Genomic DNA, 72,089 nt, shown 5'->3' on the forward strand with positions numbered 1-72,089 from the left:
TGCAAAAAACGATTATGAGAAAAGAACTCACTTTGCACACATCTAGAAATAACAGTGAAACTAAGAAAAGTTGAAGTACCACTACCGTAAAAGTGTGCTTGGATTTGCAGAAAGAAGCATTAATAGAATAATACATTCAACACCTTTATTAATTGATTACCTTATATTTTTAACGAAGTCATTATGCAATATTATTGATAAAAAGCTTTCTATGGTGCAAAATAACACAAGATTATTACTATAAAGCAGTGTATCTATGTAGCAAATTTGTCTTCCACACAAATGTTCAAATATTAATGATGAAACTTAGCATCTCTATAGCCTTCATTGTAATGCATACATGTGTGAGAAAATTCATCCTGTTTGCTCTTATTACTCCCATTGTTGGACTGGTACTGGTGGTAACCGACTTTGACTGTGTCCTGGGATCTGCTAACCAGGCCCAGGGCCAGTGCTCTGATTAAAAGGTATATGTTAATTAGGTGTAATTACAATTGGTACTGACAACTTACCCGTAAGTCCTTTGTATAACGTTGGGCATGTAGGCTTAGAGACTCAGCAGATTTCATATACTTACGTGTGCACTTCTGTGTTGCCTGCTGCAATTTTAAAAGTCAGCCCTACTTTGCAAGCTGTTTTTAAATTGAAATGATATGCAAAGTCGACTTGGGTTTTAAAGGTACTTTCAAAGTATTAACCTACCTTATTTTTTCAAATACGTCACCCCTAAGGACCACCCAAGTTGTCCCTAGGGTATGGTGCCATGTAAAACTAAGCAGGGACATTTCAAAAGATGTATCATATGCCCTGGTGAGGGAAAGACCACCAATTTCATGTATCTCCATTGTAGCATTTTAGCTCCAAAGGCTAACATGAGAATACTGTAACAAAGTGTAACTATTGACAGGAGTGAGCTAAAATAATATTTCACAGGCTTAAAACATTAGTAATGATGACTCCAACAACTTGCCTCTGTGGAATGTATCATAACAAATACAGAAAAGAATGTATAGAACTTTGGGGCATATTCACAAGGACCGACGATACCTAACGCAAACGCCAGTTAGCGGCAGTTTTTTTATCGCTGCCTAACCCTGAAAACTATTGTCATGTTAGCGGTGTATTTACAAGACGTCGCTACATGGCGATAGTATCAGGGAACAACGGTGAAAACTGCTGCTAACATCAGAGCGATGGCGATAGGAAATCCGGCGTTAGCGGGCGATACCTAGAGATAGGCCCATTAGCAGCCAGAAAAAAACATGCTAGTCAACCCAACTTGCGTTTTCTTGCCTCTAATGCAAAAAATGACCTATCAGTCAACCTCCAACATAAAATAGGCATAAAAAACAATTACGTGCAGAATGGAACAGCCAGGGCCAAGTGCAGCACACATCAACAACCCCTGCAAGCCAGCCAACGTCTAGGATGACCAGGATGAGAGCCTTGATGCCTCGCTGGACCTGCGTCTGGAGCCTGGGTGCCTTGCTGGACCTGCGTCTGGAGCCTGGATGCCTTGCTGGACCTGCGTCTGGAGCCTGGATGCCTCGCTGGAGTTGCGCCTGGAGCCTTGATGCCTCCCTGGACCTGCGCCTGAAGCCTGGATGCCTCGCTCGACCTGCGCCTGGGGCCTGAATGCCTCGCTGGACCTGCACCTGGAGCCTGGATGCCTCGCTGGACCTGCGCCTAGATCCTGGATGCCTCGCTGGACCTGCATCTGGAGCCTGGATGCCTTGCTTGACCAGCGCCTGGAGCCTGGAGTGGGATGAGGAGGAGCTGTGGAGTCGATGAGCCGTGGCAGTAGACATTGAGGCATGACGATAGCCAGTACCTGGTGGTGAAGTCTGGCAGGTCGCATGGAGACACGTTGCTGACCTATGTGAGAAGACAGCCTTGCGACCCTTGGAGCTGTTAATGGTAGAGGCGCTCCGGCGCACCAATGTAGTGAGGTCCGCATCGCATACTACGATTAACCACTAAACCGGGTTGCACGAAGGGGATTACCAACGCTGTGTGCCATCTCCCTGGATCACAGGCCCGATGATGTTGGACCGGCCATACGCTGTGGAGGGAGAGGCCCCTGTGCTATGCCGAACTTGTGTGGCGTGAGCGCTGCAATTTCACGCCTAAGGGAGCCCTGCTGCATCAACTGCACCGGGAGGTCCACCAGTGGACTAGGTGGTGACTGCTGTACCCAGCCTAGTGAAATCACACCTGGCTGAGGCTCCTGCTGGTTGAGTCACAGATTTGGAGAGACTGCAATGGTTTGCTCCACAGTGTCAATGTCCAGGTAAGGAGGAGATGGGATGCGTAGCACAGGAGGGCCGGGGGTGCATCGCTCAGGCCGATGACACGTAGATGATGCACCCCCAGAGGCAGCACTTCTGCAATGGTGGAAGAGTGTTGCCCCAGTACTTCAAGCAGTGTAGAAGAGGAACAATCATTACATGAAGATAACTCAATCAATCAGGGGGATTGTAAGTGCTCTACTCACCCGTGAGGGTCTCAAGGCTCAGGGGGGTGGGTTCGCAGATCTGTTAGCCGAAGAGCCAGGTCTTGAGGGTCTTCCTGAAGGTGTTCAGGGAGGGGGCGCATCTGATGTCTGCCGGTAGCTCATTCCAGGTCTTGGCTGCAATGTGGGAGAAGGCTCTTCTGCCTGCTCTGGTTCTGTGGATGCGTGGGGTTTTGGCCAGTGTGAGGTTGGAAGATCTGAGATTTCTTTTGGGTATGTGGAAGTTGATTTTGTCGTTGAGGTATTTGGGTCCGTTGTTGTGTAGGCATTTGTAGGCATGAGTGAGGATTTAGAAGGTGACTCTTTTCTCCAAAGGGAGCCAGTGGAGTCTTCGTAGGTGTTGGCTTTTGTGTTCATGCCAGGGGATGCCGAGGACTAGTCTGGCGGCGGTGTTTTGTAATGTCTGGAGTTTGCGGAGTAGGGACTTGTTAATGCCGGAGTAGAGTGTGTTTCCATAGTTCAGTCTGCTGGTGATGACTTTATGGGTGAATGTCTTCCTTGACTCCGGATGGATCCATTTTAAGGTCTTGCGGAGGATGCAGAGGGTGTCGAAGCAGCTGGAGGTGACAGCGTTGACCTGTTGGTTCATGGTGTGGGATGAGTCAAGTACAATGCCGAGGTCAAGGGTGGTTGGCCACCAGGTGTTGTCCCATGCTGAAGGGGTGGTTCCAAGGATAAGGACTTCTGTCTTTTCAGCGTTGAGCTTCAGTCAGCTGTTGGTCATCCAGACTGCGACATCTTGCATACCTTTCTGGAAGTTGAGTCTGGCGGTGGTGGGGTCTTTGGTGAGGGAGAGGATGTGCTTGGTGTCATCAGAGTAGGATACGATGTTGAGGCCATGTTGTCGGACGATGACGGCGAGGGGGGCCATGTAGAAGTTGAAGAGGGTCGGGCTCAGAGATGACCCCTGTGGGACTCTGCAGGTGATTTATGTGGGAATGGAGAGGAAGGGTGGCAGTCTGATCCTTTGGCTTCTTCCGGTGAGCAATGATTGGATCCGGTCTAGGGCAGTTCCTTGTATGCCGGCGTCGTGTAGTCTGGCAACTAGTGTGCAGTGGGAGACAGTGTTGAAGGCCGCTGAAAGGTCAAGTAGGATGAGGCTTGCGGAGTGGCCTTGGTCCAGGAGGGTGCGGATGTCGTCTGTGGTGGCGAGTAGGGCGGTCTCAGTGCTGTGGTTGCTTTGGAATCCGGATTGGGACAGGTTGAGGATGGCGTTGTCTTCGATGAATCGCGTCAGTTCCCTGTTAACTGTTTTCTCTGCAACTTTGGCCGCGAAGGGGAGGAGCGAGATGGGCCAGTAGTTCTTGAGGGCACTGTGTCAGTACCTTCCACCTGATGGCAGGTGGGAGGGTGACACAGTGCCACAGGGATAGGCTGGCCCCATGCATTGATGGAGTTGCATCATGGGTGTGACCCAAATGCAGAAATGTGTGACTTTAGCGCAGACAGATACGTCAGGATTCCTGACGTATCTGTCATTACTTGCGTCATGGAGCGCTGTCCAGTGAATACAGCGCATTCATGCTGTCGCAAGAAGGGCATGGTGAGAAGTGTTGCAACGCTGTCTTGTCGCAGCGCTGCAACACTTTTCATGACTGAGGCCCAGGAATGCGCACTATCTTATTTAAGGTGTGCATTCCTGCACTGTAGTTTTGTTGCAGGGCAGCGCTGCAACATTGCTCGCAGCGCTGTCCAGCACCAAAATCTGCTAAGATGAGGCCCCAAGTGTTATCCCCAATTTGAAGACCAGCTATTTTCTGGTCTTAAGTAACTGGCTCTAACTGCAGTTAGAGCCAGTTTTTTTGTTCTCGAGAACTTCAAGGGTCCCTTTGTGAATACGGAGTAGTGTGATTTGCAGACGGTTTTGCATGGGAACTCCTCTCCTGCATATAATTATCACTAACAGAAGTGGCGATCTTCACAACGGATGTTTTTGCCTAAAAACTGTCACTAATGGCTGTTAGCAACAGGTTGGTAATAGGGCGATTAAATTATTGCTGCATTAGCGGCAGAAAAGTGCCACCAATGCGGCGATAACTCCTTGTGAATATGCCCCCTTGTTTTCTGCGAACCAAAAATCGAGCCATCCATTAGCCTCTCCTGATTGGTCAGCCTGGACAAATTGTTCCATTGAGGTGATAAGTGGCCTGCACAGAGACAAAGGATTTCTGGTGTGGGAGATCTCCACCTGCAGAGAACAGGTCAGGAAGGGGGCTGGGTAAAAAAACCAGTAGTATCTATTTATTTGCTGATTAATTAAAATCATTCCAAAAAGACGGACCGGTACAAAAATGGTAAAAAAGATTAATAAAATCAGTAGTAGATATGGCAGAAATTAAATTGGTACAGTGTGCTTTTGTAAAGTTCATTAAAAAGCCAGTTAATACTGTGAAGGGGCAGAAGATCCCTGTTATTGCTAGAATACAATGCTATTGTTTCTAGGCAAAAAACGATATGTCGGAAGCTTAAGATTGCGTTCCTTGCACCAATCTGCCTTCCCGCACTCTTCCCCCACTGCGCTTGTAACAGCCTGTTAACTGATATTAAAAATGGTTTTGCCCTGCAAGAGTGCAAATGTGACTGACTGTTCAAAAGTGTCATCAGGGCAGGGTGGCAGGATCTTATCTGGAGGGACCAGAGGGCTGGTCATAGCAGTTTCCGTCTCGGCTGTCAGATGGCAGTGCAGATTCACAGAAAGTGTAATACCATCTCCTCGTAACTACCGCATAAACAACACTAAGGGTCAAACCTTTTAAATAAACTGGTTTTCAAAGAGAGCAGGACAATAAGGATGCAAGTTATGCGTACCCCCTTTCCCTTACCCCCCAGCTAGATGGGATCTACTGGAATGAAATTTGCAGAAGGCTTGGAAGGGGAGAGTTTGAGAAAATGAGCCACACCAGATATTAATCCCAAGGACAAAGTGTCTTCATCGTGAATTTTAAAGTACAGTGCTTTGTGGGACAAGAATATGCTACAATTTGGAGGAAGCTGCCATGCGATTGGGTGGCACATTGTACCTCATTGGACAAGGGTGCGCCCACTACTCATCGCTAAGGAACATTGGATAAATATGGGAGAGCTGCACAGCAACCCAGATACCCTGCCTGAAACTACAAGAAGAAGAAGGACTGTCCTGCTGTAAACCTTCCCTGCACCAAGAGGACTGCACTCTAAATTATTGCATCTGGTGCACACAAAGGAATTACAGCCCTAAGGACTTTGCCTTGCTTCAAAAAGAGAAGGAGTAGACTTCCTAAAAGCAACAGGTTCAAATAGCTACACCTGAATCATCTCCCATAAGCAGAACCTAGCTGACCACCTTCAGCTGGAATTTAAATTATTTGCTCAGGTGCATTGTGGGAATTGTAGTCCAAATGTCGAAGGACCATCTCAGAGCTTCTACACCCTTGGGTTTGTGGACACTTTGAACTCTCAAGAGGAACTTCAGGAAGTAGTTCCAGAGGTTTAGAGACGTTTGGGGCAAGTTTTGGAAAAAGCTCAATAATGTAACTGACCTGACATTGAGAGTGAAGCTGAATATGCCAAACCATGTCATGGTCTGGAGTTCAGGTTCGTCCACTGAAAGTTCCGGAGCTCTGGACTTCCAGAAATGTATCAGAGGCTCCTGCTAAACAAAGCCGACAAAGCTACTGAGAATCCAGCCTGCTGGAGAGGCCCACTCTACGTACAGAGAAAGTCCTCCAGAAAAGTGCAGTCGATGAAGGCTCCATTGCGGTAGCCTCAAACTTTGACTTTGTCCTGGTCAAACGGGACCAAAAGTCCCAATTTAGCGCTACCGGTTTTTAAGCACTAGAAAGTACTTATTCCTTTAAAAATTCGCATCTCTAGTTCCCTGAATTGGATTTTGTTCGATTTGGTGTCATTTTAATCATAAAAATATTTCTTATAGTTATAATTTGGTCGTGGATTTTCATTTTGTGTTCTATCTTACTTATTGTTGTTTTTGAATGCTTTACACAACTGTATCCAAAAATAAGCCTGCCTGCTTGTTGCCAGCTACCAAGGGTTGAGAAAGGTAATAATTTAACGAGACCTTGTCTGGGCTTTATATTGTGTTGGTGGCTTTATTGCTAGTAGTAGGTGCCCGTTTACCTCTACTAACAAACCACCTTCCAACACATAGCAGGTGAAAGACTGGCGCAAATAAAAAATGTTACATTGTATATGACTGAAACTTTCAGCATAAAAGCTTGACATTATTAGAGTCTTAGATTTTCTAAAAAAAAATTATTAGTATGATTTTGAAGATTAGTTTGCAGGTAGGTACTTTTAGAATTATGGTAGTAGGCCATCATTTGAGTTGACCATTTCTATGCAATAATCACTGACAAAAGTTACAATTATTTCTTAATATGATATGCTTGATTAATTTAATTATTTCTGAACTTAATTATGAGTTTCATTTGCTAAATAAGAAGTGTTGACTTTAAATGCATTGAATTGCTTCTTTTTTCCCTTAGACCTGCATTATTTCATGGCGTGATGTACTCTTGTTACATTTTCACAATGCTACTTTATTTAAAATATTCACACCACATTCCTAAAATGACAAGATACTTTCTTCGTACTTATTTGTGAGTGAAATCATGGGAACATGAACTTTGGACTTTATACATGAAGAGCAACAAAGTAAATAGGCTCTTTCGTTTCTCAGGACTAACATGGGAAAACATGTTGGAGTAACAATTTTGTACCTGATGAGCAGAAGAATCGTCACATGATAATCAGACCATCGTATTGTGACAGTTGATGTCACAAATGAATGATTTGGAGTATAAAAAGTGACTTCTCTAGGCGGAAGGTTGAAATCACTCTCTTGATTTCCTACCTTTCCAGCTTGCCCAATGAACTATCTTTTTCATGCTTTTCATGCTTTTTCCCCTTTGCTGATGAACTTGTCTGCTTGACGATTTGGAGCTGTCTCGTGAGAGACCAGACTTGGAATTTCCTTATTATAGCTCTAATACCCTTGCCCTTACCCATGGACATTTCCATAGTGGAGTCTAATCTGATTCCTTTTCCCATGCTAAGAGAACTCTTTTGAACCCTCCTCTTACCTTGGTTGGTGATAGGAAACATTAAACTGAATCATCCTTTTGTAGGGATTCTTGTATTTTGCAATTAATTCACTTAATTATGTGTTCATGTTCTTTCTACAGAAATTGTGCATATAATTATCTGATTTCTAATGCATGATATGGAGAGTTACATTCGGAGAGTAGTGTACTTGTTCCAAGAGGCAAAGGCAGAGGGCCAACTGCCGAGGGACCTGAGAACAGCAACCATAGTTGTAATTCATAAAAAGGGAAAGCCTCATAATCTCTGTAGCTCCTACTGGCCTATTTCGCTGCTTAACTTTGAGGCCAAAGTGCTAGCGAAGGTGTTAGCTAACAGATTATGCCCGATAATACAATCCTTGATACATCCAGACCAGTCCAGCTTCATGCCCCACAGAAGTGCCAGGCTAAATCTCCGACGCTTATATGGTGTGATGCATATGGTTTTAGAACTGTCGGAGGTGCCGGCAGCATTCCTGTCGCTCGAGGCCCACATGGCGTTCGACAGTATCGAATGGCCATATCTATTCGCAGTTTTGTCTAAACTGCGATTTGGTGCGAGTTTTGGGGCATAGGTTGGGTTTCTATACTCGGAGCTATAGGCATGAGTTAGGGTGAATGGGGTCATGTCAGGGGTCTTCGAATTGCATAAGGATACACGGCAGGGCTGCCTGCTCTCGCCGATTCCTTTTGCGCTCACGCTCAACCGCAGGCTTTATGGGTTCAAGGGGATCCGTTGGTAAGTGTCATTGATATAGGAGGGGGAGGGGAGGAGTATATCTCCCTCTATGCGGATGACATCCTGCTCTATGCCCACAGACCTAGACATACGTTTCATAGACTAATCCACATCATACAGTCTTTTGGTGCGTACTCTCGGTATCGCATAAACTGGGATAAATCCCTGGTGTTCTTGCTGGCGGGTGAGCCTCCAGTGTTGACGTCAGCGTGTAAGGAATTGGTACACAAAGAGACTTTCAAATACCTGGGCATTTGAATTACCAAATCGTAGGAGCACTTTATGCAATTAAACGTAAACACACAACTGGATCGATTGAAGGGAGACGTGGCCCACTTGCGACGCCTACCAGTATCTCTCATGGGACACTCAGTTCTGTTTAAAATGTTGCCTCTCCCGGGCTTACTGAACACAATACAGAACACTCCTTTTCTGATCCCAGAGGCTTTCTTTCGTGCGATCGAGACAGAGCAAAGTATGCTGTTGTGGGGGGGAATCCCAGAATCGCCCTGCGGAAGCTACAGTAGGGGGTGTATGAGGGAGGGCTGGCAGTGCCCAATATTAGAAAATACTACTTGGCGACACAGCTTGTCAATGTCAATGGGTTGGTATTCTCTTTGACCGAGGAGCCAGCATATCAGGTTGATCGATTGGACTTGGGTAGGGGTATTTATCTCTCTGCACTCTACACAAAAAGAAGGGGTAACAAGTCCCTCCCAATTCACACTTAGACGGTGGTGGCAGTATGGTGGAAGGCAACAAAGGTCACCGGATGGGAGACCAAACTCATGGAGTAAACCCCACAGTTGGAGGGAGATTTTCTGGCTGAGACAGTACGCCTCAAGGGCTTCACTAGATCGAGCAACATAGGCATTGTCCTCCTGGGTGATGTCTGGAAAAGTGGGAAACTTTTAGAATTTGCCACTCTACAAACAGAGTACCAGGTGGGGGAGGGCGAGTATTTTCGATATTTGCAGCTGCGACATGCACTTCACAGTCACTTGAAAGATGGGGATCCGCTGCCAGAGTACATACCACTGGAGGATAGGCTCCTGCTTGATCCCATGATAGATAGGGCCATATCCCTCACGTATAAGAAGCTGATAAATAACACACCAGACCCCTGGGGACCATTAAGAGAGGCCTGGGAGTCGGATATGGGTCTTCTTGAGGATGATGACTGGGCGGAGGCCCTGCAGAGCCCCAGAGAAATAGCTGTGAGGGCAAGATTCCGATTAATTCAACTCCGAATTCTCCATAGGTCCTATGCCTCCAGGGCTATGCAATATCGTATTGGACATTGTATGTCTGAGGAGTGTGCAAGGGGGAGTGGTTAGACTGGGACATTCCTTCACATACTGTGGGCGTGCCCCAGGATTCAAAGATATTGGGGAAGCCTGGTCCGGTCGATGTCAACGGTTGTTGGGTCCATGGTCCCGGTAGATGCAAGATGCATATCCTAGGGGTAACAGGGGATGTAGTCTTGCCCAAATGGGCCAAAATCTGGCTCGCACTGGTGGGTGTGGTGGCAAAAAGGAACATTGCTCGACTATGGGGTGCTGGGGAGGTACCAAGTGTGGAGTGCTGGAAAAATGACTTGGATTGGTGTCAACGGGCTGAACAGACTGTATACCAGAGCAGAGTGTGCCCACGCAAGTGGGAAAAGTTATGGGTGGCCTGGATGAACTACAGGGACCACTGTACGTGGGAGCCCCTGGCCTGGGAGCATGTGGTTTGTGACTTCTCTGATCACTTTGGGGATAACGACGGGCTAGTGGGAATGTGCATTGTGAACGCTGCCACGTATTTGTATATGCTGAACCACCACTATGTATATTGTACTGTTTTCTATGGAAGCATATGTTTCATGGTTAACAAAAAGAATTTTAAAAAAAGAGAGTAGTGTACTTAAACTTGATCTCTGTTTTGTGAGTTGGCTACTAATTATTGGTCTTCATTGGATGGCCAATAATTTAACACCCTAATTTCTCACATTTTCCTGAGATGAAGCATGGTCCATTAAAGGATGAATGTCTCTGTGGGTGAAGTACAGAATCTGAGTGAAGTGACTATGTTGTAAAGTCATTGTTGGGCCCAGAAATAAGAAAAGAGAAAAAGCTTCCACTGCAGCCCTACTTTAATTCAAACAACAGACATACTAAGATAGTAGAGAAATGGTGCCCATGATTAGCAGGAGGCTTTAGAACACTGGTCGATATTGTAGCTTCATCTCAACATCCACCCATGCTACCTTAATTTTCTGTCTTTTGGTATTTCATTTTTAACCAAAAGTGGTTCAAGTTCAGAAAGTTTTAGCCAAGCACGCCTCAGAAACACTCTTCCTTAAGTATCCAGTACTTGTTTGAGAAGTAATATTCGTGAACTCTAATTAGTCTATAATTCGAGGTAGAGTGTATTAGCACTTTACGGGTCAGAGGATTATTCAAATATGACAACCTTATTGTTTCATCAAAAAATACCTGCTGATGGACTGAAGGCCCCTGTTTCTTCTTCCACTACTGGTTAATGGCAACTAATTATAGTGGTTAGTTAAAACATTTTACTTGCACCCTTGTAGGGAGCCTACTCATTACTTTTTATTGTTAAATCTGTCTAATATTTCTTGTCTAGGTCCATAGGTTCCCTAATTGTATGTGGTGGGCATGAGAGTACTTGGATATATATGAGATGAGCACACACGTGCAGGGTAATCCTATTGGAAGAAGTGAGAGGAGGAGGCGAGATGCGGGAGGAGAGGAGATAGGTGCAGTACTGCTGTGCACTATAGGACCACTCGCAACAGTGTGTGTTGCCTACGCTGTCACTGGAGCCTCGAATCTTTCCCCACGCTACAGGAGTAGCTCAACTAACTGATCCCGTGCAGGAAGAGCATCGCGTGGCGCAAGAGGAGGGTGAGGCGCTGGCCCCGGGACTGCGAGGACCAGCATTCAACAGCTCTAGCTGGTCCTCTTCCCGTGAGAGCCGCGCCCCCTCACAGAACCACGCCCACAGCCAAGTTCCTTAACTACTCGCGGCACCCGCTACGCGGGTGCCACTCGCAACAGTGTGTGTTGCCTACGCTGTCACTGGAGCCTCGAATCTTTCCCCACGCTACAGGAGTAGCTCAACTAACTGATCCCGTGCAGGAAGAGCATCGCGTGGCGCAAGAGGAGGGTGAGGCGCTGGCCCCGGGACTGCGAGGACCAGCATTCAACAGCTCTAGCTGGTCCTCTTCCCGTGAGAGCCGCGCCCCCTCACAGAACCACGCCCATACAATTTACCATACTTTAAAGGCGCTTACCGGTCCGCGCACCGCGGGACGCGCGCGGGTCGCAGCCCGGGGCGAAGGCCGGGCAAAGAGCGGGCCGTTTGAGGCCGTTCGAGAATGTAAGAGTCCGGTCCGGCCCACCCTCCTAAGCCCTACATCAAGGACATCCAAGCACAGGTATTTACCACTGTTTTCGACCTGTCTTAATAACTAACAGCTGCCATACAAAATTCTCCTTGGAATCAATCCTAGGAAAATGAATACGAGATCAAGCAAGCACAAAAAACTCAAAAAAAATGGGATAGGCGAAAAATTGCTAGGCCCAATGGATGACTTTCTCGCAAAAGCTAATACTTTTATTGACCAAAGTCTAAGTCTAATCGAGGGGAGGGTTTCAACTGAACTTGCAATAGCACGCCGATCCTCAATGGGACTATTAGCAACCGCAAGATCTCCACCCATACAGCCATTGCTACCTCAAAGGGACACAGCTGTAAACAGACCCAGCCTCCCAAATAATGTAGACCTCTCAGCTTCCCAACTTAGTGCAACCTCCACAGAAAGCGACCTAGAAAAAACCCCAAACATTTTTCCAGATACAACCTCTGAAGAATTAAGGCAAAAGAGAGGGAGACAGGAGGGGGCCATAAAGAAAAGGAATGTTAGGAAAACACGAAACCAAACTGAAAACATTAAATCAACTGAGAACACAGTTCTGGTTGGTGATACAGACCTATCTGTATTGCCCCATCACTTTGTCCCTCCAAAAAACAACGTGATAGAACTACATCAGCCATCATTTGCTCTCCAAGATATCTCTACCTCAGATACCTTAAGCCTTCAACAACTAGGCAAAGATAGAGAACTATCACGACTAACTAAAGAAATAGCTTCCCTCCTAAATTCTCATATTCGCCCTCTAGAAATTAGACTTACCAACATCGAGAGACAATTAACAAAAATCTCAGCGTCTATCAAACCTATATCCTCTCAAGCTCTCCCAAAACTAGCCCCAAACCCCACGATCACTCTCCCTACTTCGAAGCAACTTGCAACCTTATCGCTTTCACGCACTAAAAAACAACCCTCTTCAAAATCCTTGACAGTACCAAACACTCTCACTGCACAAAACCCAATTCCTAATTCCCAGATTATTCCCTCACAACCTAACCCCCAACTTATACCACTAGAAATTACCCCAATCACTGGCTCATCAGTCCCTAAAAACCTAGCTACAATAATCACGCATCCACCAAAAACAAAAGGACCCCTGAAAGGGACCACTGAGCAAAGACCTCCCCTAAACATGCCACCTGAGGCATGCCCATATGTGGCAGTCTTGACGGGGGTTCCGGAACTTACATCAGAGGGGACGGAACCAAACTGGTCACTGAAGAATAAAGTTCGGTATTGGCTGAACACAAACCGACCGGTTCCGCCACCCTGTATAACCAGAATAGTATCAGTCTGCAGGACCCCGTGGGTGGGCCATAGGGAAAAAACTATCCAGGGAGATTGCGTCGTAATCACTTTTGAGGACCCCACAATTGCTGAGTATATCTGCTCCTGGGAACATAACAACACCACAGGGGGGATTGCTACTAGACCACTGTCATATTTTTACCCAAAAAGATTCAGTAGCAATAACACCGTATACGACACTGATAACTTTTGGCGGAAACCTATCCCACAGCCGTGGGAGTTAGATGTGGTTGGCTCAAAACCACCGCTACGACATAGTGACTTCTATAACCCCTGGCGCCCTGTAAATCAGAACTACCAGCAAAGAGAACTTCCATGGCAGATCACGGGTCCACAAAATAGACCTAGAAATTGGGAACAATGGGAGCGACCATCTTACCAACCATATGAAGTCAATCATAGAGATACCATCAAAGGGCCAAATTGGTCAGGCATACCGACTATGAATCGGTTCAGTGGCCTGGAAATGGTCGATTGACTAACAACTAAATCCCCGGAGCCCCCACAGACCATCTTGGCCCCATCCATCCTCATTCCACCCGCTGTACAAACAAAAACCATAGCTGTAGACCACACTTCCTTACATCTTTCCGTGATCTTTTGGAATGTGGCAGGTCTTCGAAACAAAATAGTGGATGGTTCTGTAGCCGACTTCTTGAAGGAGACTCAAATCATCTGTCTACAAGAAACCTGGACAACGACGCCCCTACACCTCGAGGGATATAGAACATTTACATCTCCTGCCCTCCCTAGTACTTCAGGTAGACCTAAAGGGGGATAGGCTATCTACCTAGCAAACACAATCTCCGACATGAAGATCATTAAGGTAGACCTCCTGCCCAACTTCCAAATTCTTACACTCAAATTAGGGAAAAAACTCGTCACCACACTAATTAACATCTATAATAACTTAGCGGATGAGACTTTCCTGAACGTTCTTTCCCTAATACAAGAAAAAATAAATGAACACAGGCACCCTAAGCAAAAAATCGAAAACGCCAACATAATTTGGGGTGGAGATTTCAATCATCATCCCTGCCCCAAAAATGACATCTGTGGAATGGTGGACGAATACGAGAACCCTTTAGTCCACTTTATCCATTCAGTGTGGGCCCAGCCATGAACAAATTACTTGCTGATCTGGATCTGCTAATCGTAAACCCCATCCAAAAATCTAATAACAAACCAGAATTCACCTACAGAGGAAGGGGCCATAAGACCACTGTTGACTATATAATAATTACAGAAGGCCTTAAAGATAAAATTACCAACTTTAAAATTCTGGAAAACAACTTGAGCGATCATTCTGCTCTACAAGTAAACCTCCAAACAGACCATCCAAGAACACACATGGCAACCACAGCAAAAACCTTAGCACAGAACAGGATAGAATTGGGGAAAAACAATGGATACACCATAAAATGGGAAAAACTGGACCCCAACATTCTTACTAAGCAGCTAGTAGACTCTACCTATGATAACATCTTGATCTGTCTCGACCCTCATGCAGAGACGAATCAAATCGTGGAAAATTACAAGAAAATAATAGAGCAAGTCAGAAATCTTTTAACTAAAACATCAAAACAAAATAATCTAAGTTCCACAGGTTGGTTTAATCAAGATTGCACTAAGGCACATTCTAATCTGAAAAAAGCTCTCGGAAATCCAAACAGAGATAAAACAAATATCCAATCTCTTCGACAAGAGTATAACACCGCCAGAATCACAAGGAAAAAAGAACTGAAAGAATCTTTGTGGAAGGCCTTGCACGAAAGTGCACTCCAGAAAAATAGCCAGGCATTCTGGAAAATAGTCAAATCACCTCTGCTAACGGACCACACTGGCCCAAAAATAGATGTGGCCATCGATGAGGATACGTGGGTGAATCACTTTTCAAAAATTTTTAAACTAACAGCTACGAGCGAAGAACATCACCTCAATATCAATCCAGTAGCTTACCCAATCCTATTGGAGATCGACCTGCAGGATTTCAATACGGCGTTAACATTAAGCAAGAGTGGGAAAGCTCCAGGTCCCGACGGGGTCCCAGTCGACCTATTTAAACATCTCCCAGACCTATGGGTACCAATACTCACCAGAGTCTGCCTAGCAACAATGAAACTTGGGCTGTTAGAATCATGGTCATCCTCAATTATGGTCCCAACCTTTAAGAAGGGGGACCGACAAGACACCAAGTGTTACAGACCAATTTCGCTTCTCGACTCCCTGGGTAAACTTGTTGGTAGAGTCCTCCTCGAAAAGTTACAGCAATGGGTAGAAGACAAAAACATCCTATCAGAGTTACAGTTCGGATTCAGGGAGGGATTCGGAACTGTTGAACAGGCACTAAATCTAAGTCTGCTAATTTCAAAATATACCCATGCAAAACCTGGCTCCATTTACATGGTTTATGTAGATCTGTCCTCTGCATTCGACTGCGTTTCGCATGCAAGACTCTGGTCACTGTTGAGTGCAATGGGGGTAGATCCCCCTCTTTTGGACTTTCTGAGGGAGCTATACAGCGAAGCCACGGCGAGAGTAAGGTACGGGACAAAAGGAGAACTGACATCGCCATTCAGGGTAGAGCGGGGAGTGAGGCAAGGTTGTGTCCTTGCCCCCTTCCTCTTCTCTTTGTACACCAACGGCCTAGAAAAGACTATGCTGAGAGGAGGGAGAGACCTTCCAAGAGCAAACGGTCGCTTGATCCCCGCTCTCCTTTATGCGGACGATGCAGTCATCTTAGCCCGCACCCCCATTGAACTGCAGAAATCTCTATCTAAATACGCAGACTTCATGGGCGCTCTGGACCTCCACATAAACATCAAAAAAACCTACGTTATGGTAGCCGGCGGATCAAGAAAGACATCCAAGTCCATTTTTCTGAAACAACAAAAAATCGAAACGACCTCACAGTATCCCTACCTAGGCATTATGATTGATGATGCCCTGAATTGGAAAGCGGCAGTCGAGGCTAGGAGACAGCTCTTCAGACGAGCTACTATGGCACTGATGAAATTCTCCAATAAACTCGGCAAAAGACCACCAGTAGAACTACTACAGATTTATGCCGCGAAATGCCAAGCCATCGCTTTATATGGTGCAGGGATCTGGGGTCACACACCTATCGACTCCATCCAAAAAGAGGAGAATATCTTCACGAGGTTCCTTTTATCAACCCCAAAAGGCACTTCCATCTACGCCTCACATATAGAACTAGGAATCACATATATTGAAGATCTAATAAAAATCCAACCTCTTTTGCTTTGGAGGCGAGTATGGGTATCAGAAAAAAACACCTTGACTAAAACCATCCTTCGTGACACCATGGATCTGGACCATGCCCACAAAATATCCTGGCTCTCCTATGTAAGACATTTCTTCTGTGACCTGGGCCTAGAAAAATATTACCATATGCCAGAAGAATTGAAGGAAATATCTAAAAAGGAACTGAAACTAGTTGCCTTGAGCCACCTGGAATCCCTTAGACTGGCATTACTGAGTGCGAAAAAATCGGTCATCCACGCAATTATGACACAGCAGTCGCTGAATATCCAGTCATATTTGACACTGGAGCTTACAACCTACGAAAAAATGCTCCTAACAAGGTTCAGAATGAACCTCTTTTTTAGACTAGTGTCATTTCCCGAAAAAAATAACTGGAAAACTCAGATGGAACTGTGCCCATGTGATGATCGTTCACAACAGTCCACCATGCACACAGTATTGTTCTGTAAGTTCTTCCATACCCATCGTAAAGTCTGGCTAATCCCTTTATTAAAAAGATGGGGCCACAGACAATGTCGTCCAGCCATGCTGGCACTTCAAACTTTGGACTCCGAATGGACAGTGTATCACGTACTGTATTATGAGGCACAGAAACAATTTGTAATATAGTGATTCAATTTCCGTATTACCTAAACTACGCACACTTTCTGTTTTTTAACTGTATATTCAATCACATTTTTAAGCAAATTTTATTATGAATATGTGTATGTTATGATATCTTTTATGGTTTTACATTGTTACAAACCGAATAAAGATTACTATTACTATTACTATTACTATAGGACACTGCAGCCTCGAGGACGCTGCACTGCAGGGAGACCAGGACAGGCCTTCTGAGAGCAGTATGAGAATGCCACAGCAGCAGATAAGCGAGGTGGGTGAGATCAGTGGTTGTGTTCCCGCAGTCTTGCTGCCCTGTGACCTTAAGCCCAAACAGCCCTACAGCTATAGGTTCTGTCATTTCAGCTGTTCAGCTGTTTGTTAGTTCATCAGCCAGTCTGTCTACCTGTTCTCTGCCTGCCTGAACTCTTCCTGATGGTAGGTATAGTCATACTGGAGGCTGAATTGGAAGCTGAGCTAGGGAAGGAGCCTGTGCATGGCGAAGAACTGCAAGGCACAACAAAATAGCCTAGAGCAAGAATTAACTTGGTCAGGACCCTACATCGATTGACCAGCTGAGTCTGAGAATGAGGAATCCAAGTCCAGTTGGGCCTCATTGTTTTTGTTATATATCATTGCTATCATGTAGTGGCCTTGCTCCTTCACAGCACAGCTCAGTATGGTAGCTGCTGCTGTCCCCAGTGCAGACTCCTGCAGACTCCTGCCTGCGCCTCAGCCCTGGTGGTCCAGTGGTAGAGAGTCATTACTCTGCTGCTTGACTGCCCTTCTGTCTCTCTTTGTGCTTTTTCTATCTCTCTTTCTGTTTTTCTCTTTCTCTTTCATTCTGCCTTTTGCCATGCTTTTTCTTTTCCTTTTACTCCTGCTTTCGCCCTCATCGCCCCTGCTGCCCCTGCCTCTGCAATACCCCGCAGCCCCATCCCCTCCTGTGTCCTTCTCTCTTTCTGCTTTTTCTGACTCTCTATCTCACTTTCTGCTTTTCTCTTTTATTCTACCTTTTGGCTTTGCATTTCCCTTTTTCCTTGCTTCCTGTTTTGTCACTCATTGCGATCCCCAGCAGCCCCATCCCCTTTTGTGTCCCTTTACTCTCCCGTGTTTTCCCACCTCCCAGCTGTCCAGCCCCCCTGCAGCACTACTTAATGGCAGCTGCTGCTTGGCCGCATGCAGCGGGCACGCGGCTGGTGCACCAAAGGCGTGCCAAGGCAAGCCCGCCTGTGCCTGGACAGGGACTCTAGTTCTCAGGCTTTCCACCACTATGACGCCAGCACCCTCCTCGCCCTCAACCCTGTATGCCACGCTGCGTGCCATATAGCATCACCGAAGAAGACCCATGGACTCTTCACCTGCCGGAACTGCAACCAGCCTTCACCCACACCAAGGGCCAGAGTTTATATTGTTGAGTGTTCTCGAATTCCATGTCAGTCGCCCTTGGGCCTGGTTCACCTGTACAGTGCTGTGCAAGTGCATGATGTACCCTGGAGAGATAGGTTGGACTATTAGACCTGTTATAAGGTGTAATATTGCATGGTCACTTCCCTTAATGGGAAAGCTACTAGTTTATTTTCCGAGCTTGTTAATGTCTGTAACAAATAGATCTTTTGTTAAGATTCATTATTCTCTCTCGGTTGAGTGGATCATTGCCTGAGGGGGATAAGTCAGTAATTTCTGAAGAACAAGATTGAACCTTCTGATCCTGAAGAGTCAAGGCCCCCAAGGTCTGCTCTATCAGTTGGACGGCAAATGTTTCAGGTGGGTCAATGCCATTCACTGCATTGGAAAAACTTGGGGCCAGAGGATTTAGTTGATTGTAGTTCGCTCTTGATTTAGGTTTTAAGTGGTACTGCCCCTTTTCATTTGAATTTATTGCAGTTTTTAAAATTTGCTCTATTTCTGGGGTTTTGAGTTCAGAAGATAGGAGATTTCTTAACCTTTAACTTCCGACCCTTCTGTTTCATGAATGTTCTTGTCACTCTTTTCTTAAACCTTTTTCACTTGTTCATATTGACTCTCCTTTTCTTTTTTGTTGATGCTGGATCAGAAAAGGCTGGAGCTGGGGATTCAATGGTTTTTATTTCTTTTCTACTTATCAAGGGATTGTTGGATGGTTCAAGTGAGTCATTAGGTCTGTGCTGGTTACAAATTGGATAATAGGGGCTGATCTTGTGTTGGGCTTTATGGTTGTTTGATTCCTTAAATAGATTTCTGAGGGAAAACATTTGGTTATTCTCAGGCTTTTTATTTTTTTATTTTTGTATGATCCGACCCGTTTGGGTCGCTGTTTTTTCTTCAACAGTTGTAAGTCATCAGTTAATAAGGTGACTTTAGGTACAAGAGGATTTTAACTGTTGTTTCTTCTCCTTTTGTTAGTAGTAATTTATATTTAAATTGTTGTTTCCTTTTCTTCTCTACTAAATATTGCGACATGCCTATTTGAGTATCCAACATCTGATTGGAGTTTTCCATTATATTCTCTAAAAGGGACAGAACTGATTTCAAAATTCATTAAAGAGTAAATAAAGAATTGGATACCGGGGTTTGTCTGTTAGGGGATTGCATGTTCTTTATAGACAGAAAATCCGGTGATTGAGAAAGATTCTCTACAGGGGCAGATGTTTTAGGTGGGGTACTATTATAAATTTTTGGCAACTCCTTTGTTACTTTGGAAACTTGGCGAAAGAGAGTATCATTAATGTTTATACCTGGTAAGGTGAAGTCTGTTTCAGAGATTTGATGTATCTTATGATCGACTTGACAGGGGGATGGATTAGAGCGTCCTTGGTGCACCTCTATTTTTGCAGTTGCTGACATTATGGTGTAACTGATTAATTCTCCCATGTAGCCTTTATGGCTTTGGGTTAGATTACTGGAATCTGCTACTTTATCTTCTCCTGTATTCTGTGCTTTTTCCTGTTCCATTCATGTTGTCACTCGTTCTGTGTTAATTGATTTTGTGAAAAATCTTATTTCAGCGTTCCCAACAGAATTTCCTATGCGAGCCGTCTTACTGGTGCTCTTTCGTATTACTTGTTGTGTTCTAAGTCTTTTCATAAAGATCATGCGTGATCATAAATTTTTGTAAGCCATAGTGAGGTAAAAGTTTTAGTGGTGTACTGTTAGGCATCTTGACATCTTTTATCTATTGGTATTGTGGTTGCATTAGTTTACCGACTTTATGCCTAAAACCAGCCGTTCTCGTAGCTCATAGCTTTCAAGCCAGGTGAACTTATGAGCGGCAATGACCTCTCTCCAGCGTGGTGCTACGCCTTTTTTTAAGATTAGTGTGTTAATTGATTTTTGTTTGGAGGTGATTAGGATTTTTACTTGGCGGCCCATAGTTGGTTATTAAGAAGATTAGGTGAGAGGGCGCGCGAGCCGCTTTATCTAGTGGGGCTTAGAGTCACTGCCCCTTTTTGCTGCCTGAGGTAAGAACTTGCAAGCCATCATGGGTGTTTTGCAGGATTTAGAGCCTCCCGGCGCTACAGCTAGAAGGTGGCGGCGGGGTAGCCGCATTGACTGCTGAAGCAATAAGTGAGGCAAAGAGTGAGGCAAAGAATCCTTGCCCCCTCCTGCTTTTACCTGAGTACCTGTCAGGCTCGATCGTGCTGGAGAGCGGGGGGCCAGGGCTTATTACGTGCCTCTTAATGATGCTGGAGTTTAGATGCCGATTATAGGGACCGTGGGAGCGCAGCGCAGAGCGGGAGCACTCGGGAGTGTCGCAGGCCGCACCCGACCTAGCCGGGCCGCTTCTGCGGTAACCCCCGGCTCACACTCTGCAGCAGCGAATACACTGCTGCCCTCGGAGTCCCAGCTGCCCCCCTCCTTTAGCTCCTTTGCTGGTACCTAGTAACCAGTTGATTGGTGAATTTGGCATCTTCAGACTCGGTCTGCTGGTAGAACATGAGCAAAGATGAGCAAGATCAGGTGTGGGGGCGGGAGAGCAGAGTGAAGTTGGCCAGACCGGCTGCAAAGCACTGGTTATCAGTCCGTTCTAAAGAGGTGGCGGCGGTGTTGCCGTCGGTGGCCGGGCCCACCACATGCCGCTCTCCACACAGGCAGCACACAGGCAGCAAGCAAGCAAAACGGAGCGAGGTGGAGACAAATTGAAACACTGCAGGTGCCCAACTCCCCGCCTTCCTCACCTCGCTCCGCACTCATCACTGTCTCCTCAGGCCTCAGAGCAGCTCAGGCAGGAGCTCCAGCGAGAGCAGAGGGCAAAGCGGCAAACCACCCGTCCGTTGCTCGGAGGCGGCGGTAGTGCTGACATCAGTGTCTTTCAGGTGGCCGGGCTCACCACTCTCTGCTCTTCTCACGGTTCTCGCGGCACTCGCCGCTATTCACAATACCCCTGATTCCGGTGCTCACCGTGCTCAGAGCTCCAAACACTTCCGCTTCCTGTGGCATTGGGATTCGTCCTCAATGACTACAAACAATGATGATGTTAGTTGTACAAACCCTCTGAACAGATCCAGGCTCTTGTCCCTCCTCTATGCAGTACCAATACCAAGGATAGTGACATCTCAGGATATAAAAAGAGTGACCATAGTTAGCCAAATAGGCATATGTGGGACAAGAAAAGATCAAACAATTCAAATGTAATTTGCATCAATTAGCATAAGCAGGCTAGTTTTAAGACACTTGCAAGACTTCAACGTTATGGGAGTAGATGTGTCCTAACATTCCACCAATCAATGACTAAGGGTAACTGATGGAGCGGGTAATTCAAAATTTTGTATACCCCCCCCCCATTTCTATATGTTTACATTAATCCGAATAATACACGTGGGATTTGCATTTGCATGGCTGTAACTAATTTGTATACTAATATATGTACGCATATTAATGTTAGTAAACTAGAATATTGCATGGTATATGTTGCTTTTGTGATGTAATTGTAAGTCAAACCAGATGACATCACTGGGTGAATATAAACGCTTTGAATTTTGCTATTATGCTAGATAATTACATACACATAGGGGAATTAGCGAGGGTTTAACATTTTATTAGTCATTTCCATGTTTTAATTACGTTTTGTGTTTGTTTTGCTTAAGGTGACCATTTGGGCCTAAGCAAAGATGGCTGACTGAAAGACACGACGGGACTGCTATCGTTTCACGAGGTTTCGGGTGAAGTGCGCCTGTGCCACCGCCAGCAACAGTGGCCTCATCCTGACCCAGCATGATGTACCCGTCAAGGACACACTGGGAGAATCGCCAAAAACACCAAACAATGAACTGTCTTTAAAACCGGAACCAGCAAGTGTGATGACTTAACCTAAAGGACTATGTGGGAACTTTACCGAATGACCCCAAACCAGCCAATGAGGACAGTCTAAAACGTATTCTTGATACATTTTGACATTACATTTATTATAAAAGAAAGTAGAATAGGGCTTAAGTGTGTGGTTCGATTTGTCTTGCTGCGAATTTCCTGACGTTATGCTGATGGAGAGGACGGTGACACTGCTGGACAGCTGTTTCCCTGAATCTTTGACAGACTGAATGGTGGCCTGACTTTGATGAATTAGAGATCTTCCACGACATGACCGACTTAGAGGACGACAATTAGCCAGAATAGGTAAATATGATGTTCCGCAGATTGACTAATGATTTATTGAATTTTACAACTAATAAGATAAATGAAGATTTGAATTATAACCAAATGTGTTGAGTCGTTTATTGAAGAAATTAGATTAAGATTGAGTATAAGATAGAAGAATTGGAGCACCAACTATCAAGTTCAACTAACAGATCCATTGATTAAATGGAGGGAATATCTCAAGTTTCAGTGAGTTATAAAGATAGTCAATATGTGTTTAAGTAAATAAGGTTCTTTAGGAGAAAAGTATTCCTTTCATTTACAGCGCTTGGAAAAGGCTTATCCCTCCCGTGAGAACAGATCAAGTAAGAGTGAGTGTTGGTGTTATGGGCCCCACCAATGAATGTATTGAGTGAATGTGCTATTGTGACATTTGATCTGTGACGAAGAGAGGATTTGATATTCCACGCTGCATCCCACCTTTATGTAATCAAGGCTTAAAGAAGGCTGCCAAGACATTCCATCCAAGGGAACAATGTCCACTGTGTAGCCCAGGAATAGACAGTCCCTTGGGCTCAAGTGAGACTAAGTTTACCAACCTCTGCATTACAACAAATAAAAACTTAAGGCCAATCAAATTTTAAATGTAGGAAGAGCGGTACACATGATGAAAGGGTAAGCTTGGGCGTGGTTAGCCAGAACCCTGGTAAGTAGTGGCAGGCATATGAGCAAACCCAGTCTGATTGATTAAAGTGGAACCACCGAACATTAAGCAGTGTTAAGGAGGGACATGCTGAGTCAGAGAGGACAGGTAAAGTTGTGAGTAGTAGAACTATTTGGACATCCTGTGGTGGATTGTTGAAGTTTCGATAAGTAAATTAGAGGATGGGGAATTGTTCAAATGTAATAATAGACATGCTATATGCTGCTTCCAGGAAACGTGGTCCCTTTCTGCAAGTGGTTTAAGTTATTTTTTTTTTATGGAACCTGCCAATAACTAAAAAAATGGTCAACCAATGAGGCAACTTTTAAAGTGGTTACCATATAAGGCGAATTGTGAGATAAAGCAATTGGGCAAAAATGGCTTTCCACAGTGCACTGCATGTGAGACTTATCATGGCCACCAAACCAGCCAGTATCATTGGTGTTCTGAATATATATAAGCCACCTGGGTTGTAGCCAGAATTATAGGTGCTGCGGGAGAATTTTGTTGAATATGTAAAAAGTGTAAGGGAGACAGAATGGGGGTAGAGAGGGCATGCACCTAGTAATGGTATGTCAGGACCTGTCTGACGATATTGTCAATCAAGAGATTCAGGCATAGGATTTCTGGTTGGGTGTCCACAAATCAGTTATGTGCCTGACAAAAGCAACTAAGAAAGGGGAGTCCTTTTCATCATTTCTTTTAAACCCCTGGCTTAATTTTTTAATGCTCTGAATCCCTCTGACAACACATCAAAAATAACCTACAATAATGGTAGAAAGGCATCATTCATTGATTACATTTTAGTTAATTTAGAATTGTGTCACAATGGCATGTATATGAAGAGAGTTGAAAGTGATCATGATTCCTTTGTAGCTAGCATAAAAACCTCTAACAGGAGCCAGTCACAATTCAGCATGAAAGGCTGGCCAGATTATATGCCAAATACTCTACCCTCAAATAATAGGAGACACATTATATGGAACAAAGAGAAATACCTTAACAAAATTCTAATATTTAATGCAATCATAATAAAATATGGAACTACCATTCTCAATGCTCCGAATGACATAAACTGTGATAATTTGTTATGTATGGTTTAATGATTTATGAATTGCAATTGTTTGCAGTTGCAGCCAGTATTAATAAAGAAGGCGAAATCAAATACACAATTAGGCCCAGCTGGTATGATATTGAATGCTATATTATGAAGTGCAAAGTTTTGAAGGCTTTAACTCAGTGCCATCATGATATAGCTAGTGAATGGTTCTTTCAAGTCTGCAGGTGAGAATTTAAATATAGGCTGGTAAGAAATGTAAAAGCTTCAATATATCTGTGTTCACTGGCGGATGCATACACATATGGCAATTTAGGTCCAGGTAATTGGTTGGCCCATGTAAAAAACGTATTACTTGAACTCCAACTGTGAGATTTATGGGCTGACCTAAGTAAAGTGTGATGCAATACATTAAAGCTTGTGAAGTAACATTTATGTATGTTTAAGTGGGAAACAAAGTTCGCTACAATAAGACCAGGTAGTATACTTTGAAAGGAGATTAGGCTCAGGTTGGAAAATGTACCTGGACCAGCTCGTAGCCAAACTGAAATGCTCACCATATATTAAGCTTAGATTAGGGATCTTTTCTATTGGGGATTATCTCAGCAGGTGTTCAAGACTGCAACAAAGAAGTGAATGCTGTGATTGTCTGATTGTGGGAGGAATAATAGCTTGCACCTTTTGTTCTTTTTGCACAAAATGTGTTAATGTGTGTAATAGTTGGCTCTTACCCTTACTAAGGCAGTATGAGATTGGCTACACAAGTACAGTCCTAGCACTCTGTCTTAGGACAGATGATGTCATCATTTGCAATTCTGTAGCTTCATATCTTTGGACAGTCTGGCCATGAGTAAGAGAGTTTTTGGTAACTTTTAAAGTAATCGCTGGAGTCATCGAGAATGTTTAGTTTTACTGTTGTTGCCAATATGTCAATTAGCTTTTGGCAGGATGTGATTTGAAGTGTATATGAACTTGCACTTTGTTGTGTTACATAAATGTTATACGTATTGCAAGCACTGTTAACTATGATGATTTGAATTTCATCTAGGCCTTTATTGATATTCATCCAAACACTAATTCTACTCTCCACTTCATAGCAGGTTAACTGTACAGGACTTTTCTGAGGGACTGTGTGGTATAACGAAGACAGAGAAATGTTGGGTGAGTTGCAATTGATGCCAGTTTTAATGTAATTACCAGATGTAATTTTAACTATCTACAGATACACTCCATTTACGTTTTTTTAGCAGAAATAGAGTTTGAAATTTTTTTAGAGAACTAAGTTTCAATCAATGAAGTGTATGATTTTTGATTATTGATCTTTGTTGTAGGTGTATTTTAGTTAAATTTATGTATCAAAAATTAAATATAACGATGTATTGGACTAATTGGGGTACGTAGACTCGAGTCTTCTTAAATGTGTTTAGACTCTGAGGTTGTAGGGTGCTGCATAGAATTTTGTGGTAGCCAGTGCTGTTCTCTTCCTTTATCTCGGCAATGTTACAGCTCGTCCTTATACAGACGTAATACATATCTGACATGATGCTTTAGCGTTAGGAAGTGCAGCAGGTCAGATAATGGTGACTTGGGCCTGTCAGTCATGTACCCTTATATTCCATCAGAAGCCACAATAAAGGGAAAAGGACAGCCTCCCATCCTGGTTGATCTTCTGATTGAGCGTAAGGTTGTGTGCCTTGCTCTGACCCCTTGTTTCTTAGATCTTAGAAGTTGGGAAACATAAACTGTGTGTAAAGACTAACCCTGGTTAGTTTCCACCCCATGTTGTGTATGAATGAGAGTAAGTGTATGTGATTGTTTACATGTGTACATGAGTGTGTGTATGATTGTGTATTGATGTGTATGCAAGCCCACCTGTTTTGTAAAACACCTAACAGTATATATGTGCATCTATAACCTTCATAAAGCAGCAGAACACGTTTTCATCAGGGTATTGTTACAAACATCATGCCACAGCTGAGGCATCGCACCCATCTTTTATTTACAGGCATGTTCATTTAACAGGGGCCTTTGAAGTGATACCATTTAAGAAACATTCGAGAGCCTGCGAGAAAAGAACACATAAGTGTTTCATGCAAGACGAAGCCTTAGAGGACGGGGTCCTGAACAGAAAATAATCTTATGCTTTTTTCTTGACCTATACATACACCCTGGACGGCAGACGTTTGTGAGTGGACGTGAGTTTAGCTGAAACACCATCAAGTAAGGGTTAGCAATAGTGATGTCACAAGGTTATCACCATAGTCCCACTAATTTCTATTCCATTGATTATGTTAGGGCTGCTAATTGGAGCAATTGTAATGAAGATATCTGGCAGCATCTATGATTGTATTTTGAATATCACATTGTGAAATGCAGCACCTAGATGGCTACCTCTGTCTCTCTACTCTTTTACATCAATGGTTAATGCTTTGTTTGTAATCCTGAGCTTATGATTAACGAGTAGATGGCAGGCTGTTAGATCTTTCATCTTTAGGGTGGTCTTCCCCTGAACGTTTTGCCTACTTTCCTCCAATTTTTGCTGAAATTAGATTTTGTTGGCCTTAGAACCCTGTGCACTTTACCACTGCTAACCAAGACTAAAGTGCTTGTGCTCACTCCACTAAACACGGTTTGATTGGCATTCAATCTATCAATCGAAGAATTTATAAAGCACATGACTATTTGTAGAGTTTCCCGGCGATGGGCAGATTAGATGCCAGTTGGAACAAGAGCCAGCCTACCGATAGGCAGATTGGAACATCCAGGTTTTAAGATAGCATCTGAAACAGCGCCCATTCTTCCTAGTACGTAATCCAAGGAAAGAATATTCCAAGCCCTGGCAGTGAGCAAGGAGATAGAGGTGCCACCCCATCTCTTCCTCCTAAATCATGAGACCACTTCTAGCACAGCACCAGAGGAGCACAAAGATCTGACTGGATGAAATAGAGTAAGCCTATTGGCCAGATATACAAGGCCAACCTGATAGACGGTCCTATGTGTCAAGGTGAGTCATTTGAACTGGTTCCTCTCTTTAACCCCTTCCCCGCTCATGACGGAACCGTTCCGTCATGAGCCACGGTTGCCGTGTGCTCATGACGGAACGGTTCCGTCATGACAATCCTGTTGGCGGCCGCTCCGCCTGCGCGGCGCTGTTTCCCCGCCTGTGCGGGGCGACAACGCAAATGGGCGGAGTCATGACGGAACCGTTCCGTCATGAGCACAGCTCAACTGTGGCTCATGACGGAGCGGCTCCGTCATGAGCACAGGCCCACCGCGCTGCCCCCCTGCCCCCCCCCAGCGCTGCAGCGGAATGTCCGCGGCAGCGAAGGGGTTAATATACAGCCAATGCAGCTCCTTAAATTGGTGGCAAATATGCTCCAATCTGGGGACTTTTAGTTGTAGTTGAGCAGCAGCATTTTGTACCAGCTGAAGTCTCCTCAGCTGATAAGCCGGGAGACTCAAGTAGAGAGAGTTAGAAAAATCAAAACAGGAGGTAATGAAGGCAGGAATAACCGTCTTCTGAGGATGTGCCAGGAGCAGATGAAAGAATTTCTTAGTACACTTTAAAAGTCCAATACAGGAACCAACCACAGCTGCAACATGAGGGCCAAAAGAAGTTTCATTGTCAAATGTAACCCCCAGATTGTGAACTAACATTGCTAGGGCCAGCTGGGGAGGAGTATGATCAGACTAACGGTCACCATCCCAGGAGTGGGGTGGAGAGCCAAATAGCAAGATCTCTGTTTTGCCGGTGCTACACTTTCGATTACTGTGCCACATCCATTAGAAAAGAGCAGTCAAGCAGGACAGTACACCTAATAGGCGTATTTAATTTACCTATAAGTCCCTTGTAGAGTGATACATCGTATATCCAGGATCTGCAAATTAAATGCTACGAGTGGGCCTGCAGCAATTATTGTGCCACCTAATTAAGTAGCACCTTAAAACATGTTCCAGGCCACCATTGCAGCCTGAATGCAGATTAAACTGCCATGTTGACTTGGCATTTAAGACCCTTGCCAAGCCTTAAACTCCTCTGTTATTATGTGTCACATTAGATATCCCATCGAACAGAGTGTTGTGCAGTTAAAAGGTTAGGCATTTTAAGTTTTACATGTCCTGGTAGTGAAAAACGCCTCAATTTGTTTTTCACTACTATGAGGTCTGTCTCTCCCATAGGATAACATTGGGGATTCCTTGATACATTTAATTAGCTGTAATTCTCAGTTGGGAGCAGGTAGATATGTTATGTTTCGTACCGATGAAACTGTAGTGATAAACCCTCTTTAATGGTAAAGTCAGATGTTTCATTAGAATTTTGAAAATGGCACTTTTAGAAAGTAGGCATTTTCCTGCCGTTTTGTGCCTGCAGGCTCTCTTGGGTCACATGACTGGGTGTTGCTGACAGTTAGACTTTGTGAATTCCTCTCAGACAGTCACACAATAGAGAGATTAGGTGTGCCTCAATGGGTCATCTGCTGTCAGGATGGGGGAGGGGAGGGGCAGAGCTGTGCACAAGCCCATTTACACCTGAAAAGTCTGTGCTCTGCCTTTACACAAAGGACATAACAAACCTGTATTGTGACTGCAGCCAGCTTGGAGCTAGAGCAAGGGAGGCAGGAAATTCCTTGCTCTTCAAAGATACTTTCCAGAGGCTTCTCAGATCTTACCAGAAGTGAGGCACCGGGTTATAAAAATAGGACCGTCATATCCACTCTTCACTTCACTACTGGTCCTGCAGAAGGAGACTCAGAGGATTGCTTGCTGCTCTGACCTTCTTTTCACTCTGCCAGACTGCTGATGTACTTGGAAGGACTGCTTTTATATCTGGAGCCTGCCTTGAACCCTCAGAGTTCATCCCTACTGTTGAGTTCTACATCTTCATCTAGGGCTAGTTTGCTGACAAACTGTTTGGAGCCCCAGGGACATAAAAGGCTCTCACCATCTTGAACCTACACCTGGACCCAGCCTGAGCGAGTCCTGAATCCCCAAGATGTGTCCCACCAGTCCTAGATCATTTGCTGTGATGCTAAATGTTCCCAGATGGCTAATTTCCAAAACTGTAAACTTAGACAAAATGTTGCCCAAAACTGCTCTGAGAATCAGAAGGAGTCCAGGACCAACCTGCTTACCTACCCGGCTGAGGTGCATTGCCGGTCAGATTGACTTTGCAGTTTCCCCCACTATGTTCTTCTCCACAGTAGGAAATACTTTTCAGTGGTCCTTTGCTAAAGGGGGATCAGATCTTGTAGAACAGTCTTCAGCTCCACCCCTCTGCCTTGTCCCACTGGAGATTTTTGACTTCCATTTTGGTGATTAGGTCTCAGGGAGCAGGACTTAAGAGCAAAGCAGATGGAGTCCAGCAATATTGGTGGCAACGTACCAGCAGTGCCCACTGGAGAGGTGAGGGTCCATATACCCAAGGACCTGGTGCCCAGCTTGTGGTGAGAGGTGACTTACATAAATGGTTCCTAGCCTACGAGGTATCTCTAAGGGTATAAAAGGTCTAAGAAGGGTATTAGAGGGGTAGCTTGGGGACGCATATGCCCACAGTGGGGAGTCTACCTGTGCAGACTGGGCCAGGGGCAGAAATCTTAAAATGTTCCAATTTGTATTGTATTTATTCTAATTAAATTTATATAGTAACTTAATATGCTCAATCAGGCATTGAAGCGCTTTCAGTGGATAGCACGCTACCCTGGAGCCCAAGGTTAATGGTTAATCCCGTGGTTATTAGTTATTGTTGGTTATGGATTATTATTTGATATTGGGATGAGTCTTGTGCCCTCAAGGGTATTATTTCATGAATTTATTCCACTTTCTTTGCAGTAGAGTAAATTAATAGGAGTTGGTTTTTAATCATTTCTTTTACTCATTATCATTTTATTGTTTTAAATGTTCTCAGTATGCTCCACTTGAAGAGGAGCAAATTACTGGATGAGGAGTCACCGATCTACAGTTATCTTTTTCTTTGGCCATATTTTTTTGCCTGGGAGAACAAGCTCTAGTGTTCACTGAACACACCCAGTGTTCTCAGAGCAGGGTTTATACGCAAATACACATCGCATTCATGCTAGACACAGTCTGTCAATGGGAAACTACAAGCACCAGCTTGAATTATTGGCGGTGCCTGGCTTTTGAAGGCGTCAGAGCTCAAAAGAGCCACTGTCTAGGAATGCAGTAATTGTGGCAATTTTATTTCATGATTTCTTTCACCCATTAATATTTTAATGCATTTTACTTACTCGGCACCCTCCACATGAAGGCTAGACTTCCACTAGAGGAAGCTACTGTGGTCCAGTTATCCTTTTCTTTAGTCACACTGTTTTGCTTGGGAGAATGAGATCCAGTTCTTCCTGAACCCACCCCCATGCTCTCATGGTGGGCTTTTTAAGCAGTGGCCACACACAGTGATGGGACCAGTGGCACAACTAAGGCAACTTCATCTGTGCTCACCTATCCCCGTCTATACCTTACTACACCTGTGACCACCAGCCTGGCCCTTGACTTGGATCTGAGTATATAAAATATATATATTTATTTTAATACATATTTTATTTTGCCTTTTTTGTCTACCATAATGCTTACGACCCCGACACCCCCTCCTCTTCCGAGCAGTAATTCATCTTGTATCACACCCATGTTAGCAGAAGTAAAGATAAATGCATAATCTTTCTAAACAACTGGAAAAAAACATTGAGAACCCATATAAATCATTTCGCAAATACATACATTTTAGAATTCATCATAGAGTGCAGATATAAGTCCCAAAATCCTCTTGTGCATAACAGGACCACCTACAATAGCCCCCTCATATATATCTACTAGATCATTCCCACCTATCCTTGATGTGCCTCCTACATCTGGTAGTGACAATATCCATTCCCTCAGAGGTGTAAGCCTTTCATCCTGGCTATAGTACCTTTCCAGGCATACACAGGTTTTTCGATATGATAAACAGAGAGCAATCGGGCTGACCATTGGTTGAACGAGGGAGGCCAGGTTGTACCTATTTTCTACAAAAATGAAAGATTGTGCCTGATACATGTCTTCAATTTTTTGGATTTTGTGAACCCCCAATATCACTAGCTGCGGAGTCACCTCAACTTGCAAGCCCAGTTTTATACCTAGAAACTCAGTGATATAATTCTTTAATCTCTCCAGGCCTAGACATTTAGCAAATATGTGTACCAAGTCTGCACCAGTCAATTGACATCTTGGACAGCCGGTACCGTGTATGTACCCCATTTGACAATTTTCCCAGGAGTGATATCAAGATTACACCATGTTTTGAAGAGCTGTGCTTGCAAGTTAGCAGATAGTAGTAATGGCTGGGATAGTAAGAATGATTCTACCACTTCCCCATCTCCAGCCTGAAGTGGTCCCTGCCATCATCTAATGTGTTTATCTATATCATCTTGTATCAAAATATTTAGGATCTTATAAAAAATTCATATCAGAGACGTCTGTTCTATCATCAACTCTACTAGCTCCACTTTACTAAACTCCACTAACCCCCCCCATTCCTTATTCAGAAAATGTTGAATCTATCAATATTTAAAAAACAAATTATGTCTCAATTTAAATTTCATTCTAACATCCTCAAATGTATTTATACAATTATCTAACATAAAGTCACCCAATGTAAATGGACCTTGCTCTTTCCATCTTCTCACATGAGTATCCCAGAATATCTAAGGTTAGATAGGATTTTCTTGTATTAGCATATAATATTTAAATCGACTGATACCCACTTTCTTCCGTACAGCAGACCAAGTTCTAAAAGCACAGAAAAGAGTTTTAAATCGAACTCTTTTACAATACCCAAACTCTATCTGATGTAGTAGACCGCCTATTGCCTCTTTCCCTATCAGTAGTTCATAAATTGCGGGTAAGCCTTCATCTACCCCTTCCACTCCTCTTTCCCATAGAGTAATATGGTCATCTGTTAGAGAGCTGTGGCCCAGTAATATAGCCAGAGATTTGGTACTGCCCACCACCTCGTTCTCTCAGGAGCATCATACATTTCAGGGCCCTTTTAGGTCGGGTGAAATCCCACAGAAATCTCGAGATCTTCCCTTCCAAGATTTTGAACCAATAGCTTCCTACGTCCAATGGGATGGCCCTAAAAAAATACAAGATTTTTAGTAGCAGCATAATTTTCGCTAGATTGCTTCTTCCATCCAAGGTTAACTGAAGTTTGTTCCATCTCGCAAAGTCTACTTTCATTTCCTTTATTAAGGGTTCTAAATTTATTTCGAAACTTCATCTGCGTCTCCCATGATGTTAACCCAAAGATAAGTCGTCCTCAAGACTATCTTCCCATTGTATGTTTCTGTTGCTTACTACCTGGGTTTTATCTTGGTTAAACCTATATCCGGAATTTCACCCAAATCTATTCGTCACTCTTTCAATTTCTTTTACCGACTTCCCCGGATCAGGCAATACTATTGGGAGATCATCAGCATACGCAAGTATTTTTGTTTTCCAACCGTGCATCCAAATTGATGGAATTGCTCTATTCTTTCCGATGCTCCTAATAAGGGAATCGTTGTATAATGCAAACAGAAGGGGAAAGCAAGGGCATCCCTATCTTGTGCCTCTTTTGATTACTACTGTGCTTGATTGTCCTCCCATTGATAATATCTCAGCCCTAGGTTTATAATACAGGGATTTAACTGAGTTAATAAAGCCTGATCCTAAGCCCATCCTGGCCATGACCATCCATTGGTATGGCCAGGAGACCCTATCAAATACTTTGTCTGCATCCAACAATATTAAAGCCAAAGGGTCTTCTGCCATTTGGGCCAATCAACTAACCTAATGACGCGATGGATGTGATTTGTTGTTCCCCTCCCTGGGATGAACACATGCTGCAGAGGGGAGATTATACTTGTTATCACACCGGAGAATTGTGTCCTCGGTATCTTTGAGTAGATTTTACTTTCTATATTCATTAAAGTTATTGGGCAGTATGATCCTAGTTCCTGCCGAGATTTCCCCTATTTTGGAAATACCTCTATATTTGCTACTGCCTAAGAGTCCGGTGGAGTGCCTCCCCTCTGGATCCTTGAAAAAACCTCCAACATATATGTTTTACAATCATCTAAAAAAGTTTTATAGAACTCACCAGGTATAAAATCTGTCCCTTCTGCTTTTCCTGAGGCTAGATTTGATGTGGCCGCTATTATCTCTATCGTAATGGTTTGTTTCAATAGTTCCCAAATTCTCATCATTTAGCACTTCTCCTGCCACCTCATCCAGATACCTTTCCATTTCTCCTACATCTACATCCAAGCCCTTGTCCTCAGTATAGTTGTTGGTAAAACCTTTGGGCAGATCATATTTCGCCTGGATCTGAGACTTTTCCCCTAATTAGATGTTTGATTTTTCTTATTTCACCTTGTGTTATCTGCTGTCTCAGTCAAATTGCAAGTTGCTGCCCCATATTCATATGCCCTATGCTTCCATGTCATATATTTATCTGCTGCCTTCCCTAGTGAGATGTCAGTAACATCTGCTTTGGTGACTGCCACTTTCAATTGAGCCTCCTCAATCCCACGTCCCCTTGACACTGCATCTATTAAGCAGGTTTCGTCCTCCAGGAGAGTTACATAAAGTTCCTGTAACTGCTGTTTCTCTTTTTTTTTGCCTGGACCAACTAAATCTAGAGGTCTCCCCCCTGATACCTGCCTTAAATGTGTCCCACACAATGCCTATTGGAGCACTTCCCACATTCTCCAACATAAACTGGGGGAATCATTCCTTCATATACTTAACATATTACTCATCCAACAGCAATGTTCTCTCAAAAGATCAACTACAGGTTAGACGCGACACTGAATTTATATCTATCTCTAGGACTAGCCGGGTGTGGTCTGACATCACCTTTGTGGACTCAGAGATTCTATAGGTCTGCAGTCATTTTTTAATGTAAAAAAATAGTTCAACCTCGCATGTACCTTATGGGGTGCCGAAAATAATGTATACCCAGGGTCCAGAGTTGTTTTTTCAGCCCATACATCAACTAACCCATGAGTACTCCCATTCTGCCCGTAACACTTCTCTGTCCATGCTTATATTAAAATCTTCCCATATAACTAGTGGCAGAAGCCAATTAGTCAGATCAATATTTAGCAATTCTAACAAATCCAGATCATGCCCTATGGAACAATAAACCGAACAGAGAGTGAAAGACCCAGTCATATAACAGCATTCAGTAATGGTCCAGCAGCCATACTTGTGTGTCTTATGACGTGGAAAGTGACGGTTCCCCATCCGACCTAATATTGCTTGTCACTTGTGTTGTACAGCATATAACCTGGTACCCTTTAAAATCTAGCATGTTGAGTCTTACTCCTTCAATGTGGGTTTTTTGATGCACAATATGTCTGCTTTTAAATATTGCATTTGAAGATTAACCCTTTGATTTTTCTGTGGGTTGTATAAGCCACATATATGAACTGTAGCTACCCGCAAGTTGCTCATCTGTAGAATATACTTCTGCCCCTTTGCTGCTACTAATGCTGTCCATTCTCTCTGCTAGGAGACACCCCCTCACTTTCCTTCCCTCCCTCACCTCTATAACTCCTTTAAAAAGGCCCCAGCCCCCTCCACTTCTACCATGGGCCATCGAGTTGACCAAGACCTTAGTGATTCTACCTAGCAAACACATCACCCCAGACTCCAGACCTATGTGCCCGTGACCTCCTAAGACCTCGGGAAACAATATCATATCAAGTCTATTTGCTCCCCTTATAGAATCGTCATACCTGACCATTTCATTTTGTAACCTTACCCAGCCCCCCCCAATATTTCTTTTAAATATTCTTGTGATGTAATCTCCGGAGTAAATGTCTGGGTCATCCCTTTACTAACAACTTTGAGGCAGGCTGGATTCATCAGGTACACTTCACATCCAAGCACCTGGAAGGGGATGAATATCTGGTGTAGTTGCATCCTTCTTTCTGCAGTTGCGTGGCAGAAGTCTGGTCGGGTGAAAAAAGTATAACCATTGAATGATCTCTTTGCCTCCGTACTGGCCTTTTCCGCTATTTCTTGTCACAGTAAAAAGTTCCCAAATAGCACCAAGATCGCTCTTAGTTTTTCCAGCTGATGTAAATGTTGATTTTTCTTTAGCATCAGTGGAAATCTGTGCACTCGTTGCACCTCTGCTTCCCAGTTCCACTGTGCAAGCTAGGGAAAGGCTCTTTTTAGCAAACCCACTGTAAAAACCCTGCTATCATTTCCCTCTGCGTCCTCTTCAACAACCAAGAACCATAAGTTGTTTCTTTGTTGCCGATTTTCGAAGTCTACTAGCTTCCACATCATGTCCGTAATTTAAGTTTCCTGAGCCCCGTGTTGTTTCTCCAAAGTGCCCAACCCAACCTCCATCACTTCCATCCATTTTTCTACCTGGGTGATCCTTTTAGACATTTCAGGGCAAGACCTATCCACTTTACGCATCGCCCTTTTAGCTTTTTTATGGCTAGGTGAGATCCTTTATTCTCTATGCGGGCCTCTACTTGTATTTGCTTAAGTGTGAAGTATATAAGATCCATTGTGGGTGTTTCCATCTTTTCTGACTGCTTTTCTGTTGCACCTTGCACCATACCTACAGCCCTTCGGATAGCATCCTCCAAGATCTCCTGTGTCACTGAGTAGTCCCATTGTAGCTGTCTAGTAACACTGGTGTTTGAGTCCTGGCCACCCTCACTACCTCTTCTCTTGTCTTTAGTTTCTTTTTGTGAGTTGAGATACAATTCTGTGTGGCAGGTCTAGCACCACTGCTGTCCCTTGCAATCTCCTCATCTGTCAGGTCTTCACGTATTCCAGATAAATCTTATTCATCCATCAGTGAATAAAATATATCGCCCCATGAGGAGGACCTACATTCAACCTCTGCTGACTAGAGGCCTTTCCTAGTGCTCTTTGCCCATCCAGCTTATCTTTCAGTGCAGATCCATCGCCAACCCCACTAGGACTACTCCCCAATTCCCACCCTTCATCTACCCCCTGCATCTTTGTAGCCCCCATGTCTGCTCCTCCATCAGGTTTTTGATAGCACATGTGTCTGAGGCGCCATTCCCCTCCACATTCAGTGGAGGTAAATCATCTGTACTCACAGTTCTTATGGAGCGGTTGGGTTGTTGAGCAATTTCTCGTTTTCCTTGAGGGGTATTGCCATAGGTTTCTTAGAGCGTTTACAACCTGTCCTTGTTGTTTACTGGAAAAAATCGAATGAATTACCCATTCTTTTTCTTCTTAGATTTAAAAGTCTTGGCTCTTACAACCATGTCCTGTTGAAGGACCAGCCCTTGGTCAATGACGCCTATCTCCCAAATCTCTTCTCCCTGTGTCAAGGTCTCACCCATCCTTCATGCACCAATTCCTTTTCGGGGCTGAGCTACTGCAGAGGTCACCCTGAGGCAGCTGAGTCAGCACTTTCCTGCAATGCTCTGCTGGTTCTGCTGATTTTCAGTGGCATTCTCCACAGCAGACCCACTCTCGGCTGTCGGCCCAGGAAACCAAATTCTCCACCCACTACTCGCAGAAGCAGCAGGACACCTTCTCTCCAGCCGCCGGCTCGGATTAGCAGCGGCTTTCCGTTCAAGTCGTAAAGATCATTTGACTTTACACAATGCTGCATCTTCACCTGAGCAGCATTCCATTCGTCTTTTATTTAACTTTTTATCCCCCCTATCCCTGAAGACAGTAGTTTCCTATATTCTTGCTGGTTTAGCTCCTTCGGTCGGAGTCAGATGAGGGAGCACCGTGGCGTACTAAGCAGGCGCCATCTTGCCCCAGTATAAAATATTCTAATGGTACTCTCATGTCACTACAAAGTAAAGCTACGTTTTCACTTCTCCGTGCCTTGTCACACAATGCCCATCTAATTTCTGATGTGACAACTGCTACCCTAATCTTTCTATCTCCTTTTTTCATTCATACAGCATGGTCTACAATAAGGGCTTCCATGTCACCACCAAACCAGATGGCATCAAATGTTGTCTTAAAACTTTTAGAGCAATGCCTATTAATCAATGTGCTATTTTTACCTTTTTCAAAATTCATACAACAGGAGTCATTTTCCTAACAAAGCACTGGTTCCAGGACATGACAGAGCCTGGTTTGGCCTCAGCTCTTCCTGCAAGCTACAACATAGTTTGTATAAACTGCCTAGATAGAATGAGAGGATGCATTGCAAATGTTTATGACACTCATTCTACTTGCCCCAGCTTAGACAACACAACATGCACTGTAGCTGAAACCTAGCACTTTTCATTAAAGTTTACCTCTTGTAGTTCTTTCTGTGGAGTTATGGTCTATCACCCCCTCTAAACCTACCTTTTATCAGGCAATTTCTGACTTGTTGACTCTATAGATATGCAGACTCCGGAAGTGACGAAGCGCATGCAGTGAGTGTAGAGTGGGGAGTGGGGCTGTGTGCTTCATGCCGGGTGCTGGGTGCTCCCCGCTCCTAATGAACCAAGCAACTGGATGCCGAAGTCACAGCCATGGCCGCTGCCACAAAGAGCGTAAGGATCCCGCCCTGCATTTACCACGTTACTTCTTGCCTTGAGAATGGTGAGACGTGGGCTGTATGGCGGTGAAATGTCATGCTAGAGCCGCAGCATCCCCTAATCGTGTGGAGGCAACTATGTTAGGCCGGAGCTGCTTGCGAGTCGTTGTAAGCCGCTCTCAGCCTGTCCGCTTTCCTTTGCCTTGACAGTGCCCATGCTGCGTCCATGCTGTGCCTGCACTTGTCACCATACCTGCTAATTTCCCTGTGTTTTCAGTGCAGCACAAAGCGGGGCTAAGGCTGAGCCAGATGAGAGGAGCAGTGAGGAGCCCTGAAGTGGACGTTTGAGTTGCATGTCTGATTAAGCTCTATCTGTCTATTATCCCCCAATCCTGATCGGCCCTCTGGCCCACCAAGCCCACAGAAACAGCAACAAACCCCAACCCCCGGGTACTCAGCTTCTCTACCCCAGCCTTTTGAAGAGGACCCACACTCTTCTGGCTGCACAACTGAGGTGGAAATTCTAACTCTTCACGGTCAGCTAAGCAAATAAGATAACACTGTGAAGAAACAGCAGTCGGTGCAAAAAAGAGGACCCTTAGAGACTACTTAAAAATAGGTGGAATTAAATCTTCAGTGCTAAATGTCCCTAACAAAATAACAGCCTTGCCTATGCAGCCCTCTCAAGCATGCCTGAAAGCAGACCTTGTGCAAATCACAGTTCAAGCTATGATCCATGAGCAGCCCAATAAGCAGGGTACCTGCCCATGCCCAGTTGGTTTCTTTAAAGTGGATGTATTCTCTAGCCCTGCAAGCCTTAAGTTAAGACTAATTTCTCAGTCAGGTGATGTTGTGTAGTTCCTATAAAAAGTATACAGGATATGCACGTTTAGACAACACACACAGTAGGATTGGTGTCAGACAAACTCTGATCACCCCCACCGGGTATGTTGGCCTTTTGTACCAACTAGCTCACAGTGCCACCAGAATATCCTCTTACCAAGGAAAAAATAGTTCCTGGCAACCATCGAACATGACAACCCTGATCCCTCAGGACCATGGAAACAAAATAATGCCTTTCGCTCAGTCTCTCATGCTTACTTAGTCTGTCTCAGAGAAATACTCAGAATAAACAGGCTGGGTGTTTACAATAAGTATTTATTGAACAGTTGTTATTCTGGTGTAAAATAGATGAGCTGCAACAACCGTTAGGCAGAATAAGATATAAATGATTAGCAGTACTATAAAGGTAAACAGATGGTATAGTTCTACCATCGTACAATAATCATGAATACATTTGGGTATGTAAAACACTTGATAAAAAGATGTGTACTCCCACGATGCCTCCCTAACTAGATGTACCTAAGTGTACCTATCTGTGTGCAGGTGTTAAGCTAAGAATCCCTCTAGGATTTAGTCAACCCCATCACCTGAAGTGAGAGACTGTAAGACCCCGTCCTGGCCTCGAGTTGGACACCTCGCAAGGGATGTTTTTTATCACTGCGAGCTGAAGTGTCGGCATGCAGGAACCTCAGCGTCTCTGGTCAGTATGTCAGCAAGAAAGTCTCGGTCTCCTCTGTCTTATCTTAGCGAGATGTGATGTATATATACCAATTGGTCTCCCCAGGAGTCCTACCTTGCTGTGTTTCTGTGTCGGCCTAAGGATGACGTTGGGCCTGAACTTTGCACATTTATACAGGAGATGGTAGTCCTGCTGTGCTTCCAAGAATCCTCATACATAATGTATGAAATATCGAACTAGGGAAAACCCGCATTCTGAATGCAGTGTAATATCTAGGTAAAAGGTCAGTCCATGTAAACTGTGACAAGTGTAATGTAGGGAGAGAATATAGTTGAAGGGTAATGAGATTACAGGGGCCTATATTATGGTACCTATATGAAATATAACAGTGATGAAATTAACCACCAGCTATCAACTCTACAAAGTTTTAAAGCACAAAGTTATTTGCCAATTACTTTCTCAAGTGATGACTCTCCCACTAACTTGAGGCTATAGCCACAACAGCAAATTAACCCACATACAAATAATACACAATCATCCGGAAACAAGAATACTTTCAGCCCCCAAGCAGTGCAATGGACCAGGAATTTGCCAGGCAATATCAAACTGTTAACCCCAACAAAGCCACCAGCATTGGTTAACTGCGACCACCCTGATATAAAGCAATGAGAGCTCAATGATCGCTCCCTATTGGATCTATCTTACTTTCAGGCAGATTTCAACAGGATTGCTGACACGCACAAAGGTTGTGATCTGGCAGTGATTGAGCCTATGCACTCTGGCCCTCAACTTTTGCAAACTCTACAATCCACCGTAACTGCATAAAATTATCAGTATGATAAATTTGACCTACAAGTCGACCTTTTAAACATACACGGCAGGGATAGACCATAAATTGGGAGGTCTTAATATCCTGATAATAAAAGCACAATCCAATGCTAACATGGTACAATATGTATGTTGCTGTTCTCCAATAATCATCAGTCTGTCCTCCCTTCCCCAGTTCCTTGCTATGATCCAGACAGAAATCAGGACCTACTAGTAGGACTGAAGGACCAGCCTCACTACCTGCATTCACACCCAACTGCTCTAACCAATCAGACAGTCTCTAGTGAGCATGGCGCAAAGCGAGAAAATAATATAGGAAACAAAGACCTAGGTGTGAGTGCCTACACTCTGTTGAAAGATGCCTTAGTGGTCATCCCGTTCCCCTGCAACCATGCTGCAACCACTAAGCATAGAGCTCACCAACAAGTTAAACTAGATAATCGGGATCAAACAGTGCTGAAGACAGAATCACAGGCCATGCTAAAGACAACATCTATATTGAGCACTGGGGATACTGGTCCAAGAAATGAAATAATGACAGGCGTATTGCCCGAGTTGTGTGGATATTCTATATATATATGGTCATTGCAGTCAATTTTGGATTCATTATAATAAATAGATAGACGAACAAGAAAGCACAAAACCACAAATATGTCTTATCATCAGTGCCTGATCTTTAAATTTAGATCGGGTGATTTCAGATTGTGGAACCATTTGTGTGAGTAAAGCCATGTTTTGTCCTCAAGGAATTTGTTTTGGGCACTCACCCCACATTGGTTGGGTCTAAGGCTAACGGCAATGCAACCAGAGCCCGTCGCTCACTCACAACCTGTGTGTAGAAAAGAGATGGAGATCAAAGTACACCATATATACTGTTACAAGTTAAGATCCCCACTGAACATATGTCATGTTTCTTATAGAATCTGTATAAGGGCCCCTTCCTACAGTAAGACCAATCCAGACATACTGTATATATGTTGCCCACACACCAGAATTGTGATTTACCATCAATTGCAAAGGGGGACGCACGACACCCAACCATACTATCAAATAACCACCATAACAAAGCCGCCACGTACATCGAAAACGACAGCTGATGGACAGAATGCAGAACAATGTCATACATTCACCCCAGTACAGAGAACTGGGCCTAAATCCATTGTTTTTTGGCTCACCATGCCATTCCAGTTTGAACCCAGCCATATGCAAATCAGTCTTGACCCTGTGCCTCATGGGTACAGTCCAGCCCAACTGCCAAGCCAGGACCTCCCAGGACTGAAAACAAGCATCCTAGGACCGGTTTCAGGGTTTCACCCCTCTTCAGCCAAGATAGCTTGATTCCAGTGGCATGGAGAGCACAGGACCCACATCTGGGCATACCCTTCCCACTCGGGGTGACAAACGCAAAAACAACAGTTGATGGACAGAATGCAGAACAATGTCATACATTCACCCCAGTACAGAGAACTGGGTCTAAATCCATAGTTTTTTTGCTCACCATGCCGTTCCAGTTCGAACTCAGCCATATGCAAATCAGTCTTGTGTGTCTTTTGCCACGTACATCGAGCCCGTCTTGTTAGTGAATGTAACGAAAACGTGCGATATTGACTAAAAGCAGGTCTGAGTGACTGCACATGCTTTGACTATAGGCATTGCATGGAAAATGATTAATTACTGATAATTATTCCTTTTGGCAACCTAGGAGACAGAAATTGACAAATTTCACTAACTATACTTAATAGTACGGTGTTGTTCACACTCCGTACTGCTTGCTTTTAGTCTATTGCACTTGTTTTCTTTACATTCACTAACAAGACCTACTTATTAACTCTGGGAAAAGGCCCGATTTTTTTGAATACCAAGTTGCAATCTTGACATTACTTTGGTTACAAAAATGCGGCCATGATCAGAGGCCATAACTCTGCCGGCTTTGCCACGGACTCACAAGACTCAGCCAGCCGCGCACTTACCTTTTGCATGCGAACGTGCACCTAGTCCACACACGCGGACTACGTACGTTCTGTCAGCCAGGGCTCACATAAACCGAAGCCTCAGCATGGACAAGTCCTCTCCGTGCGTTGAAGACAGCACATCCAGTGTGTAGTGAAGGTAGGTAACTGCAGCTGTTCTCTAAGGGCACTATCCTCCTCTATTGTTCTGTCCATTTGAAAACAATTTAACACACGGTTCTCTGCCCATTTCTTGCTTGCAGCTTGCACGAGAGAGTGGCTGAATTTTCGCCTTGTGTCCGATTGTTCAGACTAGGTAAGTCAGAAGCTGAATTAGCAGCGAAACCTTTTCTTTCCTTCCAATTTTAAGATTTAATTTGAGCTCAAAATATTCCCTGAAATCCTAGATTCCAACCTGGTTTGTGGTCTTTTATTTAGGCTGTTCTGGTGGTAATCCTCATACCACTACCCTTATGTTTCGGATCGTATTTGATATACCCATCACAGGCTTTCCACCTGATAATAGTTAGTTCACAAATTGATTTGCCCCATTTTTACTTTCACAAAAAATGGGTTAACGCACTGCACTGCTTACCTGGTTTTATTTTACCCTACAGTTCCTGGACATATGCCATCCACCACCAATGCAATTTTGATGAGTGTGAGCGTTTGCCATTTCCTGGTCTTGGTGAGTCCTCTAATTGTGTGACCACATGAATTAATTAATTGTATACCTTATGGAACACACCTGATTTACACTTGAATCCCATGCCTCCCCAGGTTGTCCTTTGCTGCCTTTAGTCCTGAGGAAGACCCGCCGTGACGAATTTTCATTTGCGCAAACTTCAGAGTCGAATTGTTGACGGCAATTCCCACTCATGTCCCTCAATATTCTCAGCCCCAAGGTAAACATTGACTATAAAAGGGATGTTGAAATATGTAAAAACTTGAAAGGGCAGATCCTTTTTTATTTCCATTCTTGTAGATACATATGTATGTCTTGTACACTTCATGTAATATATCATATTGCCACACATATCACTTTATTCACCTTATCTACATGTCACTTATGTGTTGATATTTATAAGAAATGACAGCCATGCAATGAACTAGTAAATACTATGCTTTGAAACAATGATTAGTTCTGTTTTTGTGTGTTCCATTTGAAGTCTATAAAATAATGTATTAGACTTTGGCTTTACAGATTAATTCCTTACATGTAGAAAGCAATTGGTTTCTCCCTGACAGACTCATTTGCAGTTGTTTCTTGTTAATACCGGGTTCTGAGGGATACTGGGGTACCCCATTGATTCTAATGGATGATGGAAAAAAGCGGCGACCTCAGGAATGCTAATTCTATGCTGCTTTGTTGACATTAAGCCAGCTTTTGATCGTGTGCCAAGGGGACAACTATGGTTCAAATTGCAGAAATGGGGGATTCCACCTGCCCTCCTAAAGGCTATACTTCCGCTCCATACAAAATCACGGATCCGAATAAAATTGAGGAAGGGATCTCACATCTCATGGAAAATACAAGCAAATGGAGTAAAACAGGGTGTGTGCTGGCGTTCCTCCTCTTTAACCTCTTTATTTCGGATCTATTGCAATCACTTGAAGTCGTTAATTCTCACCCTCCAAAACTGGGAGGAACCCAGGTCAGTAACTTGCTGTATGCAGAAACCTTCATCCTGCTCAATCATAAAAGGGTTGGCTTGCAAAGGCCGCTCGATCAGTTGCTTTTCTAGACAACCTCTAATGAGTTGGACTTACCTATCAAAGACAAGGGCCGTCAACTACGGGACAAGAAAACATCAAAGCGGTGGATGGCTGTTCAATCGTGAAAGGGGCTCTCCTTACAAATACCTAGGGGTCCATATAGACAGAAGGTGCACCTTCTCAAAACATAGAAATGAGGTCTGTGCTAAAGCATTGACTACTTAGGTAGCACTTACAAAATTTTCAAGGCGGCTATCTGGTCCAAGTCTGATCCCTCTAATAACCGTTATGAAGGCTAAAATCTCTAACTGTCTTTCCTATTGTCAGGAGATCGTGCTGAGGAAAGATAACAGCTTGGTGAACAAATAACAACTATAGTTATTAAGCAAGTACTGAGCCTACCAAAAACCTCATCTCCTGTCCAGATCAGTGGGCAGTTGGGGCCGGAGCATTTATCAAGCCGTGCAATAAATTATGCATGTCTAGAGAAGAAAGCTTGGAGGCTATGATTTGGCAGGAAATATCAACTAGTCAGCTGGGACAAAAACATCGCTGTCACCTAGAAGACTCCTTGCAACTCTTGGTGAAAGAAATCTGGGATACTAATACATCTCAGCAGGCCCTCAAAATGCACATAAATATTGTGTTTGTTCTGGTCTTTCGACTCAGATAGAGCACAACTGGCAAAATGCAAACATGCTTTCATGATTATATTGGGGTTCAAGCCAGGGATTGTAGTGCCATATTTGTCTTGTACCTACACAGATTTTAGGAAAAAAAGATGTCTGTCCGTCAGAGTGGGGGGAAGGGCCCTTTTTTGCATTATCTACCCGGCTGGTGCCGCATAAATGACAATACAATGTGTAGGGGGTGTGAGTGTAGTAAGGAATCGATCAAACAAGTGGTATGTCTTTGCCCTGCACTACTTAATGACCGAAGGACCCTGTTACGGGGAAATGCTGGGAATGGAGGATGCCACCGCCACGGTGGCGGTGGCATCCTAATTGCAGGTGCGGGACAGCCGCACCACTGGTGGCCAGTCCCAGCACCGCTAGGCATCCTAATGGGCCCCTATGTGTTTTGACAGCGGCTAGATTCAGCTTTCTAGGTCATCTACATTTTCTCCTTGGAAATTCAAGTCCCCAAGGGACAGTTCATTTGATGGATACCTAGTTGCAATAGTTTTCCAACAGTTTGTACTCAGTCCAGCTTACACTGCTAGGCTTGTCCTTGCTCAATTCTTTGAAAAGCACTCTTCTTTTTAGATAACTACATATGTATCACTTGTCTGAACTGATCATCTAGCGGTCACAGTTCATTTCACTATATCAGCAAATGCCATACTACAATCTTTCCCATTTAATAGCAGACCTCCTGTTCTGGTATTCCCAACAGTCAAACATACCTGTTAGCTGTGCCAGTGCTAATACATTTTGTAAATGTATTAGCACAGCACTAGATTCAATTACCTCATGGAGACCTGCTACTTTGCATAGAAACCCTCTCCTGAACAAGCACATCTGTAGCTAAAGAAGGCCAAATGTGCCTGTAAGCTCATGAAGCACAACTGGAGAAAAAACATGAAGATACAGATAAGGAGATACTTCACCAAGAACTCAAGTAATAGAGACATCTGATCAACTCTACTCATATTCTCTCAGAAAACATTCAGTATTTGTAAAGATCTCCTAAATCCACCTATTTATGTTAAGCCTATCCAACTTTTGCAACAGTTGTGTAATGACCAGGACAAGATAGGATTTATAATATCTATTCCAATTTTCCAGAAGTCACACTAACTGACAACTCTACTGCCTACTACCACCTACACAAGGCACTTCTCAGCTTCCCTGGAATACATCACTCTCCTCAGCTTAGAAAAGGTTCACTCCATTCTTTTCCTTATTACTTCTATTCTTGACCTCGCTAAATATTAGATATTGTCCATCATAACCAAACTTACATTTTTTATTAGCCAAGACAAGTAGGTCACACTTTTGAAAGAAGGCCAAAGTGATTCTCCCGCTGAAGAAACCTACTGCTTATCCCAAAGTTCTTGAAAGCTTTAGACTCATCTTGGTCCTTCTTTGCTACACCAAATCCCTAGAAAAGACTGTGACTCTCCAAATATCTGAAAACCAAGAGGACAATGGCATTCTTGACTCACAATCCGGCTTCCACCCTTTGCATATGACACAGTCTTCTCTGCTATCTATTACTGAACACATCAGATTCATTCTTTAGGATCTTCAGCCTGTGTCCAACTTGATGTCTCTGCCATGTTTAGTATGGTCTCACATTCTATCCTGCTCTTTGAACCTAAAGGGATAGAAATCTGCAAAAAGGCTTAAAAATGGTACAGTATTTAATGTATTAATTTTACATGTTTGCTAGCATGTATTCACTTTAGGTTTTAGCAGTTTCCATCTCATATTCATGATCCAGTTTACATTTGACATGTTATTTTTTTATGTGTTTTTGCATGATACATTGGATAATTCTGACTCATTTATTTGTTGTATTAAACATAAAAAATTATTTGAATGTACCTTAACAACAGAACCTACCTCAATAAGGTGAGCACTTTACCCATTTTTGAATCCCTGTCTTCTTTTTACTTTGAAAACTCTGAGATACATACTTCCCTGGACAAGGAGTCAGCACCAAAATGAAATAAAATGAATAACTAAATGTTTTATTGATAAAACATAATAGTTGACTTACTTAAAAAAAAGTAAATTAAATGTTTAAACTTTTATTACATTTCAAAATTAAGGGGGTCATTACGATGCCAGTCAGACCAGCTTTGGTGGTCCTTTTAGAGGCAGTCAGACCACCGCACTCAGGTCTGAATCAGTCGGTCCAATCGCCGGATTACAATGCAAGCATCGTGTACCCTGACCGACTGCTGACTCAGACAGCCTTTATACGACTGCCGAGATGACAGTTGGAGAAAAAACAGCAGCCATAGGGCAGTGCAGAGATCTCTGACTGCTGTCTGGATAATGATGTGGATTTCCAATGACCCAACGATCTGCCTTGAATCGTCGGAAATGAAAGTTTTATGGTACATACTCAACCAATTTTGCTTCACCTAAGCAGTCTTTGCTGTGGATCCCTTTTGCCATGTTCCCCCTACACCTGAGCAGCTGTACTCCGAAGACTATGACCCAGTGGAACCTGAATCCAGGTAAGTTGTTCAGCAGTTTACATTCCCGTTGACTGGGCTCTTCACACTCTGCCACACTCCAGCAATGGGGTACATGTAGCACAAGGCGTATCACCACATATATTATGCATGTGTGTACAATTCACATGTTTTCTGTGATTTTGTATGTACTCGCAGCGATATACTTGGGGATAAGTGCACCACCGTAGATGAGACTACCGAGGTAGCAGTGGTTTCATTGTAATACGGGATCGGGAACTTTTCCAGCGGTCGAAATTGAATCGTGGCCACTCCGTTGGGATGGTTGGTCTGATTGGCATCGTAATAACCCTCTAAGTCACATTAAATGAACATAATTTATATTGCATATCTTAAACATTAAATACAAGCAAAAGTGCTAGTGAGCATAGTTTTTTTGTTGTTTTAAAAGTTGTAAATCTAAATTAAATTAAGTTAATATATTTGAATGATTTAACAAACATATATTAGGAAGCATTCATACACCCTAACATATTATTTTATTGGTTCTAGGGAATAAAATATTACTTTAACTTGTGTTATCTTTATATTTTACATTAAAATACATTTTTTTTCCTTAATTTGAAATACCTCCTAATTTGTCCTGTACTTTAACGTAAGGCAATTTCTCCCACTGTGGTAGAGATTTCTATGCAAATGTGAAAAGCAACTAGTTGCAACTTTATTCTTTTGAATTTTGCCTCAGTTTTGTCCCCCTCCTTAACTGATGGAAGGGATGTGCAAGTCTCTCACTTACTCGGAAATGGTAAAAATAAAAAAAGTGTAGACTTACTTCTCAGAGCAGAAGTAGATTTTTCATTTGAGCAAATCTACATATGTAAATAATCATTTGAGACTAAAGCCCTTGTGTTCTTGACTTTGTGATGCACCTTTTAATGTAGCGTACTGCCCTGCGAGATTGACTACTTTTCCCCACAACAAGTACAAACATGAAAGGCACTGCATGATTTCTCAGATCGGCAGAAGATGTGTTGCTATACACAGCTTTAAAAATGTTTTCACCTTTACAAATGCTAACAATTAGGAAAGGCCCTGAAAAGTTCGACCAGTGACTCTGTGATGCACCTTTTAATGTAGCGTGGCTGCACTTTCTGAAAACATCTCACAGTGCTCCTTTGAAGGGCTCCTGTTGATGATCTCTGTCTGCAACAAGCTCCTGAGATTCCCCACTGGTTCACCTGTATGCATCCTCTTCAATCAGTCTAAATTGCAGCTTAAGGTAGGCTTTGAAAACAACTCTCTGGCAACCAGGATTTTTCCCGGTGTACTCTGACCAGTTTTCTCCCAATAGACAATTCCTAGAGATATTTACACCCCTCCTTCTCAGACGCCCTCTCTGGTGTAAATAGTAAGCAATTCATGGAGCTGTGAAGCCAAACAACCCACATCTATTAAACTTGTGAGGTTAATTTAATGATCATACTTAAATTGATCACATCTTTTTCCAGACGTATCAAACCCATAAATAATATTTAATATCCAGAGGGCTTTCGTAAACAAACAGCTAGGCCCTTTTGAATCAGACTGATTCGAGGTGGTTTTCCTCCTGCCATCCTGATTGTCCCCTATGTGTTAAGGAAAATATATTGAAAAATGGAGGAATCCATTAAAGATGAGTTCAAGGAGTGGGTACTCACAATTTTCCTTTCCACGACTTAAATCTGAAAACTGTATAAATAATTTCATGAAAATTATTCCAACGGTTAAATAGATCTAAGACCGCAAATCGGGGTTGTAAAGTGCAACCCAATTGATCAAAAGTGCCAGAGTGGGCCCTAACAAATAGAGATGTGACTTACTTTCAAGACAATGAAGTAAGTCATAAATCAAGTAAGGGCACAATGTTTTACGGTTCTGTATTAGACGTTCCCTAATCTCCTTCCCTTTTCCTCATTTTCCACGGGCTATTTTCATTGATTCAGGCTTGCACCTTAACTGTCCTGATGATGAACCTATTATTGTTTTTAAAGGATCGAAATGTCGTTGACTAATGTAAACAGTTTGCACGTTAATTGCACATGATAAAAAATTTCAGTTACTGTTTCTCTAAGCTTGTTAGAAATTGTGCTCAATATTCCACAAGCTACCCCATCTTGCCTGATATGTTTTTGTCCTAAATGTATTTGTTATGTGTTCATGTAGGATGCAGGATTGTGTCCCACAGTATTGCTACGTTTGTATTTTTGTTCTTTGACATTTTTGATTTATTAAATTGATTGTCCGGCTGGACACTCGCATTATAGTACTGATTTAAGTCTATAATTATCCTATTTACTCAACTGTTGCGTTTAAGGACCACTGTTATAATACTAAACTATAAAGTAAGACAAAGGAGCACTTTGTGCTACTTTGCACTACTTTTAGGCTACTTTCCAGTGGAAAACAAGTTTTCCACTAGAAGGTAAATATAATATTAATTGTGCTGGTTTGCTTCACTTATGTGATACACAGCTCAAAATGTTTGTTAATCTGACCTTGAGAGTGTGCACTTATATGTTGCTATCCACTGAACATACACTTGCATTTTTTAAAGATTTATATATATATTTTACTTTCTTGCGAAATTGAAGTGGAAAATTCTAAGTTAAATGAAACATGCAAACCAGAAAAATAATTAATGACGGATTGCCTCGCTATAATCCTTGCTATAATACTCCACAAATTTCCTTGCTCCTCTGTACTTTACTTGGGGTAACATGTGTGAGTTTTGCCTTCTGCGTACCTTGCTCTCAAATGAAAGCACAAGGTTGTAGCCCCCAATTTACATTTACTTGCTTTTCTCCAGCACAGTTCTTAGTTACAATGTTTCCATGCACCTTTGTGTGCATTCATGTTTTTCTCATGAAAAGGTGAGAAAGATTAGCAAAATGCCCCAAAACTCATGGTTCATTCACCCTTCTTCAGAGTCTTATGCATCACATACTTCAACAAACGATATAACTGCTGCTGTTGGCATGGTTTAGGATGTGACTCTTGTACTGTCATCATTATATTCAAGACTCTGCCAAGGTTGGCTAAAGTTAGAAGAAGACTGTGCTCATACTGCGCACTGACATAGAGTGCAAAGTTTATGAAAGAACCATTGGTGAGGTTGAGTCCAGAATAAACGTGTTCTGAAGATTGTCCGCTTATGAATTCACATGTATAATATTGAAGCTTTTAGTTTGTGTACTGCATACATAGTAAAAACAGGATAACTTAACACTGAACAGTTTAAAACAGATACACCCTGTTATATTGTGAAATACCAGCTGTCAAATAAACTAAGGAATCTTTCAAAGAAATTTACAACAGCTTTGGCAGGAGAGAGGAACTGACATCGCATAGAATGTGGCCTGTGTTCACATCTGGTAGAAAGGTTGTGCTTTACCTCAGGATCTAAACAGAAAGGAAACACTAAAGTAAATTCAAAGTAAAAACAACAAAAACACTGGCACTGACAGAAACTATCTTGTGTATGGATGTGTTCATTGTGAAAGAGCAAAATGCAGTCACTCAAAATTAATGCATTTTACTCTTTCACAATGAACCCATCCACACACAAGATAGTTTCTTTCAGTGCCAGTGTTTTTTGTAAACTACCATGTGTTTATTTGTGCAGATACCCATTTTAATATGTCATCCTATTAATCCCAGGAGACGAAAGCTCTGCATTGTGCCTGACAATAAAGCACATTAATTTCCCATTTATTAAATAAAATTACGCACGGCCAAGTTGTATGTAATGTCTTAAGCTGCTCAGTCTTTTCTCTTGCCTATTATCAGCGAGACACAGTTTAGCTCACTTGCCAGTCGGTTTTGCCACATACTGGGTTATTAATTTCATTTCTTGCATTTAAGCAAGCTCATGCATGCCTTTGATCTATTGTCTCGTAGCAAGTTTAAAGGTCTCCCAGTGAGAAGGAGCGGTAGTATCACCATCTTGATATAGCTGCATGTTATTTAACTTCATCATCCAGTTTATCACTGTTTTAATAGGAAGATAAAACATACAACAGGGATATGCCAAATCATTTTTATAGGCTTATTAGCCCTCATACAAATGTATGAACTAGGAGGACTAATATCTGAAACGGCAAAAGATAAACAAAGCAAGTACCATCAATCCACAGAGGCAGTGAAAACTTTACAATATTGTTATACAAAACAATTGATTGCAATATTATTTGAACAAATGCATTGGAGTAATTTTGCAAATGTTATTTTTTTCCATTTCAAGCTAACAATCTAGCTTTTGTTATTGTTTACATTTTTGCAACGCTATGCTATGTCAAACTTTCCAATAGGGTTACAAATAGATAAGTATGTCTGGTTGAGGAGGAGTGTAGCTGTAGTATGTCATGTGTGAGAGGAAGTGGTCCATCATCTTTTTGTGTTGCTATAGACACCCTAAGTGGGAAGGGTATGCCCAGCCTTGGGTCCCGTGCTCACTGTGCCACTGGATTCAAACTAGCCTGGCTAATGAAGGGTGATACCCCGAAACTAGTCCCAGGACTCTTATTTTCCAGCAAGGATCTAGCCTGGCAGTTCGAGATTGAATGTTCCCATGGTGAGCAGGTTCATCACTGATTTGCATATAGTTTTGTTCAAACTGGGGTGGCATGGTGAGCTAAAAAACAATGCATTTAACCCAGATCTGTGACTGGGGGTGAATGTTTGACAATGTTCAGTAGTACGTCCATCATCTCTTTCTTTTGCTATCATTGCCCTAAGTGTAAAGGGTACGTCCAAATAAGGGTACCGTGCTCACTATGCCTTTGGAAACAAGCTTGCCTGGCTGATGAGGGGTACCCTGCAAAACACCTATTGAAGACTCATAGATGATATCGTTACCGAAATTGATAGCAAACTTAGGAAATACCTGTGGAAGGATGGGCACCCTAGAATAGCTCTCCAAATGCTACAGCATAATTCATATGATGGTAAGTTAGCCCTGCTGTATTTTAATGCTTACTACTGGGCATTCCACTTAATAGCCACTGAATTCAAGCTAGCCTGGCTGATGTAGGGTGAAACCATGCAATCGGTCACAGGGTGCTTGTTTTCTGGTCCAGGGAGGATCTGACCTGGCAGTTCAGGCTGGACTGGTCTCATGGGGAGCAGGGTCAATACTGATTTGCATATGGCTGGTTCCAGATGGGGTGGCATGGTGAGCTAAGAAAATTTTGGGGTGTTTTGATAAGGAAAAGTTTTGCTCTGATCGTGGGCTCGAAGTCAATGTGTCGAAAACAAAATGTATGGCTTTTAACCCGCATAGAACCTTTAAGGGCAGTATTTTTATGACCAATCAACCATTGGATCAAGTTGGAGCTTTCACATATCTGGGGGTAAACATACAGAGTAACCTAAAGTGGAACCAGCAAATTGATTTGGCAACACTCAAACACCGGCAACTGGTGGGAGCGATACAACTGGAGCACAAAAAGACATTTACTAAACCTATTAGACCAGTGCTCCAAGTTTACAACATGAAAGTGGTCAGCTTAGCCCTCTATGGTGTGGAATTATGGGGGTTTGAGAACATGTCCAAACTTACCGTGTCTGAGAATAAGTTCTTACGTAGTATTACCAACCTCCCCCAAAGAACGCCATTGTGTCCGTTACATCATGATCTTGAAAGAAAGTTCTTATCAGATATTGCAAAATTACGCCCAGTGTTATACTGGCGTAGGTTGTGGACAACACCAGAACTTAAGCCTTATGCCGTGGGCTTTATGGATATAATCAAATCTGATAGCTTCCATAAAATTAGATGGCTTCGAGGTGTTAGAGATACCCTGGCTGACAATGGCTTGATAATGCTCTGGGATGATCCGTCAACGGCTAGTTTCCCATCAAAAAAGTACTTAAAAGAAAAATATTGGGAAAGGATCACTTATAACACCTTGAGACACAGCGAATCATCCACGATGATAGGTACCTTCCTAGAATTTAAACACATCACATACCTTGAACCATACTGGGACATTATAGCAAAACCACTTGATAGGAAACTGTATTTTCAGCTGAGGGTGGGCTCGCTACCCTTAAGATCTTTCACGTCAAGGTGGTCTAATTCAGCTGACAAGTGCCCCATCTGCCCGGCCCAAAAAGAATCAGTAGCATATATGCTATTTGCCTACCCAGCTTATGCAACTCCTCGTCGGGTTTGGTTGAAACCTTTATGCAAGCTGTTAGATACAAGCAGAAGTGTGGAAGCCGAAAGAATTATACGCACAAGCACTGTATCCACCATCCTTACAGTTGTTGCAAAATATCTTGGGTGGGCGTGGGCAATAAGGGCAAAACTAATGCCATCATGAAATTCATATGTTTAACTGTAAATACTGATCTAGAGTTGTAAATATTTCTATCTACCTGTTATCTGGTTTCCCTGGAGCTTAAAGGTTTACAAGAAGAAGTTACTCTCGCTGTGACCCCCCGATCTTGAACTGTGCATGAATTTTTATCTTTTTTATAATAACATGGAGTTGTTTTTTAATGTCCAGTTCTAGCAAAAGTCGACATATGAATTATTCGCATCTTTTTAATTGTGTTTTTATTTAATGATGGAATATTTTTGATACACGCTTTTATGATTATATGTCAAATAAAGCTTAACAAATGAAATGAAATGTTTATGTTTCCTCTTTGATTGATGAGTTTTGACTTAAACAAAGTTTCCTTTTTTCAGTGATCCAGTGCCCACTTTTGTTTAATAGGTCACTAACCTCAGTCTTTAGTCTGTATTGCATGTGTTGCTTTTCCTTTGGTTGAATTCATGAGATAATGCCAGGCAATGTTACAAAGTTAACAGGTTGTCATCAGGATCCATGACCAGAAGAGCAGGTAAATGTGACTGGAGCAGGTTTTTCCCACTACAAAGAAACTCAAGGTTGAACAAAGGCAACCTCACATGAAAGAAGTTGTTGAGATCCCACTTGATTTTATGAGAACCACTGTGCTCCTGCCAAAATAAAAAGGATGATAAAAGGACTTGGCTGGAGGCCTGGAGAGTGCAACCAAAGTCAGTGTTGGGACAATTCCCACAAACTACACTTCCACATCCCAATATGAGTACACACTTGGAGGGGGTTTCACATAATGCCTTCAAGAATGCACAAATGTTCAAGAGAATGAGACATCCCTGTAGCAGAGCAGGGAGGTGATTCAACAGATTATGGCCAATTGTCAGGAGTACAATTGGCAGAAATGGATGTTCAAACACTCAGCAAGGCAGTTCATGACATCCAACACATGGAACTTTTTTTTTAAATTAATTACTATGGCGATGTGGTCACCTACTTATGTGGCCTTATCTTGACTGGATGATGTGTTTAATATCTGTATTTGGTCCAGAAAGGGATTGGACACTAGACCTCGGCATACAGTTCCTTTAAAGTCCCTAAATTGAGCAAATTATCTCTTGTACTTATTGTATCTTAACTCCTGGTTAGGTGGTAGTTATCCCTCTCACTCCTCAGGGGTACAAGTGGTGTCCAGAAGCTTGAGTTAGAAAGACATCCTGTTACAGGAAACCTGGATCTACTCTCTGATCCTTTTGTTTTGCTCGAGCCAAAAATAATCCCACATTTTCTGGGGCAATTCAGGCTCCAGAAGTTGTGAGACAGGGATATAATCATCCATTTAGCCCATTTGTAATGATGCCCCACCCAAAGGAATCTTTTGCTAAGACTGAAGCTAAACCATTATATGACAAAATAACAATCTTTTCAAGTGGGCATTAGTGACTTCCCAAAAATGTGCCTACTGGGCTTTGCAGTTCTCTCACAATCCCTAAATATCAAGCCTTTCAGAAGTGGTACTTGTTGAGATGGGAAGTAGATGAGATTGTGGGGGAGATTATCCCATCTGACAACCTCAAGGGACGTGAATTGGACCACTGAGAATCACATTCTATTTTTGGTCAAGCTTTAAAACAAGAAATGCAGTGAGGAGATGGGCTTGCTCTGACAATACCTGGATCTAGCATGTTCAAGCCATCTGTTTTTCAGCTCCGTGATGAGGTTGCTCAGGGGTGATGTAGTTTGATCCACCAACCCTCAGGGTTCCTAAAAGGCCAGCTGAACACTAGGAATAATTCTTCATCTAGAAATAAACAAGCACAAGTGTGCCTCACTCTGGCCTCTAGCCTATTACCTACCTTTCAGCTCCTCTAACAGGGCAGATAAAGGGTATTACTCCCAGAACTGCCAGTCTTTGGGGGCTTGAGATATCACCAGACACCATGGATGCCTTTTGTTCAATTGATATGAAACAACATGACATTGGCAGTCAGACTTCCAGGAACAATGTCTGCCTAGCTCTTACCTCTATTTGACATCAAGGATTCATTTCCTCTGGCCTGAAATGCCGTGTGAACAGCTCTGATAACTTTCCATGAAGCAACACAAATGAAACAGAGTGTCCTAAAACTTGCCTCATTTGGTCTCTACCAACCATCCACATTCAGGCACCCTTGGGTAGCAGATCAGTGGTTTTACGCTCTGGTATTCCCCCAGTTCAGGGGTCTGAAGCATACTCTGAACATGACTGATTCCTTTTTGGTCAATATAAATGAAAAGAAACAAACTGGAGTGCTTGACCTCAGGGCACGAGACATGCCTCTCTCTCTCTAACCTCCACCCACCACTTACAATGCTTACCTCATTCTGAAGAGAAAGATACAGGACAGTGCCTATATATCTCTCCTAGTTAACGGAAACAACCTACAAGATAGATTGGATAGAGTCAGGCCTGTGCCAAATGAGGCCCACCTGACCATTCATAACCCTTCATGTATAGTAGAATTTCCATTTACATGGGGAGTAGTAAATCTGATGCCTCATGAAGTACGGAGAATCAACCCTTGAGCTGAGGCAGAGGGCCTGCTTTTCTGTTTCTTTAACCCATGGTGTTGAATGGGGCTTTTCGCTGTCGGCGGCAGTCAACCTCAATGCAAGGGCTGCACTTCCTTATATTCTTTGTATCTAGTATTTAGCTCTGCTATCTGCACCCGGGTTGATGGTATATTAGGGTGAATCCCACGATCAGTCTCACAGGGACATAGAAAGCCTGCCACCCTGGGGTGGAGGGTGTGACCTGATTCCAAGAAAGGCTGACATCTCTACCCCACTCCCATATATAAATATATAAATGCCTGCTTCCCAGTGCCTATTTGAGCCATTGGTTTCGTGTGCTTGGCACCAGCACTTACTTGCCAACACCAGCACTTATGACAGTCTGCCACATGGTGGCAGTACTTATCTAAATTAGAGATTAAAATAACAATTGTTTATTAAGCTAAATTCAACATACATTTAAAAATTACTAGTGCCTGCCGCCCAAGCCATTCTCATAGCTTTGGGGACCTGGAATAGTCTGAATAATCTCACATGTAGGATGTGATGGTTAGTAGTGTTAGTTGTGTGGGTAGTTGTTTTGGTTCAGTCATTGGTGATGCTGGCAGACAAACTGGGTTGTGCAAGCTGTGGATGCTTCCTCATGAGAACCCTGGCACTTATGGTTTTAAAATTAGGCACTGTTGGTGCCAAGTGGTGATTCCCCTCCCCAAAGGTGAGAAGATTTAGAGTAAACCCCACAATTTCTACTGCCAGTAACAAAAAAAAAGAAGGGTCTCATTATGACCGTGGCAGTCATACAGCGGATGGTGCAAGAATCTCGGAGGCTTAATATGCGGATCAATTTTGGCATAGTTCTTTTGAAAAGGGAACAGACAAGAAATTAATTGAGGAAGTCAAGGGTCTTCTGTTCTTCATAGCGGGTTTTCTTGGGTCTTCCTCCAGAAATGATAGAGCTTTCACTGAGAGGACATCCCCAGGAGTCTCGGAAAGAAATAGAAAAAGGCGCTGAAAGTATTACTGTTGTGTGGGTCAGGGTTTCCAGGATAGAGACCTTCACGAGCCCCGGCAGTGTTGTGATATCACATGACAAAAGGTATACACCATTCAAAGGCAGAAAGAAAATGAGCCAAAGAACATAAAGATTCTCGCCTAGGACAGCCGATATCTTCAGGGAACAGGTCCGTACACAATGGTTAGGTTGTCTCTTTTTATACAGAGGCAGGCGCATGCAAAGTATCAGAGGGGCCTCTTCCTTTCATAGTGCCCTGGAATCTTAGCCTTTTAGGTTGCTAATTCATAATTAGACAGTCAGGGGTGTGCTCATGCGGTGGGTGCAGGGTTCAAGGGCAGTGCTCAGAGGTGTACAACAGAGATGCGAATGTCCTATGGTGTCCTCTAGGTTCCCCTCAGCCCCTTACTCTCCTCCCCCAGTTCATGTTCCGCAGGAGCCGAAACTCTCCTGAGTTGTGGTGGAGTGAGAGCATCCTCCAGGGGTGTCCAGCAGTCCTGACACCATGTCTCGAGGGCTCTGTTGGCTTCCTCATCCTGTAGCACAGCGCCAGTCAGGCTCTCCTTCACTCTGGCCGGAAGGACCTCCCTCCGTGATGCAGTTCGGTTCTTTTCCTCGTCCGACACGATGTCCTCCGCCCTTGATACAGCTGGGCTCTTCTTTCCCTTGAGGATCTCGGCATCTTCCGGGTTTCCTCGTTCCTCCTTACGTGCTGGTTGCTCCGCCTTCCCTCTTGCAGTCCGTTGCTTTCATTGGCTCCTACTACCAAGAGGCCGGTCTTCTTCCTGCACACGAGAGGCATCAGGGAAGGTTAACCCTTGCTTCTCTGATCTCTTTGTGGCATTGTTCTCGATAGTCGAGGCAAAATATGGTAAAGGGAGCAAGTGGGAGGTCAATGTTGGGTCCCGCTACTCACATCCCCCTTCCCTAAATTTCTTGCTAGCAAGAAAAGAATCGAGAGGTATCGAGATGAGTAATCTGCATTTGTTTGATCTTTTACCTTTCGGTGGAAGGTGGGGAACCCAAAAAGTTGTGGAGCAAAAAACCGCTGCATGATTCTGTCATTGTGTCCTTTGTTTCTTGAAAGCCACTCCAGAGGGGCATGGTCCATACACAGTGCAAAATCTCGGCCGTCCAGATAATATCTAAGGGATTCGATTGCCCATTTTATGGCTAAAGCTTCCTTCTCGATCACTGCATATCGTTTTTCATGGGGAAATAATGTCCTATTTATATACAGAACGGGTCTTTCCTGTCCTTGGGGATCCGTTTGGGATGAAACAGCACCTATGCCATGTTCTGAGGTGTCTGTAGAATAAAAGGCTTGGGATAGTCGGTACTGAGTAGAACAGGTTTGGAGGTAAGAGCATCCTTTAACAGATAGAAGGCCTTTCGGAGTACAGGCAAGAGCTGTCTCAACTCTTTCTCAGTCTTTACATCTTTTTGGAGAAGGTCGGTCAAAGGCTTTGCCATTTGGGAGAAGTCAGGTATAAGCCTCCTGTAATAACACAGGACCCCTAGAAATGCTCTGAGATCTTTCTTGGTCTTAGGAAAAGAGATGTAAGCTATGGCTGCTGCTTTCTCCTCTTGTTACTTAATTAGCCCCTCCCCCAAGAGATAACACAGGTATTTCACAGACCTTGCTGCTAACCTGCTTTTGGAAGGGTTTATAGTTAAGCCTATTACTCCTAATGCTTGAATGACTTTCGTTAGATGGTCAAGATGCTTTTCCCATGAAGGGCTGTGAAGCACTATGTCATCTATATAAGCTGCGGCACAGGCGGCACAGGGTTTGAGCACAGTATTCATTACCCTTTGAAATGTGGCTGGAGCCCAATGGAGCCCAAAGGTTGGTACAGTAAAATGATACAGTCCTTTTGATGTAGAGAAAGCGGTCTTCTCCCGTTCTTGTTCTCTAATGGCACTTGCCAATATCCTTTACACAGCTTAAGGTGCTATTGTAGCAAGCTTTTCCCAACCTCTCAATCATACCTTTTCACCTCTCGGAAGTCGATACAAAATCTGATGGACCCATCAGGTTTAGGTACCAAAATGATGTGTGAATTCCATTCAGTGTTAGAGGGTTCTATTATCCCCATGTGGAGCATTTACTGCACTTCATTCTCAGCAGCTTGTTTACGGGACTCAGGAAGGCGAAAGGGGTGTGGTTTTATTCTTTTCCCAGGTTGGGTAGCGATGGCGTGTTCTGTCAGGGTGGATTTCCCTGGGGTTAGGGAAAACACTTCTTGAGGGGCCATAATCTAGCGTCTAATTACTGTTTTTGGGTTTCAGATAGCTCAAAATCTATGCTTTAATGGTACAAAGGAACTGGGCATCCAGTTAGGTCTACCATGATGGGTATTGCCCCTTCCCATTTCTTCAGCAGATTAATATGAAAGATCTGTGTGTTAGCCTTTTTCTCAGGATCCATTTCAAGTCGATAGGTCACTCGGGTCACTCTTTCTATTACCCGAAAGTGACCCTGCCATTGTCCTAACAGTTTATGGTCGGAGGTGTGCATCACCAATAACACAAAGTCATCTACCTCCAGAGTACGCTCTTGGACCTTTTATCATACTGTGCTTTTTGGGAGGCATGTGCTTGTTCTAGATGAGTTATAACAATACTACGGACCTGTTGTAGATGAATTTTTAGGTCCAGGACATAGTCCGGAAGGGGTCTAGTTCCTTCAGGTTTCTCCTCCCACTCTTCCTTTATCATGTCTATTAAGGCACGCGGTTGCCTACCATACAGTAACTCAAAGGGGGAGTAACCACTACATTTCTGGGGTTTACAGAGAATGGCAAAAAGGGCTAGTGGTAGCATATCCTCCCACTTACGGGTTTCCAGGTCTAAGAGTTTTTTTAACGTGGTCTTGAGTCTGGCATTATACCTTTCCACTAATCTGTCGGTTTGGGTATGATAAGCCGCTGTAGAGATTTGTTAAATATTCAATTGTTGACACACCTGCTTCATTAAGCGGGATATAAAGGGAGTTCCCTGATCTGTTATGATTTCCCTAGGAAACCCCACTCTGGATTTTTTTTTTTATCATAGTCTTTGCTATTTCAAGGGTGTTAGGTTGGTGTAACGTCACTGTTTTGGGTAAGTGAGTGGTGTTGTCTTTCAATACCAGCATATACCTACACCCACTGCGGGAGGGAGGTACGGGTCTGAATATATCCATCCCTACTCTGGCGAATGGTTCATTGATAACGGTTAAGGGACACAATGGGACCTTCGGGGTAGGGCCCTGCTATTCTTTTCGCATATAGGACACTCCCTACAGTACCTGCAGACCTGTTGCTATATACTCGACAAGTCCCCAGTAAATGGCTATGGCCAAGGAATAACACCTTTTCTCTAATCTGTTGGGGTACCAATAATTGGGGATGATGATCCTTTCCCCCTTTTCTGTATACTAACCCCCTTTTGACAAAGAACTGGGGACCTACTTGTTCCTGATCTTTGGCATCCGTGGCTCTATTCCAGACTTCTCTTAGTGTAGGATCCTCCCTATGAGCTGCAAAAAACCCTCGGTCATACTGCCATATGGGGTCCCCTTAGCCTGAGTTAACACTACTCAAGTTCAGTCTCTTTTTTCTCTTATCTTCCGTTTTCCACTCTTCCTGGATGTTCCTTGCGGAAAGTTAGGACCTTGTTCTTGGGAAAAAGGGGCTGTACTTCTCCATTCTTCTTCGTCAGCCCAGTTTTCCTGTATTAGCTGAGGCATATAAGGATAATCATTCCCCAGGACCAAGGGTTCCGGTAGCTTGGGGATTAGACCCACCCATACAGGTACTGGTTTGGTAGAGGGTTCATGTTGTATAGGTATGTTGGTGATGGGATACTGCTTGTTTTCACCATGCACGCATTGAATATTGCCATACCCGGTGGTTTGGGAAACCCCTCCATGGATGGCCTTGGGCTGCATTACGCTCTGCAGGCAACCCTTATCAACTAGTGCTTGCCTATTTTCGTCATTGACCACTACCAGACGGTGATAAGGAGGGTTTTGACCAGCTGAGGTGCAGTAAAAAGAGCGTGTTAGACCGACCTCCATGGGTTCTTCTTTTTGGGGGCACAGGCGGGCGATATGACCAAAAGTCCCGCAATTGAAGCATTGGGGCCCAGGTTGGGGAGGTGCTCTAATAGGCACTGGTAAGGGTCCCAGCAGCAAAGTTTCGGTCTCTGGTTTTCATGGGATGGGCTGTCTGGTAACCTTAGCAACGGCCCCTCCGGGCTGTTTCCAATGGTGTTCTTCCCGGCCCCTTTGGAGTTCTTGTACATGGTTGAAAGCACTGACTATCTCAACAGCCCTTTCCAGATTTAGCTGAGTATGTTGATGAACCCACTTCTGTATGGGGGGATGTAAGGATGGCAAGTACCCTTCCAGGGACACCTTTTCCATTATTTCTTCTTTGGTTGAAGTCAGGGGTTTCAGCCACCTATCCCCTAATGTCCTTGACCCGGTAGGAGAGAGCTCTAGGGGTTTCTTAGGGTCCTTCTTCGATCTGCCTAAGGCAGATCTGGTATGTCTTCTTGTCTATCTCCAATCTTTCCAAAATATTCCTCTTTACCTCATCATAGGGTGTGGTCCCGAATTGGTTGGCAGCTTGGTAAGCGGCCTGGAGGTCTCCAGAAAGGAGTGGACCTAGGTATTGTCCCAATCATGGAAGGTTAACCCTTGCTTCTCTGATCTCTTTCTGACATTGTTCTCGATAGTCGAGGGGAAATATGGGAAAGGGAGCAATGGGAGGTCAATGTTGGGTCCCCATTCTCACAGAGATAAAACATGGTCTGGTGGGTAGTCTTGTGCCGGTCTGACAGTGGCGGTCTGTTAGGCTCATAGAACAGCCAAACCTCTCGGAGTGCCGACTGCAGCTTTCTGAATGCTGGGGCATACATACCACATTGTACAGGAACAGGGGCGATGCAAAACCAGGGAGAACTACATGCCCCCCCCCCCAGCATGCACTCACAGGTCCCAGATCTGCAGTATTGCCTCTCCGCCACCCTTTTCATATTGTGACCACAGCCCTGAAAAGGGCAGTGGACAAGCAACACCTAATATGATTGGCGATGCCACAGAGGCTTTACCAGAATAAAGGTGCTCCTGACTGCTGCTCGAGCACCACAGGATCCTAGATACCCAGCAGTCGCAGTGATCTTGTGGCGGTCCGACTTCCACACTCATAAGACTGCGGGCACGCCTGCAGTGTGGCAGGAGTTGGACCGCCACCACGGATTCAGTGGTCCTATGGACTGCCAAACTAGTAATATGGCCTTAACTGTGCTGCAGAGCTGTGAGGAGTTTCATCCAGTGTCAAAAAGGGCCATCCACTCCCCATTCATTAAACAGCAAAAATACACAGGTTTCTAGTTGTACTTTCTGCTTTCTGGGGCAGGCACCTTGAGGTATATGCCCAATATGCCAATCCTGTGGCAGAAAGACTGTCTTGTCCCCATGGTTGGTGAAGTGGCCTGATCTCATTAAGGGCCCATTCCTGGTGCCTAGATGAGAGGTAAATCTACACCCCTTGTGCAATGAGAGTTTGAGTAAGGACCCCAATGATCTATCCTGTTTGGCGGGCAGAAAAACGTTCAGCATCCTAGGAGTGGAGTATTGCAGCATCAATGCCATGAAAGGTCACCAAAAACACCACTGTTTATATAGATATAGCCCTTGAGTTTCGTTATTTGCCCGCTGTGTTTGGCATGTTACGAGTAAATCCCTCATTCTCCTACCCAGGAGGGGCTGAAAGAATACCTGTTCTCCAGTGCGATGAGTCCCATACTCCTCGAATTGGAGTTGCCAGGAGTTGCATTCTCCCATTGTAAATCATCTCAGCACTCTAGTGAAGAGGATGACTCCTCATGAATGACCAAGCCATGAATTTCCTGAAAATGGTACCACTGAGTTTGCACAGAACACATTCTGTACATTCTAGTTGTAGCATTTCTGTGATATACGATTCTGCCCTCGAGAATGAAGCAGATTTCCATGTCTAAATATAATTTCTTTCCTTTCATTAAGTCTTTGTAATATACATGCAAACACATATTCAGCATTTATGCATTTAAAACCATAATTGAAAAGAGGTATAACTTGGATGAACATGTCAATCAATGTAATGAAGTTCATTCTCTTGCAATATCAGTCTAGCAATATGAGAGTTTGCCACAGTCCACAAACAGGTATTTCAAGTTATGATTGGCACTTCTACATCTAAAAATATCACTGCTGACAAAAGTGAATAGCTATTGCATTTTGCCTTTTGTCTAGTAGGTTACATTTAGAATCCATCACCAGATATCTATTCTTTATACATAAACTCCTATTTTAGAAAATGCTTATGAAAGGCCATAGGTGGAATTCTTTCCTAACCAGGTCTTCATTAACCATTACATATAAGCCAACATATTTTATTCTGTATATATCAGAGGCAGAATAAAAATAATTGTGGGATTCAACAGCAAGGCAATTTCACTGTTAGAACTCACTTGATCGTAGTGTAATCAGTAGCCTTTCAGAAAGACATTTTTTTAGTGAGTTTTAGTTCAGTGATACTTCCAGTGAACTTGTTTTTTATCTTACAACTAACCTAGGGGATAATACCAGGAAGAATCCAAGACTACAAAAAAATATTTTCCATTTAATGTGGACATATAGGATCTCCAATCATTTGGTGGTGAGTAGACTTTGGGAAAAGATTTGTGTTCTAGTTATTTTGAATATATATATATATTTTTTCTTTTTATGTGCGGAGACTTCACACTCAGAAAGATACTGCTCGTAAATCCCATCTGAATAGCAAACAATCATAAATGCACACAAACGTGTAAGTTTACCATTATGAATCAGGCCCAGATAGTTGTACGTGACATTCTCTTTCTATGTGTAGCCACATTGGTTTTTCTGTAGTAATTGTACAGATGAGTTATTGCATTTCTTTAGTTATAAGATCCCCCAGCACCCCTGACAAAAGGAATATTCAATTTGTTCTAGCATATGGATATTTTTTACATAAGGAACAAGGTGAAGCCCATCTGTGGGAATTTAGCAGAGATCGCTGTTAGCATGAGCTGTATCCATCTTGTTTGTGGCAGCCATTTTAGTTGACCATGTGCTCGCCATGAGCTTTCTTCCTCTTCACTGTTGACTGCTCTTGTGTTTCACATGAGTCAGGAACTATAATTAACTCCTTCAGTATTGAGCTAGAGCACTGCACATGCTCAGAAAGGCCCAGCTTCTAGAATGCACCTGTCTTAGTTTGTAAATGTCAGGCTGTTTCAACTGATGTCAGCAACTCAATTCTCCTCCTACTTTGTTGACTGAGCATTTTCTGTATGTCCATGTAAGTGAACAGCTATTCTTGTGTGTACTTATACCGCCTCCTTTTGAGCTCATGTGTGGTTATAAAAGACCCACAGTTCTTCAACTCCTTGTACTACCTCATACACTGCCTGAGGGTTTTGTATGGATGTAGTACCACATCATGAGGTTTAATAAACTGTTTTCTTGATATTCCAGCTTCTGTTCCAATCTCTACTTATTGGTCTGAGGACTAGTGCTCAAAGAAGGGCGAACCCCTAGCACCGGTAGGCCTCGGTGAGGTCTACTTCCACACATCAACATACTATCTTCGCAAGTATACAGTTGAAATCGTCATATGAGGTATACATTTTGAAAAATGAGCGACAGTACATACTGAATTTGTTGGCCATACACCTACATTTGTACTTTGCCATGTGTGTCAGTCTATTTACATGTTATGGCTGGTGTCATCCAAATTTGTGTTAGTTATTTCTTTAACAGTTTTGTTTAATATTATTCCCAATTACATCAGTTCTCTGAGTAGTTGTTTGTTGGAGTGTTTCTGGAGACTGGCACCTAAACTGGTATATTCCCTTTAATTTTACATCCTGATTTGTAAAATGTGAGCAAAAGGTCAGCAAATTTGTTTTTGGATGTCATTTTGGGTGCGCTAACAGCATTGTTCACAACTCTGGAAATTGGCATTCTATCTAACATAGGTAATGTTTTCAGAATATTTGGCAAGTCAGGGATGATGCACCGTATTTACAACAATATGTTGCGCCCCTGCATTTCCCCTAGCACTGGCGCTATAAAAGCTGCCTAGCACCAATGCACCACTTCAGGAGACGTCCGGTAAAGACCGATGAGGGACCTACGGTCAGCAGTGCAGGCTCGAAAGCATAGACTGAGACACTTTCCGGGAGGCCAAGTGAGTGTTGCAGCCACCTACTACCCATCAATGCGGTCTGTGAGCCCCATACCCAGCCCCAGCTGCAGCCAATCGTGAGCCCAATTCTAGGACTGCCCCTCATCGAAGCTTACAACAGTGCTGTAGAAACATAAATCACCACTGCGCTGCCAGCGGAGGTACGAGCAGCTAATAACGCAGCCTGACGAGAGTCTGCAGCATCAAACTCAGCGAGTGGTCATAGCACACATGCATCATCAACAGCGAAGCCAGTGAAGAAGGCCTGCAGTCAAGTAAGCAGCAGCATGTGCAGGAACTTGAGTGCAGGGCAGCCCTGGGAGCCGAAACAGGCTCTAGATGAATCATGCGCCATTGCAGGTGATGCCCAGAAAAGAGGCCCACGGACAGCTGCGTAGACACAAAGGAAGAGGCTGAGCCGCTCTCCCTAAGGCTGGAGGTGCGTTGTGGCCACCCAAAACTCATTGATGGGTGCTGGGAGCCCCATACTTGACCACAGCTGCAGCCAACCACAAATCAGAGCAGTAGGGTGCACTGTAATCCATCTCTAGGGCCACCCTGTACTGGAGCTTAAAGCGGCGCCGGAAAAGTATCACTCTGCACCGCGTGGCCCTCGGAGGAACAAACAGCAGCTTTCGCAACCTGAGTGGAACCCGCAGTGGAGCACTCGGCCAAAGAGCACGGCTTCCACGCAGAGAAGGCAAGAACGGTGGAGAAGGCCTGCGGCCTAAAGAAGGTAGTGAATAGTGGACTCGATACACTGGAGCAGTCAGGAACCGAACAAAGCCTGGAATCACAAACTGGAGACCTTGCTGGTACAGCCTGAGAAAATCCCGGAGTGCACAAGGAAACACCTGGGGTGAAAATCAGTGAGGTGTTAGACACAGGCACCGGCAACCCAGCATGGCAACTTACACCTGTGCCATGGGTGAGACTGCTGGAGCGGAGAGGTGTGAAAGCATTAGCAGTGGCGCCATTGGTCAACTGAGGTAAGCCATAAGAGATCAGACCTGTACTGAGGGGGCCCGCACCCAGCGAACAGACCGCAGAGGCCCCGGTCCCAGATAGCAGTTCCAGTCCTTGTGCACGAACAATTACTGGGCCACACATGGTGAGCCTCTTTGCAGCACTAACATGAACTGAGAGGCGCTGTAAATTATCTCTCTACCAAACGCAACAGCTAAACCACCTTAACAAGATGGGCAGGCAGTGCACAGGCATGGGTGCAGCCAACTACGCAGCCGGCACCAGGCCCAGCACAGCTGGACCAAGAACCCGAAGCATCAGAACTTCCAATTTAAAGTCTAAAATAGTCTCTGTGCTTCAGAGAGTGGCACAAATCGGTGAAACACTGACACAGACCCATGCGTCACTCGAAGGCCGAAATAGACAAAGTCACATCAGACTTTACGCTCCTACAAGCAGACCACAGCAAACTGCCTGGGAGAGTCGGCGAGCTGGTGGCAGAGGTCGACCTGGTCACCCCAGCCGCTAAACCATTGGCCTCAGAAATGAGAGACCTCACATCCAGGCTGAACTCACTTGAACGCAAGGTAGACGATGCAGAAGTCTAGTCCCACAGGAACAATGTTCGCATGGTGGGACTGCCGCAAGGCACGGAAGGTGGAGATGCAGTATCGTACATCAAAACCTGGCTACAGTCCTTGATGTCAGCAGGCATGCTCCCCATTTTCTTTGCGGTAGAGCGAGCACACAGGGTGCAGTCAGGCCGACCGCCGCCGGGCGCTGGACCCCGACCCTTCTTGTTTTGACCCTTGAATTTCAAGGACAGGGATACAATACTCCGCAAGGCCAGAAAAATGGAGGCGATCAAGGTGGACAACTCTCAGGTCCTTTTCTTCCCGGATTATGCTCTGGGGATGCACAGGCAGCGAAGTACATTCCTCACTGTCAAGAGATGAATGCGGGACCTGAACATATTCCCGGCCTGTCTGCGTGTGGTTGGAGATGGGTCCATGCATTTTTTCAACAAAGCAAAAGATGCATGGGACTGGCTTGAAACCATGGGCCATCACACCTCGCCAAGCCAGAGATGCAACAACACAGAATCCAACACTGGAGCCCGAAGGGGTCACCGCAGAAGAAACAGACTGCGACCCGTGGAGTCACTGAGAAAATTAAAGACTCTCCCCAACTTAGAACAAGTACTGCAGGTGAGACGGACGCCCTGCAAGCGGCGGTTGACCTGAGAAAACAACAGCACAGTAGAGACAGACACCTTATCAGTATGGTCGCTGAGCGAGGACAGTTCACTGGCCATATCGCCCGTTAACGAAGATTCACAATCACTCCCAGTTGTAACACCCCAGACTGCAGACGATTTAACGTAGCTGATCAACACAGCTCGTGGTCACACAAGTATACATCTGCAGCAGTACATACATGTGGGATTTGCAGGATCCATGCGCACTTAACACAAGACATCTCAAAGCAATAGGTAAAGTGCGCTAATTGGAGTTCCAACACCAATTCCCACACCCCAGAGGGCAGGCTACTGGAGAGCTACACAGTCAATAGCACCATGCGCACATACACACGAGCAGCGCAGGCCCAAACAAAACCAACTCACCCATTGCAAGCTTTAACCCCCCCCTCATCTCTTAAAAGGACCGACACGGTGAAAGTAGCAGTAAGTTGCCACATGGCATTGTTCTCTGTTTGGGCAGACACATGTTGTCCCTCTGCTGTATCCCAGTTGAGCCTCCCATGGTTCCCCTCCTCAGCAGCTGCCCGAGACAACACGCCTGCACACCTGAAGGAATCACAGAAGCATTTTTCACCCACTGGGTGCTCAACATATTGTAGACTAACCTTTGACACACCGGGCCACCCACACACACAACATTACCCTTTGACTCTGTCACATGTTGCCCACAAACATAGTCACCTGGAATGTTAGGGGGATTCACACGCCAGCCCGTAGATACGAAATGTATGCGTACCTTAAGTGGCTTGTAGCCCATGTGGCACTCCTACAAGAAACACACATTACGCAACCAGAGATTCGCAGATTGCAGCAGAGGTGGAAAGGTCAAATACTGTCCACGGGCTACTTGTCCTAATCAAGGAGGGCCTTAATTTGCATCAGGCCAGGGACCCTGTTCACACCAGAGGAGACTGAAGTAGACATACATGGCAGATATGTACTGGCAAAAGGCCGTCTCAATGGAAAGTTAACAGTCTTACTGCCCATCTATGCCCCAAACACGGACCGTAACACATTCTGGCACACACTAACAGGCCTGCTCTCACGCTGGTGCGAAATTCCCTGGTTGTTGGGGGGGACTTTAATTCGGTCCTTGACTCTGCACTTGATAGATCTTTCCCCCACTGCTGCAAACAGTTGTAACATCTAATGCTCGGGGTCTGGGGGTGTGGCTGCGCCACTGGGATTTGGCAGATTTATGGAGAGCCCTCGACCCACAGACACGCTTGTACTCTCATTACTCACACCCACATGGGTCACATGTTCCCATCGACCGGTTTGTTGCATGCCCATCGATACTAGCACAATGCCCAAACACAGATTATCTCAGCAAAACATACTCAGACCATAACCCACACATCATGATGCTACAGGGGAATGACGGGGGACCCACCACACCCCTATGGAGTCTCCAGCCTCTGGCATTAGAAGATCCTCAATTCAAGGCAGTGGGCGCAACAATAAAGATGTACTTTGAAAGGAACACTGGATCAGTTACAGATGCAGGCATGTTGTGGGATGCAGGCAAACAGTGGTCAGAGGGCAATGCATGGGATTGAGATTGAGCTGGTGCATCAGGAAACAGCTGAACAACAGAGTAAAACATACTCTGACCACATTAGAAGCTAAGGTAGCACAGCGCAGTGCCATGCACCAAGACATAGAAACACACAGACAAAACCACACAGAAGTGCTAGAGAGGTTGTGCTGCTTAAACCATGCATCGCACGCTGTGCACACCCATGCAGCGGTGGACAGAGCATGTAGACTGCTTGAGTGAATGATTCAACAAGAGCACGTGCAAATGCCCGCACTGCGACTACAATCTGCAATGGGGCAGGTCCTCACCAAGCAACACAATACCACTGTGAGTTCACTGCACACCACACCAATATATACAAGTCATTGACCCGTGCGGATTCAACAGACCTAGAATCCTTTCTCACTCCCCTAACCCTGCAGCATGTCAAGGCATAGCAGAGAGATGAGATAGGCGAGCCAATAATAATGTTGGAGGTGCAAGATACAATACGGTCGCTAGCCATGGATAAAGCGCCAAGGCCAGACCGATCCCCGGCTGAATATTACAAAGCCTACCAGCAGGCCCTGGCGCCACGGCTCCTCTCAATGTTCCTGAGCATGCAGGAAACAGAAATACTGCCGGGCACATTTTGCGAGTCCCAATTAGTGTCTTTGCCCAAGCCAAACAGGAATGCAGAGCTGATAGGCTCATACCACCTGCTAGCACTTCTCAACACAGACTATAAAGTGCTAGCCAAAATATTGGTGTGCAGATTGGCCCTGCTAGAACCACAACTAATACAGGCAGACCAAAATGGGTTTGTGCCTGCTCACAGCCCGTCATTAAATCTACAATGCTTCTTCCGGGTGGCGCACTACTCCAGAGACAACTGGGCGCGCACTGGGTGCCTGGTTTTAGACCTGGAAAAAGCATTTGACACCATGGAATTGGGATTTTTATTTGCCACGCTGCATAAATATGGCCTAGGAGATGAGTTTCTAGGCCTCGTAAAGCTGCTCTACATGCGCCCAATGGCCAAGATCAAGACAGGCCCATATGCATCGAAGCAGGTCCCAATTGAGCAAGGTAAGAGGCAGGGCTGCCCGCTCTCCCCACTACTATTCGTGCTAGCCATGGAGCCACTAGTCGAGGCACTGCGCAGAATGCAAGACGAATAGGGAATCCCCTTGTGTGATGGCACACATGCAGTTTCATTATATGCAGATGATCTGCTTATACACCTCAGGGACATCGGGCAACCCTGTGCGACAATAGAGAAAATACTGCTCAAACTTGCCTCCGTATCAGGGCTTCGAGTGAATTGAGAGAAATTGTGTCTTTATCCCTTTGCAGATTCTACCCCAGACCCATAGTTAGTCATCAATGGCAGGCCAGAACACTAGCAACTAACAGCGTTCTGATACCTTGGGATACTTATATACAGTGATCCATCTGACCTGCTTGAGGGCAACCTGGGACACACCATCACGGCAGTGAGGGCACAGATGACCTTTTGGAACACCCTGCCCCTAGCAGTGAGGGATTGGATCGCATTGCTAAAGATGGTGGTACTCCTTCGCCTCCTCTACCACTTCACAAACTTACCACTGCACCTTAGGCCACCATTCTTTAAAGGTCTTCAGTCAGATATGTGACAATTCATCTGGCATGGGTCAAAAAGCACTGTCCAGAATGTATCCCCCGACCACCCAAAGAGGTCTCTCCCTGGGTGGCGAGGTGGCTAAGAGCGCGTCAATTAGAGGACACCGCAACACAGATGCCAGGACTCACACACTCTCAGATAGGGGTGCTGTTTCTCCAAGCAGGAAGGGAAACACACCTATTCAGCTGCTGGTAAGGGTGGCGCATCACTGCTTACGCCACAACCTCCCCATTACACATCGAGTAACCCCATACGCTCTGTCTTTCCCCATACTTGGTACACCCAGGCAGCATCGGGTAATTACTAGTGTAGAACTTTCCCAATGGGAGGAGGCGGGCATACAAACGCTAGGGGACCTTTACAATGATGGACAACTCATTCCGTTCGAGGAACTTGCCGAAGACTCGGGCTTACCGCAAGGCCAATTCTTGCTTCATGCCGTGGTGACACACACAATGTGTGCGACATCGGGAAATGTAGCACAGGATCCTGCCACCTATTTAACTATAGAGTACCTGCATGAGTTTGGCTTGGGTCGACACATTACCAGGTGGTTCGCGGACTCCCTTAGAGAACAAATAGCACCACAATTACTCTCCCACCATGCCCATTGGAAAGCAGACCTGCAGAGACCTAGCACAGAGCGGGAATGGGAAAACATACTTGGGTGCCCTACATATATCCCCCGAAGTGCCAGATTCTGACTTATCCAATATTATATAACACATCGAGCCTATCTGACGCCAGCCAAAATCAACAAATATTTCAACCGCAATGATGCGAAATGTCCAAGGTGCGATGCGGCCCGCGGAGACTTACTACACATGCTGTGATCCTGCACAGCTACCCAGTCATACTAGGAAATGGTCACCAGATGCCTAACCCAATATACAGAACGAGCCTTGGACTGGACATGGGAGATGATGCATATTAGGACTGCACCAAAGACCCAAAGAGTACAAAGTGACGTCCTGCTGCATAGACCTGGGACTAATAGTTGCCAAGCGATTGATCACGCAACACTGGAAATCCCCTGATCCCCCAGCAGCGAAGGCCTAGTTTAAATCAGTCCTATGCTGGGCACAGGTGGGAAGTATAGTGCTCCATCGCGAGGACGTGATGTGTTTGCGAAGCAGCCAATAGCGACGGAGTTGGATGCAATCTTAACAGACTTTCTCGCATCCTGGGAGAGACACTCAGAAGCACTAGAAAACGCACCCAAGAGTGCTGAGGGGTAGAAACACCAAGATCAATTAAACACAGGAAATAGGGTGAGATAAATGTCACCAAACCGGCAGCACACACACAGAGTTGTAGGCATGGCATCCCCCCAACAGTCAACTGGGTTAAAAATACATTGATTAGGCAATACGGGCACTGGCAGGACACGTATTTAAGTTCAAATACAATAAGGTGGAGTGGGTGAGTGGGTGGGGCAGTACGGTGATGTGCAACAATAACAGACATCATGGTGGAAAGTGGTGCACTAATGTAATGCTCTAGATATTAGAGGAAGGATAAATGTGTTGTTTTTGTTTTTGTTCCCCCTGTTAT

Source organism: Triturus cristatus, chromosome 8 (genome assembly GCF_964204655.1).
Source record: "Triturus cristatus chromosome 8, aTriCri1.1, whole genome shotgun sequence".
NCBI classification, from domain to species: Eukaryota; Metazoa; Chordata; class Amphibia; order Caudata; family Salamandridae; genus Triturus; species Triturus cristatus.